General features: G+C 39.9%; 1 protein-coding gene and 1 pseudogene across 2 annotated transcripts; one reads left to right on the forward strand and one right to left on the reverse strand.

The window, feature by feature from the left end:
- Positions 1-14,548: 14,548 nt before the first annotated feature.
- On the reverse strand, positions 14,549-15,431 carry LOC122643994 (annotated as a pseudogene).
- A 7,039-nt stretch (positions 15,432-22,470) lies between these two features.
- LOC122642795 (eukaryotic translation initiation factor 3 subunit E-like) lies at positions 22,471-50,227 on the forward strand. Of its 2 annotated transcripts, none has more exons than XM_043836390.1 (8): positions 22,471-22,742; positions 22,881-23,035; positions 26,260-26,505; positions 26,572-26,696; positions 42,612-42,831; positions 45,207-45,349; positions 49,538-49,675; positions 49,776-50,227. In XM_043836390.1, the coding sequence occupies exons 1-8, from the start codon at positions 22,535-22,537 to the stop codon at positions 49,873-49,875; spliced, it is 1,335 nt and encodes a 444-aa protein (XP_043692325.1). In that variant the 5' UTR covers positions 22,471-22,534; the 3' UTR covers positions 49,876-50,227. The 2 variants fall into 2 exon arrangements, with proteins under 2 accessions (XP_043692325.1, XP_043692326.1); XM_043836391.1 differs by having other exon boundaries at positions 26,260-26,487; positions 26,575-26,696.
- The last annotated feature ends 21,862 nt before the right edge of the window (positions 50,228-72,089 follow it).

The following is a 72,089-nucleotide window of genomic DNA, read 5'->3' on the forward strand; positions in this document are numbered from 1 at the left end:
GGCTTTGCGCCTTTTTCACAATTCATAGGGAGTGAAAGGAACTGACTGTGATGGCACGTGGTTAAGGATGTAGGCAACGACCATAGGAGCGTCCCCTCAAAAAGATATTGGGAGGCTAGCCTACGCCATCATCGACCTAACCATGTCTAAAAGGGTCCTATTCCTTCGCTCCGCTACACCATTTTGTTACCGGGTGTGAGGAAGAGTCAGTTGCTTAGTTATTCCTTTTTCCTCACACAGTTCTTTAAACTGATCTGACAAATATCCACGCCCTTAGTTAGTGCGTAGAGTTTTTAAACTCTTACCTTATTGATTCTCAACCTCTGTTACAAAGTATTTGAAGCAATCTAATGTTTCGTAGCGGTGAACAATCAAGAAGATGTAACCATATCGCGAATAATCGCCAATGAAGGTAAGGAAATAAGAAGCATCATGACGTGCCTTCACATTCATTGGTTCGTTGATGTTCAAATGGACAAGCTCTAGGGTCTGGGCTGTTCGGATTGCCTTTTCAAAAGGCTTCCGATGATCCTTACCAGTTAAACAGGGCTCATAGGTTGGTAGGTTGATTTTATCGAGTAAACCAACAAGGCCTCCTTTAGCTAACCTTGTCATCCTGTCACGACCTATGTGTCCTAGTCTAGCATGCCATTCAATAGATTCTAAATTATTATCAGTGTTAATTACAAAAGATGAAGAAGAAGCCACAGGATTTACTAAATTTAATTTAATAAAACCATATTACATCATCCAAATAAACCACCAACCAAATGTATCTCAAACAAATCACCATAAATAACAAATGAATATCCCAAAGTTAAAAGTGTTGTAATTGAAAGTAGATTATGATGGACTTCCGGTGCATATAGCACATCATGAAGTAGGGTGCAGAAGGTGAACTGGTAGGTACCAACTCGTCAAACTGCTTCACTCGTGCCATTTCCCATGTAGATTTTCTGGGAGTCATCCAGAATCTTCCTATAATCTATAAATCCCCCTCGATCATGAGATATGTGTTTTGTTGCTTCTGTATCCACAATCTAATCAGATTGGGTATGGACAACAAAAACATGTGTACATACAAAAGTACAATGAGAGGGATAGAAATGGTACCTTCTTTGCTTCTGTGCAATAATGAGTGAAGTGCCCAATCTTCTAGCAGTTATAGCATTTGACCCTGAAAAAGATCTCTTTTTCCACCTTGCTTGCCACATTTGCGCTTGGCGGATTTGCCTCCACTTAGTGCTTGGTTCTGTGCCTGCACCTGATTTCCTGCTTTCCTTTGTCTTTTGCACTTGGACCTAGAGGTCCTGCCCTGCCCCGCTTGGGCGACAAGGGCTTGAGCGTGAGTCGCCTCTTAGCGCTCAACCTCTACCTCTACATGAGCGGTAATGTCATTAAAAGTTTTGATACCGTCGTTGTGTGGAAGAACTATTTTCATTAGTAAGTTAACCCCAACATCATCCAATTTTCTTAGCATGTTCTTCACAACCCTAAGGTGTTCAGCCATGGTGTGCTTAGGGTCCTTACGGTACATCTCAAACTTTAAGGTCATGTACCGCCACAATCTAACTTAACCTAGTCCCATATGGACTTGGCAGTTTCGCATCTCTCATATTGGCTGATAAGATCGTCGTGCATGTAATTTAACATAATAAAGTGTGTACTACAATCCTTTTTAAACCAAGCATCATAGGCCTCTTTGTCTTGACGGTGACGGGCAGTAGTACCCTCATCGGGGTTTGCCATTTCAGTGGTTAGGTGTTCAAGGCATTCTAGCTCATTTAGTAAGAACTGAATCTTATGATGCCACATGTCATAGTTGGTTCCATCCAACTTATTGCCTTAGTTAAGGTTAGCAACAACAGTTTTAGTGGTCATCACTACATTTCATAATATACTAGGAAGGACATTTAGTAGACATTCAAAAATTTTGTTCAAGAAACCTTGATTAAAATTAATGATTCCCTTTTCCACATAGTAAGGCCAAAAATTTTGCTAAGCTCATAATCAAATTTTACAAGTGTGTGGATCTGGGAACGTATAATTTTAATCGATTTCGAACAAAAGAAAGTCAAAGAGGAAAGGGCATCTCCAAACCATATAATAATGCGCTGTACATCGGGTGCGCAAGGATCTCACATAAGAGACCTAAATTGGTTCTTGAAGTAATATGTTGAGTTAATACAAGAAAGTGATACGCAGTGCAGTGGCTTCCCTTTACATGGCTTCTCAGAAAATAAAACTTATATTACAACCATTTTTTTACATTGAAGAATCCTACTACATCACTACTAGGGAGCACTGCATTTGGCATCACATTCAAATACCAACTCTATCGCACATACATACAAAAAACATATACCTTACACAAGCATCAATAAATTTTTCATCCTATAGAATATAAAAAATAACATTAGTTGCATGAGATGGGGTTTGATATTGTTTCCCTAATGGTACGAGTTAAACAAAATCAATACCGCAACGGGAAGATATTATTAACATCTTAACTTGTTAGAAGAATCATGGGTTAGAAAGAGAGAATGAGAGAATGGAATAATAATGTTATATTTTATTGATAGGTAAGCCCCTCTATTTATAATGGAGGGAAAAGTTACAAAGGACTGAACTAGGCGATGTGGGACTAAACCCACATAGCCAACTGTAGATATAATTACCCTTAACTAGCTGACTCTATAAGAGCAGCCACTTAAATCTAATAACATAGGAATAAAACTACCCCAAAAGGACTAGAATACCCCCACGGTATTCTGGATTACATATTCCAACATAATTATTTGTAAACTTCTCAAAATTTATCTCCATATCACATGGGAAAAATATGGGATGATATGGGATGACTCCTGTTAGAAATTAGACCTAACTAACTGGCAGAAGATAAAAGAGAAAGAAGAAGAATTAGAAGAGGAGGACACTACCGAGAGAAGAAGAATAGGAGCATCCCTGTGAACTTTCTGAGGGGTTTGCATAAACTGGCTCAGAACACCAACAGCAAAAGAAATGTCTAGTCTTATGACAGTAAGGTAAATCAACTTTCCAACTAAACTCCTGTATTGGTGCACATCCTTGAGGGGATCGCCATCATCTACACCAAACTTCTGATGAGGATCCATGGGAATATCCACTGGCTTAGACGCAAGCATGCCAGTATCAGACATAAGATCTAAAACATACTTCCTTTGTAAAAGACTAATACCCTTTTTTCTTCTCACAACCTCAATGCCAAGAAAGTAGTGAAGATCACCTAAATCCTTGGTCTGAAAATTCTGGTGTGAGTAAGTCTTTACCTCGGCAATGCCTGACACATCATTATCTGAAACAATAATATCATCAACGTACACAACCAAAACCACCAACTTGCCACGACGACGACAAACAAACACAAAATGATCAGAGTAACACTACAAAAGCCCACACGATACAACTATGGCACTAAATTTCTCAAACCATGCTCTGGGAGATTGTTTGAGACCATAGATTGCTTTCTGCAATTTGCACACCGGAGTATTATTCTCCCCCTAAGCAACATACCCAGGAGTTTGCTCCATATACACCTCCTCATGAAGATCACCACACAAGAAGGCGTTCTTAATATCCAACTGAAACAAGGGCCGATCAAAATTAACTGCCATAGAAATAAGAAGGCGACCAAAGTTCAGCCGAGCAATAGGAGAGAAGGTCTCAAAGTAGTCCACACCATAAGCCTATGTATACCCCTTGGCAACCAGACGGGCTTTAAGCCGCTCAACAGAGCCATCCAGAAGGTATTTAATTGTGTAAACCCAACGACACTTAACAAGTTCCTTTCCAGGAAGCAAATCTACCAAACTCCAAGTGTGACGGGATAAGAGCACATCCATTTCTAAATCCATGGCCTTCTTCCAACCAGGCAGACAAAGGGCTTCAGTATGAGTTTTGGGAATAGGGTTAGAAGATAAGGACAAGGTAAAATTATGAATAGAAGAGGGTAAGTGAGCAAAGGACACATACTTGTCAATAGAATATTAGGCATTGGACTTTTGATTGCAAGAGCGAGTACCTTTACGAAAAGCAATGGGTAAGTCATCAGTGGAAGACGAAGGTGTAGCTTCACTAGGCGAAGGAGCGGGTAGAGGTGGTGAAATAGGTGGAACTGGTGGGACCTCTTGCTATGGTACTGACTTGTCACGTGCCGATAAACCTATAATGGAGGTGTAGAGAAAGGGATAAGAGTAGGAACAGGAGGGGCATCAACATGCCACTCATCATCAGAGATACAAGAGGATGAAGAAAAATACGAACAGTCCTCAAAGAAGGTGGCATCAGCACTCACAAAATACCTATGGGCAACAGGGTCATAATACTTGTACCCTTTCTGGGTACAAGAATATCCAAGAAAAACACATGTAGTGGACCTAGGAGAGAGTTTATCAGAATGAGTATGGAGATTGTGAACAAAACAAATTCACCCAAAAACACGAGGAGGTAAATGAAAACTGGGTTGACCAGGAAAAACAACGGAAAAAGGAGACTTGTCGACAAGAACCGAAGAGGGCATTAGATTAATCAGATAGTAGGCAGTAAGAACCCCTTCACACCAAAATTATTTTGGAACAGTCATATGGAACATGATAGTGTGGGCAACCTCAAGTAAATGTCTATTCTTACGTTCCACCCAATTTTGTTGTGAAGTATAGGAACAACTAGTTTGATGAATCATTACATGAGAAACACAAAAGTCAGAACTATCACATTGAACATATTCAAAAGCATTATCAGAACGAAAAACTTTAATAGATAAACCAAACTGAGTTTTTATTTCATTATAAAAATTTTGCAATACAGAAATAAGCTCGGAACGATCCTTCAAGAGGTATAACCATGTGAGTCGAGAATGATCGTCCACAAAGGTGAAAAAATACATGAAATCACTCCGATTCTTAACACGACAAGGACCCCAAATATCCGAATGGACTAAAGAAAATAAAGACAAATTACGAGCTACAGTACGAGAAGGGAAAGAGGTATGGTGATGTTTTTCCAACTCACAGGTTTCACACTCTAACCGAGACATAGACTTAAAAGAAGGAAATAACAACTTTAACCTAACTAAAGATAAATAGCCTAAACGACAGTGCCACTGGAACGGAGACACCCCACCAACAGAAGTAGCAGCGACAGACGAGGCAGGAGCATTATGGTCAAGGTAGTAGAGTCCATCTTTTTCACACCCTCCACCAATGTTCTTCCTCGTGTGAAGATCCTGAAAAACACAAGAAAGGAAAGAAAGTCACAAAACCATGTAAAGCTTTAGTTATTTGACTGACTGAAAGAAGATTCAACGGTAATTGAGGAACATGTAACACAGATGAGAGACTCATGGAGGGCGTAGGTGAGATGGTACCATGCCCAGAAACTTGATTAGAAGAACCATTTGTAAGAATAACCGGTGAAGATGAATGTGTATGTGAATAAGTAGTAAATAAAAATGACTTACTAGTTATATGAGCAGAAGCCCCGGAGTCAATAATCCAGGATGGAGAAGTAGTGCTAAGAAGAGCAGGGGTACCTGCATGAGCTAGAGTTGTAGAAGAAGATGAGTGCCCAGTGGATGTAAGATTGGTTGCCTCTAAGTGTTGTAAACATCTCAATATCTGGGAGAGATCATCACGGTGAGGAGTTGTAGTAGAACCATTACCTGGTAGGGAAACCTATGGAGAATCACTATGGGCAGCACCATCACTACCTCCTTCAGATGCTACATGATTGGCAGATTGAGTTGCCCAATTGGGTTTGCCATGCTTGTCCCAAGTTCCCAACAAAAATCAATAGTGTGACAAGTTTTGCCACAATGAGTACACTTCCGAAAAGGCTTATCACCTGACTGACCACCAATGCCACGACTACCACCACCACCACATCCTCCCCTTGAGCTACGTCCACGACCAGCCACAAAGGCAGAATTCTCCTTAGGAGTAGAGTCAGTCTTTCCAGGAGAAGAGACACGTTGTTGGTGGGATAACGTGTCTGCAAGAGTGGGGACAGTTTCTCCAGCAAGAATGTCTCTTGACAGACTTCAAATCAGAATCTAGCCCAGCCAGAAACTTAGACACAAAAAAACTCATTCCAATGTGCTTCTAATTTGTCAATATCGGTGGTGAGGGGCTAAAAAACATTTAATTCCTCAACAAGGCCTTTTAAAGTATTGTAGTAGTCTTGAAGAGGCTTGTTGGACTGTCGGCGCTAAAAAAGTTTCTCATATAAGTCATAGACTCGATTCATATTTCTCTCCTGTGAATAGGTATCCTTCAAATCATCCCACACCCTTAGCAGTGGTGTGAAACATCATGTTTGCAGCAATCTCTGGTTCCATACTGTTCCATAACCAAATCAAAATAACGCCATTATCTTGCATCCAATCCTCATAATCTTTTGAATTAGAGGCAGGTGGATTGGAGGTAAGATACCTGAGTTTCTTCTTGGCCATAATGTAAAACTTCACAGCTTGAGCCCAAAACAAATAATTCGAACTCCCTTTCAACTTAATAGAGGTAATCGTGACATTCACAGTATCAGTTTGAGATGTAACCACTTGATTATTTTTATTCTCTCCCATAGCACCAAAGAGGAAAGACAAAATCAGAACAAATAACGCCAGTCAAATAAAAGTTTCACAAGGGAACAGCCAGCCAACGAAGAGGGCAGTAACCACAAACAAACTAGTCAAACTGTTGCAAAAATTCCAACAGAGTAATAAGCAGCAAAACCAGTAAAGGAGGAGTCCCAAACAGAGCACCTCCAGCAAAACCAACCAAGAAAAGAACCAAAAAAAATAGAGCACCTCCAGTAGGAATAAAAGAGAAATTTGTAGACCTTACACATCAGCAGGGTGAAAGGGCCTGAAAAGGTTGAAGCTAGTACCTGGATGGAGGAATGAAACCCCAAAATCTCAGCCTGAGCAAACAAGTGGAGCAGAAACAGGAGAGCCAACTATGGGGCTCAAAATTGCTTAGAAAACAGAGCATCCGCAGGTGGAAGAAGGGAACCCAGAAGCACTTGATCACTTCACCAGAACTGGACCAAAACCAGATCGAGTCTTCCTCTAGGCAGGTACAATCAGCCCTAAAAAAAACAGAACTAAAGAGGCACAAATTTCGAAGAGACCCACTTGTTTCTATTTCCTGAAAATAAAAGTATAACAAGAAATTCCAGAAAATAGAAACCTTCCATCCTCCAATCGACCATTCAAGGATTGGTCTACAAATCACCAACTACAACTACATTTAAGCACTCCATTCATGTGTATATGGAGTCTTTAATCCATCAATAGAAACAAAAAGGAGCAGCAATAGGTGATTGCACACCAAAGAACCAAAACCGAGAGAGAGATCAGCAGAAGGAGATGAGAGAAGACCCTTCAGTTGATCAGTATAGCTCTGATACCGTGTTAGAAATCAGACCTAACTAACTAGCAAAAGATAGAAGAGAAAGAAGAAGAATTAGGAGAGGACTAGCACACTGCTGAGAGAAGAAGCAGCAGCAGCCTGCGAGAAAAGATTAATTCTCTCGTAGGTTCAGGGTTCTATTAATAAAAGCACACAAGTTAGGTAAGTTGGTTAGGGGTTTATAAGAAATTACCCCTAAGCCCTCACCTATTACATCTTAACAAATAAAGACTTAAAGAAAGAAAAAATAACATAGAACTCCAAAAACCCAAAATAATAATGACAAAACTACCTCTAATTCTCAACAACTCCCTTTCTCCCATTTTCTTCCTATGGATTTCATTCTCATGGATTTCTTGCTAATGGGAAACCACATCAAAAAAATTATACCCAAAGTAAGAAACCCTCACAGTATAGATTTACACATAATAAGAGAGATGCTTCTTGAATGGGATAAAATCAAGAAACCAACAAAGATTCTCATGCAAGAAACACATGTGCAGCCCAACAAACTCAACAAAGCACATGGGCTACACAACAAACTCAAGAAAGAATCTAAAACAACTCCATTTTTTTAATTCTTTCCTTTATATATATATATATATATATATATATATATATATATATATATATATATATATATGGCTGGGTATGGCGGCAACAGCCGTGGACCGAGGCCTTATTCTTCTTGTAGCCATCATGCAACCTTGTGGCACATTGATAGGATTCTACTTTTCACTATTTTGTTATCGATGATTGATTTTACCCTATAATTTGTATTTAATTAATAAAACTGAAGTTAATAAGTTGGAATGGCTTTGATACTTTATAATTGCAGCAAGTGTTCACATGATTTTTATTTCTTTAGTTGTTATTACTGCTTTATATATCTCGAGCAGTAAGCCTTTTGTTTACACATGTTTTGTGTTCTATGAGTAACTTAGGATAACCCAGAAGCCCTTAGTGTGATTGCCAAAAGGGTTTGAGAAAGACCCAACATTACCCTTTTTTTCTAGATTCATCCAGACTCTTTTTGATTTATCAAGAAGCTGGTCTAATTCATGTTAAGTTGGGGGCAGTTCTTCTTTCTAGAATGTAAATGCGATTGAATTCTTCATTCTAAGATTGATGCACATACAATTTCTCTTCATTCTAAGAATAATACTTGTGACTCCCTTTGCTGAAATTTTGATATGGGAAAACAAGTGTTTAATGAATTCTTCATTGTCACCTTATATTGGAATGGAAATGCTTATAATCTCTTGGCTAGAATTTTGATCTTGGAATGAATATGCCTATTGCTTTCTCCATCATAGAACTAAAACTTGGAACTCGACCCCAACTTGACCTTGGGAAAAACCGAGTTGACTCGAGATCTCAGTCGAGTTGGTGAATTTTTTTTTTCTACTCGAAACCTGGTTTTAGTGGGTTTTAGACCTAGTTTGAGTCTGAAACTTGGTACTCAGCCTATTTTAGGCCATTTCAAAATAATGGCACTATCAGATTTTGCAAAAGCAAAGTTCAAATAAGAGTTTAATTTCGGACCCTAGGTTAAATGGCAACGACATACTAAAATACCCTACTCTACACAAAATTTAGTAATAGAAAGCAATCAAAACATTCAGTTAATGTAAAACAATTTAAACAAGCATTAGAAATGTTAAAGTGTACAATACATCAATCTGTTTAACAATGTTACATAAAATGTGATTGATTAATGAATTCAACCCCAAAATTATCCACATAGAATTCCCATGTCATAGTGCGGTTGCAGTGTTGCACTTAGTTTGCCACAACACTCATATAAATGTTGGCATCAACATATATGCCAAGTCTGTTATCCTAGGGTATAGAAGAGGCGGTTGCCATGAGGCATGAGATCCACTGCTATTGTCATATTAAGACATGTATGGTTATGACTGGTTTGGAACGGGGAATATGGGCTCAAAACCTAACCTAGTGCTTTGATTGTCAAACTCAAGTATTGACTGCCCAAACTGACCATAGCCACTATATTCGAAACCGGTGCTCTCCTGGCCATAATCATAGTCATGATGAGGCTGAAATGAATGCCACAACTGACACTCACTAGTAGTATCTATACTCATACTTTCGAAACTTGCAAGCATGGTGTTCAAACTCATGTTATCATCCTAAGCCTGTGACTATTTGCGACCCTTCTTTCTCTTGTATGTAACAGAGGCACAATGGCCTCGATCCTACGTGGCATGCATAAACTGAGACTCACTTGTGTAACGCACAGGCCCCAGCTGCATCCCCAGCTCATACTGGTACTGCTCACGCATCCCCTCATGGCAATCATCATAATAACCACCACTCCGCATGTCGCCACCACCACCACCAGCAGGGTCATCATCATCAACACTTCTTGTTGCAGCCTCAAAAGGTCTCGGTGACTCTAAATGCACACGCCCTTCTTTCGACATATATTCCTCAACATCTGTACCAGTTACGAACGCAATGATGGGGTCAGGCCTATCGCCAGGCTGATCCATGTCTGGTGCACCACAATCCCTTACCCACTGGAATAGGGGATCCTCATCATCATAAGAGTCCTCCTGGAAGATGTTTGCTAGCTTGATGGGTTCTTTATCATTGGTGTCCATTCCTTCACATATGTGCCTCATCCTTAGTCTCATATTGTAATGCACATAAACCAGCTGCTCCAGTCGTTTGTGACCCAATCTATTCCACTTCTTCGAGTAGATCAATGAGAATGTACTCCAGTTGTGCTTACATCCGGAGGATGAACAAATTTGTGCGGGCACTCTCACTACTATCTTCCTCAGGTTGGGTGAACTTGTTTGTTTTCATTCCTTTGCTTACTACCAAAATACTAAGTCCCATAGACCCATACTCTCATCTCATCATTACACTCAGCTTGGGTCGATGCATTGGGCTCCAACTTCTCAATAATATTTTGAATTGCCTCTAGCAATTCTGTGTTTAGCCCAAGATCATGCGAGTACTGATACTTTGGATTCAGATAGTATGTTGGTAAAGTGAAAACCACAAATATAAGTTGTTAGTGACTTAATGCTTTTGAGTTTTGAATATGTAAATGTAAAAACTTATGTAAAGTGTAAAGTATGTTGAAGTGTTGAACTCACCAGCTTTATGTAATGGATGACTCATGCGCTTCTTCCATCGATCATCAATGATGTTAGTGAATGACCTTGTACTCCAGGGTATCGCAGCTCTGACCATTTCCTTCATCTTTTGAAGGGCAGCATAAATGTGGGGCAATGTAGGCTTCTTTTCTGTATCAACCATCCTTAGTACTGCCACCACTGGCTCTAATATGGCAACAACTTTATTCAAGTCACGCCAGAATGAATCACTTGCAATGGTCTCTTGTGTTGCCCTCTCTTCTTCTGAATTCGACCCTTGCCAACCAAACCACTATTCAATTGCAAACATAGACCTCAGACCTACCACCTTCGTTTCAAAGCTCTTCAATGCAATGTAATTGGTGGCAAATCGAGTATCACCAGGCCTCACTAAATCACCATTGCATCTTTCCTTCAACATGGCTAAAGCATAACCATGGTTATATACAAATGTGGTCACTTGTCTTGCGCTCTTGACTACACTTGCCACCAAAGTTCTCTTCCCCATGTCTTTCAACATTAAATCAATGGAACGTGTTGCACATGGAGTCTAAAAGAGGCAAATCTTTTTACTCTTCTTGTTCATCAGCTTCGCCCCAACATTTTTAAAGTTAGAACCATTATCCGTCACAATTTGGATAACGTTCTTTGTTCCTACATCCTCCACCACTTGTTTCAGTTCCTTATATAAATATGATACATCCTTTATTTCCTTCGATGCATACACAAACTTCAAGAATACTATCTTTCCATTACAATTTACCAGGAAATTGATAATGGTCTGTCAAGTAGGTCCAGTCCAACTATCAAACATAAGGGTAACCTCATATATCTCCCACCTTGGCTTTAGACCCTCAATGTATTGTTTCAGCTCCTTTACCTCCTTAGGCAAATATACATTCATTAACTCGTGTGGTGTGGGCCCCTTCCATCCTGGGCCAGACCTCCCTGCAGTTTCAAGGAATACATGATAGTATGTTCCATGTGTTACATGAGGTGGAATGCTATTATAGAACGTGAACTTGCTCAAGGCATTCGGTGCTTCATCTTGTTTACTACTGAACACTTGCGGGATGGTTGGCTGGTAGGCATCTTGTTGCTTGAAAATAGATGGATCTTAGTTAAGAATGGTATCTGGGGAATGTACTTGCGGTCGGGTTGGGGGCCGTGGGATATGTGGATTCTGTCCTAGGCCAGTGTTTCTCCTCATCTCATCTTGTTGCCCTGGTGCAGTTGAGCCAGATCCATTAACTCCTCTTGCCTGTTCACTTCTTCTCATATTTGTAACATTCAAACTTTGTCTACTCTTTGCCAAAGTCTGCTGGTAGATTCTCTACTCAGCCTCTGATTCAAACTCGCTAGGAGAAGGCCTATATTCAGTATCATCTCCAGTGATCTCTACACTAGGTGTCTCTAGCACTACCTCATCAAACTCTCTTTGCTTCTTTTCCCTAGCACCTTTCGTTTCCCTTCCTCCTCTCATGTGTTTTGCTATGGCATGCTGCACTTAGTAAGGAACATTTGTGCATTTGGTAACATCTATTTAGCCACCAGACAAATGTTGCTTTAACCTAGTGGCTCCTCTAGATAGCAACTTTCCACAATAGTTACACTTGGACTCCTCGGACATCAGGATTCCATGTTACCATGCAATATCCCCCATTTTGTACCAAATGTCTTACTTTTTACACTGTTACATAAAAAAGCATGTCTCAGTAACTATTAAAGACTTAAAGTAATGTATTAAAGACTTAAAGTATTGTATTCAAAACTATTAAACATTTAAACATAATGTCAAGCTACTAAAACAATCAAATAGCTATCTCATATTTATCCCCTAACCTTAATATTTATTTCTTAATTAAACATAAAATTTAGAATTTCTATTAAAAATATTTATACCTTACAGTATAAAACATTATAATATAATGATGTATTTGACACCATTTGAATTTGAACATTATGTACATATGTTGTATATAATTTTCCAACAAAAACAGATATTTTTCCTAAATATTATATATTTTTCAAAAATTTTAATAATAGTTTTATTAATTCTAAAAAATAAAACAATTTTTTTAATGGGTGAAAAAACAAAATGACTCCATGTGGCCGTAGAGCATCCAAAGTTGTCCAACATACATGAAAATCACTTCCAAACAATCACTATTCATCCTATTTTTTTCAATTTTTTTTTTCAAAATAATCATTTTTTTTGCAGAAAATATAATAAAAAAATAATAACAAAAAAAAAAAAAGTGGACTCCATCAAGTGATAGATCGTCCAAAGTTATGTAACATATCTTAAATTGACATGAATCTACCAAAGTTTAAACAATTTTTTTTGAAAGAAAAATAGATTTGGGGGAAAATTCTTCAAACTTGAGATGAATCCTTCAATTTTGTTGCGGAATCAACTCTCTGGTAGGTTGTATGTTGAAATCCGGAGGTAAAATGAGGCAGTAGCAGCTCACAGCCTTCACAGGGGAATAAATGAGGGTCTGGACAGAACTCGATCGAAATATCTCGAGTTCTGTCGTGTTACGGTAGTCTTAAAGGATACAATGGGTCAAGACCTGGGTCGACCCGAGATCTCGACCGAGCTACTGCAGTTTCAGAACTCATAAGACGTCTCGTCTCGACCCCTTGGAAAATCGAGATATTGCGAGTTCTCGTTCCATGTTCTCCATTACTCTCCCAGGTTGCTGTCACAGCTTTAAAAAAAACTAGTTAGAGATGGTATCCTCCCCGTAAGATAGATAGATATATATATATATATATATATAGAGAGAGAGAGAGAGAGAGAGAGAGAGAGAGAGAGAGAGAGAGAGATTACTTGGTTTGTAGGTGCTATCTTATGTTGTACACTTGACTTCATTTGTCACCAAATTGATATGTGAAGTGTAGTTTTTGTCGTATTTTGTTCAATGAATACGTAAAGTTGTATTTACATTAATTTAGTGATCTTATTCTGGATTTGACAGGTTGAATATCTTCCCATTATTTCACCTCTAGAGAAGCAAAAAGAAAGCGCAATGGATTTTGTGGGTACAAGTACATATGAAGTGTATCCGTGTCATGTGGATAATTGCTGCATATGAACAGCACACTGTGAACTCATTGGATTTTCCCTTACCATATTGACCAATTTGCATAGCAGCATAAAATATCAACATTGGATTGGACAGGATGGTATATGACTTAACTGGTCCACAAACAGTAAGAAGAAGGCATCCCTTGGAAAAGGTTTGTGAGAAACAGAGGAATTGACAGTATATTTGACTCAGGCAAACACAATGATCATGCAGCTTGTTAAGATTAATCTGAAGAAAATAGCAGATGATTTCTTATGTTGATTAACTAACTTAAGGTTTTATCTTTGAACTACAAAAGAACAAGATTCATACTTTTTGAACTTGCTTCAGTAGGTGGGGTTGAATTAACAATAGGCCATTAGAACATATAGATCACATATTAGAGAATAAACATCTAGTGAAGCAGGGGTAAGGCTGTGTACATTATGACCCTCTTCAAACCTGTAGGGGCAGGAGCCTCATGCACGGTGCACTAGGTAAGTCCTTTTTATCATCAGACAATCATGGACTAATGGTTCCCAAGCTACATAGTTGATTAATTTAAAAAAAAAAAAAAGTCTCTGGGATTGTCATTTCAAGCACTAAAACCATCCAGTTGGGCCAAGTCAGACTGTCAACCACCAGAACTGAACAATGTAGTCCTATGGGAAAACCATACATGGCCTGAGAATCATTGACTGATCAACAGGTTTGAAGTTGGACAGAAAAACATGTAATGATTGACAGGAGAGTAAATTGATTACAGATTTGTTCCACCCACGCAGCTCAGGTTTCCTTGCATTTTATAACACAAGAAAAATGGCTAAATATAATTGCTCAATTCATTAAATTGGATCACAATCTGAAGGCGGATATGGAGCATTAACTATAGTTAACAAAAATGTATTCTGCAGTCTTTGAAAAATCATGAATTCTTAGTTGACTCTGTTAGGAAACAAAACTGATTAGATCTATGTTGCTGCACTTCTAATGAAACTTGATTTTCAGACCTTTTTCACATTTTGATTAATCATCAAATTCCTCATCTTTTCCACATCATCCCATTGCTCATTCAGAACATATAGATCACATATTAGAGAATTAACCCCTCCAGCATTCTCTGGCTTCACAACCTGCAAAATCTGTTCAATCATTCTCTCAGCCATCTCAAACTGCTTAAGCAATTTTTTTTACAACCTGCCAAGAAAGAACTCCACACTACGATATTGGGCTCAAGTTTCATTGTCTTGATGACTTTATAAGCTTATTCTAACAACCCTGTTTTGCCTAATAAATCCACCATGCTCCCATAGTGAATCCTTGGTTCCAACCCATACTCTTGAACCATACTATAGAAATATTTCCGGCCCTCATCGACCAACCCAGCATGTGTACATGCACTAAGAATCCCTGTGAAGGTGATCTCATTGGGTCTGATGCCAGCTTCTTTCATCTTCTCAAACAGAGAGAGCCTCTTCAGCACGTCCGTTTTGGGCCATTCCATAGACCATTGCACTCCAAGACAGGACATTCCTCTCCTCCATCCTTTCGAAAATCGGGTAAGTTCTCTTCAAAAATCCACACTCTGCATACATGTTGAGCAGAACTATCCCAACGCCACATTCAATTCCCATCCATTTTTCACTGTAAAACCATGTATTGATTTGCCTACCAATAACCCAAGAGAACCCATATTGGGCACAACCTGATAAAATCGAACCTAAGGTCACTTGGTCAGGTTTGGAAGGCTCTTTTACCACCATTTCAATAAAGACTGCCATCCCTAGTTCTTTTTTTTTAGCGTTGAAACAAAGTTCCAGAAGAGTCAGCATACAGAAGGAGATTAAGGAGGCATGGGGGGAATGGAACCAATATTTCTGATCTTGAACATTAGCTCCAAGGGAGGCCAAACAATCAGTAACTCTAAGGAGTTAGAGAGAAGCAGTCCGCAATAATTGCTCCAATCCTCCAAGGTGTTGCCGCACAGACCTTATTTAAAATGTTGATGATGAGAAGGTTGTCGCTGTCGACAATAAGTCTTTGAATGTTCAAGGAGATGGCTATTTGAATAGCCTGACGCACATCCAAAGCGTCAGCCATAAGGACAAAAATCCATCCAACACCGAGAGCGAAACAGCAGATGAAAGCAGCTTTAGAGCTCCGACAAACACCTCCAATGCCCACAAGACCTGGGTTACCTTTGCTAGTGTCGTCAACATTAAATTTCACATAAGAAGTTGGTGTAGGGATCCAATTGACCATCCGAGCAGCTCGGCCTCTTTGAGGAGAAGACTAGGGAAGATAGTCTTTGAAACCTGCCAATGCTCTGAGAATGATTGTCTCGCAATTAAATATCTGATTTCTGAAGATTAGATCCCAATAATACAAATAGTGCAACAAAAAAATGCCAGTTTCAACTTTGATTCTTGGTCATTTTTGTTAAGGCTTGAGATGATATGGAAGACACTATCAACGAAGTTGAGGTTAGAAAAAAGATGTTGAACCCTCGATAGGTTCCACAATCTTTGAATCACACGACATTTAAGAAAGAGATGTTGAGCCGATTGGTTATGTAGGCCACAAAGTTGACATAGTGGGTTCAGATTAACACCCCTAGTAGCAAGCAAATCAGGGAGGGGGAGTTTCTGCCGAGCGATTTTTCAAAATTGATGCTGAATCTTTGGCGCAGTTGGTAGGTGTCATATTTAGCTAATGATTACGACTGTAAATGGATATTCGAAAATCCGTATTCGATCCGTGTTCGAACCTGTTTAGCAAGCAAATCAGCTTCCTTGGAGAAGAAAACGAGTTGGTTGAAGACGAGAGAAACCCTAGCAATCAAGCTGAACTTCAATCCCGATTTTTGGAGTCCATTAGAATCCATCTTATATATATGAGGGCCCAGAAACCTGGACTCGTTTTGAAAGGGATGAATTTTTGTGGATTCCACATTTACACTGTAAAATGGATTTTCATGGATCCTTAGAATCCAACACGGAACCAGGTTCGGAGAAACCAAACATGCAAAAAATTCGGGAATCTATATCCCGTTGAATCCGTTTTCGAAAAAACCTCCAATCAAACACAACCTAAGTGGTGGATCCACCAAAAAAAAAAAAAAAAAAAACCAATAAGTGGTTAGTTGGTAACATCAAACTCAATTTAGTCTAATCTTGTAATTTTTCCATAAATTATCATCCCCCTCAGAATAAATGGACGTTTCACGTTGACCAGATGGTGGACCAGCTTATTTTTTTTTTTTTTGGTAAACGACCAGCTTATAGTTTAGACCCGTTTATATCGAAACTACGATAGGATCGGTAGCTTATCGGAATATGCGTTATTCTCTTTGGTTTCTTATTTCCAACTAGTACTAGGTTTTGTTAATTTTTAGAGTAAATTACTCCCCCCCCTCGATTATGGTCTAATGACAAACCCTCCCGGGTTTTGAGAAATGACTCTCCTCCCCGCATTCCCAAGATTCTATCAATGTACCCTTGCCGTTAAAAGGGCTGTAAGTGATGACATCACCCTAATTATATTCGTTTAAACCCCAAACTGCCCTTATATTTGTAATATTCCAATAATACCCGCCTAATAAGAAGAGAAAACAAATAGAGAGAAAAGAGAAAGAGAAAATGTATCTCTTCTTCTTCTTGTTCGAACACATCACATATCTTCTTTCTCGAAATCGAGAACATCATCGTACAAGTTAGCGGTTAGTCATGGCCATATTCTTTTAAATGCTATCCGCTAACTGAAGGTAAGCCCAATCGATAAACCCTAATTTTTATCTCTAATCCCATCGATAAACAAATTGATAAACCCTAATATTTGGGGACAACCCATTTTGCGAAATTAGAAGGGGTGGTGCTACATCAAATGTGATAAAAGTTCATTCAAAAGATTGATCCTACACACGGTTAGGTAAGATTTGCACCTATAGTAGTGCAATTGATTTCTGCTGGTTCTTTTTTTCTTTTTCCCCAATTCTCTTGTTGTATTATAAAAACGTTTCTTTTGGCTTGATTAGATGATTATATGCTATTCCGTTTCATTATGGGAGTGTATATAACCTATATTCAATACCTATGTGATTAAACTAGAGAAAATAGGCAACCAACTCCCATCTCACGGCTTGGATCGGCAACCAACTCCCATCTCTCTCTAATTTTTATTGTTTAGATTGGAGTTATTTTCTCACTCCCATATCTCTCGATTTCTATTATATAGGTTACGGTTTTGTATTCTTTAGATCACTCTACAACATTGATTTGTTTTTTTTGTTGTTTTTGTTGTGCATCTTTTACGAGGTAAATGTATCAAATGTCTAGCTCAAGTGTTAATTGCAGCAATCCTAATACACTCAAGTACAAATCCTTGAGGTGCAAATGTAATCGGAAAGTCTGTGATTAGAATATCAGAGGCTGATAATAATCCAAATAGGCTTTTTTACGATTGTTGCACTGATTAATGGTTGTAATTTTTTTGTTTGGTGTGATCCCATTGTTGCACCAACAACCGAGCTTGTGCCGAATCCCACCCCGATTTACAAGAGTTGCAGGAGGAGGTGCGGGTGCTACAAGAGGAGATACGGGTTTTGCGAGAGGTGTTACGGGGTTACAACAGGCGGTGCGAGTGGAACAATTAGAATGGATGAAACGGAGAAGTTTGTTGCATCAATGAAGCTTGGAGTTTATTTTGTTCTAGTTTTCTTTGTTGGTGTAATTGTATCGTTATGATTGGCAAATAAATGTGAAAGCGATGTACTTTTTTTTTTTTTTGATGAAAGTGAAACTGATGTACTTAAATCCCAGCATTAGTAATGAAAAATTGTACAACATCATTAGCAAATGATTCTACAATCATATTTAATCAACAAGATCTTCTAATTGGCTTTTTCCTCAAGTGATCATTATAGGACTTTATATTGAACTTCTTTCTCATCATTAAACAAGAGCCAAGCAGAACCACTATCACATACAATTTTAGATGAATTTTTGAAACCATCACCACGGTGTATTCACAACTCAACTCCACCACCTCACCGCCCCTTATAAAACCATTTATGCAAGCTTTGGACGAGCATTCCCTTGTATTAGTCTCTTTGTACCACAACATCTGGATATTTGGACAGCAATTCCCTTGTAAATAGGCTTTTAAAAATCTGAAAATTTGGACAGCATTTCCCCTTTAAATAGGCTATCTTAAACCTGGAAATTTGGACAACATTCTTAAATTATCCAAAAAAAGTCTATGCTTCCAAAAGTATTTGTCTACCATACTTCAACATCCAACATATCTAAAAAAAATTTGTTTGGATCATCCACATCCAACTTAACATCATGTCCAAAATAAAAGTCTACCACAAAATCCAACATATCCAAAAAAAAAAAAAAAGTTTACAATCATCCACATCCAACTTAATATCATATCCAAATAAACATAAAAATCATCAAATTCGACCTATGATTCTAATTTCTTCACCGCTCTCCTCCCCTCTTTGAACTTATTTCTTCTTCATTTCTCTTGCTTTCCTTTTATCTTCCTTGGCTTTCCTTTGTGCTTCAATCTTGGCCTCGCATATTGTCATAAGTGATGGTAGAAGAAGCTTGAGATCCGGTCAATCTTTGAGAGGTATTGACATCACATTTGCTCCCACTTCCCTTCTTTCCCTATACAAGCATGAATTCAATATTAGAATCCTTGTAATCATCACGATAACATAAAATAAGTATGAGTACTTAGGATAAAATCTTATGATTATACCTTTACTTCCTTCCCTTTAATTGGAGCTCTTTCGCATTTCCTTGAGTTGTGGCCTACCTCTTGCGTTGCTACATCGACACTTCCAAATCTTTTTCTAAACTCTCCGAGATGCTCCTTCATCGTGTTCCTTCCTCCTATTGATATGTGGTCTTCCGGTAACCTCTTCAAGGGTGGAGGCTGAACAAGTACCTAGGTGATGCTCGTATTTTAAGCTGCTCCAAACCAGGTAATGGGTGGATTATATCCTTGTAAGCCTCCAAGTATCTTTTTACACTATAGTAATCATCACAATAGCTTTCCAATGTGTGCCTCTTGTAAAGAATACAACAAGTTGCATGCTTACAAGGTATTCCTGTACCTTCCCACGCTCTGCAACCACAAGTGTGATTTTTCAAATTAACCTCATAAGCGCCATCCCTATCTCGAGACTTCATACTCATCTAATCCAAGGCGGAGAATACACCCTCTAGATTCTTCACTGAGCAAATCCAACTTTCTCTTGATCTTTGGTGTGACTATTCCCTTAAAGGTGCAACCCAATTCATACCTTTTATGCATTGTTGACATCAATTGTTTCCTTATCTCATCAATTACAATCGAGAATGGGCTTGTTCCTAAAAGGGTTAATCCATGGTTAAATGATTCACTCATATTATTTGTTATATGGTCACTCTTGCATCTAAAATCAAATGCATGTCTAGCCCACATGTTGGGAGGATTTTTACTCAACCAATCATATGCTTCTTTGTTCTTGTCTTTCATGTCATTCATTGCTTTCTCAAAAAGAATGAATTAGATGCCTTAGATCTTGACCAAAAAGTCTTCTTAGTAACACACCTGGAAACCTTTTGTTGAAGTTTTGATACGATGCCTCTTTCGCAACATCTATGGTGATGGCCTGCAAATGTCTCATTAATGGCCTCATGTAGCCCCTACACAACATAAACAAGCAAAAATTGAGTTAATAAAGTGTATTTATTGTATAGTTTAATTTCTAAAATTCAAAATGAAGATGGACAAAGAAAATAGGGGACCGCACATACAACAAGGCTATATCATGTGCCCGTCCATGTGCCTGTCCCTCTCGGACTTTCCCACCTAGAGATCTAGGTTCTGGGGACCGGCACTTGCATGTGCCTCGTCCATGCCTGTCCCTCTCGTACCTCCCACCGGCAGATCTTTCTCGGGACGCACTTGCATGTGCCTCGTCCATGTGCCTGTCCCTCTCGGACCTCCCACCTGCGAGATCTTTCTCAGATCGCACTTGCATGTGCCTCTGTCCATGTGCCTGTCCTCTCGGACTTCCCACCGGCAGATCTAGTTTCTCGGGATCGGCACTTGCATGTGCCTGTCCACGTGCAGTCTTGCTGCATTCATGCCATTCCGAGAATGGTTTTGCAGCCCCAAAGTCTTGGGCTAAAATGGGGTATTCTTAGGGGTTTTTAGGGGTCTCTTTGGCCATGAGAACAACTCCAACCAAGGTGCCATAGCACACACCCAACATGGGTTTGTAAACCCCATGATCGATTAGGTTTTTCTCCATTAAAATACATATGGAAAGAAAACTCATGGGTTTGGGTATTGGGGTTTTGAAAGGGGCTTTAATCAATGTTATTTAACAACCCACAAACCACACCTCTATGGTCGATGTACCTATCTCCGACTTCTTTAGAGTCACGGTCAACAATCTTGTGGGATGGCTTGAGTATCATGGTCCACGGTTCACGAGCGTATTCGCTCCCGGTTCTACATAAAGGTTCAAACCAGACGGTGGTCGACCGAGTTTGAAACCGGTTTTGGGCACGGATTTAACATCGTTGGTCGTATTTTTGTGGGTCTCGTGTTGGTATGGCATCGATGACATCTCCATTATACATCTCGAAGCTTCTCCTGCTAAAGTCCGAGGTGCCTTGGTTAGTACCAATGGTTTCCTTATAACGGGAGGCCGTTTTGCTCTTACGATCAACTTAGCATTCACCAAGGTAATTAAGCCATAAATCTGTAAAGTAGTAGTAATGATCGGTCTTGTTTCTTTTGGTTTAGTGTTAATAGACAAGACAACTTTAATTAACCCATCGATTTGATGTTTCGGTGCTCCTGGGACATGGAGGTGGATGCTTGGAGTTGCGGTGGTTACCACTATGTTTCAATTTGCACTAATGTGGTTTCTTCCGAGTCACCACGCCGGCTTTATAGAAAGGTTCACACTTATTTTTATTCCCAGATTATTTTCGAGTTCTTCAAATGAGAACTTTTCAAACAATTTTTATATGTTATATATCTAGATAAGTTGAAACTTGAGCTCCAATTATCTGCAGATGATTAAGAAAACCAATTTTTGCTTCTTGTGTATTTATAATGTTATACAGGAAGGGAAGATGAAGCCAAAGCCTTACTCAAAAGAATCTACCCCGTGGATGAGGCGAAATGGAGATACAAGCTCGAAGAGTCTATTGAGACAGATCAATTGCACTACTATAGGTGCAAATCTTACCTAACCGTGTGTAGGATCAATCTTTTGAATGAGCTTTTATCACATTTGATGTAGCACCACCCTTCCAATTCTCGCAAAATGGGTTGTCCCCAAATATTAGGGTTTGTCAATTTGTTTATCGATGGGATTAGAGATAAAAATTAGGGTTTATCGATTGGGCTTACGTTTAGTTTAGCCGGATAGCATTTAAAAGAATATGGCCGGAGCTAACCGCTAACTTGTACGATGATGTTCTCGCTTCACGAGAAAGAAGATAATCGGATGTGTTCGAACAAAAAGAAGAAGAGATACGTTTTCTCTCTCTTTTCTCTCTATTTGTTTTCTCTTGTTATTAGGAGGGGTATTATTGGAATATTATAAATATAAGGGCAGTTTGGGGTTTAAACGAATATAATTAGGGTGATGTCATCACTTAATGACCCTTTTAACGGCAAGGGTACGGTTGATAGAATCTTGGGAATGCAGGGGAGGGGAGAGTCATTTCTCAAAACCCAGGGGAGGGGTTTGTCATTAGACCATAATCGAGGGGAGGGGGAGTAATTTACTCTAATTTTTACTAGCGCCTCTATCTCTCTCTCTCTTGGAGGGGAGATTTAGCCAAGGTTTCCCTAGGTTGGAGTAATGGCGCAATACGATCTTACTCCACGAATCGCTCCTCTCCTAGATCGCCATCTTGTCTTCCCTCTACTGGAATTCCTTCAAGAGCGTCAGCTATACCACGATGACGAGATCCTCAAAGGAAAGATTGTGCTCCTCAACAACACAAACATGGTCGATTACGCCATGGACATCCATAAGAGCCTCTATCACACTGAGGAAGTACCTCAAGGTTCCTTCTTTATGCAATGTTGCAATGTTCCACGCCTTAAAAGTGTTTATTATTCGTCATTGTTACTTCTGCTGCTGTTTCGCGACTTCTACTTTTTGTTTGTGTAAGAGTTCTAAAATTTGGATTTTGTGTTGGTAGATATGGTTGATAGGCGTGTCGAGGTTGTTGCGAGATTGAAATCTCTGGAAGAGTCTGCTGCGCCATTGATATCGTTTCTTCAGAACCCTAATTTAGTTCAGGAACTCCGGGCGGATAAGCAGTACAATATACAGATGCTTAACGATCGATATCAGGTTTTTTATGGTTTTTTTTTTTTTTTTTTTTTTAATTTCTATCCAACTCTGAGTTTATTTGTTTATTTATTTACTCATGAACAGCCCCGGGGAAACGAATCGATTGTTTGGTTTCATTTTTCTATATTTTGTTGGTTCATGCATTGTAACTGTTTAATTTGCAACGTTGGTAAACATATGTATCCTCACAGTATATTTTAGTACTTTAAAGGAGAATTTAGCAAATATGGTTTTGATCAGCGTGGAATGGTTGAACCTGATTTCTTTCGGACTCTGTAGTTCGGATTATGCTTGTTGAGTTCTGAGTTGAGTTAGTTTTGGAAAAAGAAAAGCAGAATAAAAGGGTGGTTCAATTACAAGATCTATTTTTCAATAGTCTTATACATCTTGGTTTGTGTGAAAAAATAAATAAAACTAAGTGTTTGTATTTTTTTTTATTTGAGGGCGGGGGGGGGGGGGGGTTGGAATATGAAACTGATGCTGGAATGTTTTAGCTTATATGATTCATGTAGAACTTGAGGCTGAATTCTGCAATTTGTGAATATTTTTGTTTGTTACTATACCATACAAGTTTCTGTGGTCTTAAAACAGCTTTACATTTTTCTTGGGGGTAGAGGATGGGAGAGGGAGCTGTAGACGGTCCTTCTTTATGAGATAACTTATCTTATGAAACAGAAAAATCGGGACATGATAACTACTTGTATTAAGAAGGTTGATAAAGATGTCCTAGGCGAATTGAAAGGAATACATCATTCCTTTAGGGAGACTTGGTGGTGGATGATGGTTCAAGCAAGTTTTAAGACATGTTAAAGGGCTAAAGATGTAGAAGATCGACAAAAGGATAAATTTTCAAGAAATGAAGCTAAGAATGTGGGAAAAGCAAGGGCGAAGAAATGTGAAGATCTTTATAACAATCAATCTGAGCATAAAAGAAGAAAGGGTAGAGATCTCTACTATGTTAGATGTATTAAAAGTGAAGATGGGAAAATACTAATAAGGGATGCCGACATTAAGGAGGGATGGAAAAAGTATTTCTACAGCCTACTAAATGAAGACACTTCGAGTAATATTGTCTTGGAAGACTGCATTATGCATCAAAACACCCCATGTCATGGATATATACGAAAAATTAGGGTGTCTGAAGTAAAAGAAGCTTTAAGGAGGATGAAAGTAGGCAAGGCACAAGGCCCAGCTGAGGTACCAATAGAAGAGTGGAAGAGCTTAGGAATCTATGATTTATCTTGGCTAACCAAGCTCTTTAGTAAGATTATGAGTAAAAGCAAAATGCCAAATGAATGGAGGAGAAGCATTGTGGTTTTGATTTATGAAAATAAAAGGTGATAGTAAGAGCTGCAATAACTATAGAGGCATAAAACTAATGAGTCATACTACAAAATTATGGGAGAGGGGTATTGAAACCCACCGGAGACAAGAAACTACTATTACGGAGAACCAATTTCGTTTTATGCCAGGAAGATCCGTGACAAAAGCTATTTGTTTAGGAGACTCATGGAAAGATTTAGATAAGAGGGATCTCCATATGGTCACTCTTAACTTAGAAAAATCTTATGACAGAATCCCCAGAGAGTTAATTTGGCAAGTACTAGAGAAGAGAAGTGTTTCAAGTAAATATGTGTACATAATTAAAGATATGTATGATGGTGTGGTTACTAGTGTAAGAATTGTGGGATCAAGGTAGTGATTCCCAATGACAATTGGATTACATCAAGGATCAGCTTTAAAACCTTGTTTGTTTGCGCTTATCATGAATGATTTAACCAGAGTCATTCAAGATGAGGTTTCTTGGTAGATGCTTTTTACTGATGATATTGTTTTGGTGGATGAGACAATAGTAGGGCTTAACGCCAAGTTGGGGTTATGGAGATCAACCTTGGAATCAAAAGGTTTTAAGATAAGTAGATCGAAGACGGAGTATCTGGTGTGTAACTTTAGTTACACTAGGATGGGTAATGAAGTAGTGAATTTGATGAGAGGGGGATTCCTCAAAGTGATTATTTAAGGTTTCTGGGCTCAATCATAAATAAAGATGGTGATATAGAGGATGATGTTTCACAGAGAATTAAAAGAGGATGGATGAACTGCAGAGGTGCGTCCGGAGTGTTGTGTGATCGACGTATTCTTTTATAACTAAAGAAAATTTATAGGACAATTATACGTTCGACTATGTTGTATGGTGTGGAATGTTGGGCAGTTAAGAAGCATTATGTTGATAAACTCAGTGTAGCGAAGATGAGGATGTTGAGATGGATGAGTGACAAAACAAGGAAGGATATAGTAAGGAACGATCATGTTAGAGCTGATTTGGGAGTAACTCTGATACATGATAAGCTACGAGAAAGTCGTTTGAGGTGGCATGGCCATGTTCAACGGAGGCCTTTAGATGCTCCAATATGGAGGAGTGATTTGATTCAGATTGAAAGAACTAAAAGAGCCATGGACAGACCTAAAATGACCTTAGGAGAAGTGTTGAGGAAAGACATGCATGCTTAGGCCTTGTATCAAGTATGACCTCAAATAGAGCTGATTGGAGGGCAAGGAACCATGTACCCAACCCCATTTAGTTGGGATAAGGCTGAGTTGTAGTTGTTGTTATTGTTGTAGTAGTAGAGGTCCCTTAATTAGAGACTCATTGAGGTAAGTGGCACATCATCTTCTATTATGTCTTGGAAGGGAGCAAACCCGTTCTAGACTTTCAGCGTTGCTTAACGCCCAACAACTTCAATCTTTCTGTCATAGAGTCGAAAGGAGTCATCACTCATCACCGCAACTCATCTTCTCTGTGTAGTGAAGGCCTATTGGATTAAAACAATCGAGATGATATTTCTTTGCTAAAATTTCTTATTTATAAATAGATCCTTTTTGATACCCATATTTACAACTAAATTAAATACATACTTTTACTTTACTCATCCACCCCTCTTCATATTTACAACCAAGGAAATTAAGTCTTTTATATTACACGAGCTCCTTACACCTACTTACATAGAACTGCTTTGCTTGCTAGGCTTTGCCTGGGTGCCAAGGTGCCCTGCTACCGCTTTGTCTTTTACATCTTTCTTCATTTGGGAAGCTCCTCTGAATCCTATTGGTGTTTGACAGCATTGGTCTCATTTGTTTGTGCCATTACTTTTCTTTTGGGGGGTGGGGGTGGGGGGAGGGATCCTCTTGTTTTTGGTATTTCTGACTGTGCTTTTTATGAGCAGGTTGGCCCAGAGCAGATAGAGGCTTTATATCAATATGCCAAATTTCAGTTTGAGTGTGGAAACTACTCTGGTGCTGCCGACTATCTATATCAGTACAGGGCTTTGTCTACAAATGCTGAAAGGTGCTTGAGTGCATTATGGGGAAAGCTAGCTGCAGAGATACTAATGCAAAATTGGGATATTGCTTTGGAGGAGCTTAATCGCTTGAGAGAAATCATTGACTCAAAGGTTTGTATTGGATACTCACTTATTTTCTTACACAACATTTACATTTCTTGTATTACTTATGTTTTTGGATTGTGATTTGTGGTGCAGAATTTTGCATCGCCATTGATTCAGTTGCAAAGTAGAATTTGGCTGATGCATTGGAGCCTGTTCATATTTTTCAACCATGACAGTGGCAGAACGGGGCTTATTGATTTATTTTTTTATGATAGGTCTACCATTTAAACTCAAAACATCTTCTTGACTTGATACATTTTCCTTCCTGAATACTTTTATTATAGAAAATAGTGCCCAATTATCAAATCAGAAGTTTATGGTACTTCTGTTTCATGTGTACGTCTTTCCACCTTTTGCATGCTTTATTTCTCTTTGGTAGAATTAAGAAAATGCTTAATCTTTGGCTTCACTATACTATTGAAGCAGTTCGCTTCACTATGACTTTTTTACCCTGATCAATACCTTTGCTGAGTGGAAGTAGAGGGATACTTCTTGTAAAATCGTCTTCAAAATATTACTTCACCAAATCTCTCCACCTTCCTCTGGCACCCGCTTTGGCCACCTCTCTCCACTCCCCCGTCCCCGTCACTTCCTCCCCCTCCAGCTCTCCCTTTTTTCTCCCTCTTTCACTCCCCTACCCCTCCTTATCTCTCCCTGTGCGCCCCCTACCCACCCCCACCCCTGCTCTACCTTCTCCTTCCCCTCTGCCATGAGCCACCATCACCCCCAATCTCTGCCTCCATCCCCACTTCCCCATCACTGCACCTGTCTGAAGAGGAGCTCCAAAATCTGCAGTGGCAGTATATGGTTCCATTGCGAGAGTGATATAAGGATTCTAATCAGTTGTAGAGGTCTTAGCTTATGATATCGTAGAAGAGATTTCTGTCAAGAGAAATGGGGGAAAAAAAGAAACCATGAAAAGGAATCAGAAAATTAAAAGATTTCCCGGACGTGCAACATGATGATGTTGCCATTGAATCACATTTCAGAAGGGTTACGATGAGTTTGTCTTCTCTGTCAACTTGCAAAGCTTTCAGGTGGCAAGGAAGGGCATGTGTAATCATATAATGTATAGGGGGGGGTTACTTTTGGAGGAAAAAAAAGGAAGGGCAGTTGGTGGGGGAGGGGGTGCTACAGGGAGTGGGGAAGACAGAGAGGCGGGGAAGCTAGTGCAGGAGGGAGTAGAGTGGGTGGAGAGATAGGGGGCACTGCTGGAGTTGCAGGAGAGAGAGTCTTGAAATGGGATTGTGAAGTCTGGTGTGGAAACGGCAATGCAGCTTTGCGTAGTGCAGCTAATTATGGCCTGGTAGCTCCCGTAAGCTCTTCATCTACAGTAGCAGGAATTGCTAGAGAGGCCAGGGCCGACAGAGGTAAAGGGGGCGGAGCAGGAGGTGTGAGAGAGAGAGCCAGAGGGAATGCAGAGTTTTCCCTGCAAGATTCTTTTTAGGGGTGAATTTACAAATTCTACCCCTCTATCTCGCCTCACTAAAATTATTCAAGAGGGTAAATAAAAATATAGTGACATAAACTACTTCACTCTTTGTAGTGACATTTTGAAGGAACCTAAAGAAATATATATTATGGAGCCATTTGGATTTCTCTTTAATTAATCTTAACAATTTTTTTTAATGAGTAATGGTTATCAAAATTGATTTTATGGAAGTTCCATGAATGTGGCTGTCTCAAGTTTACCTGCCTTTTGCCCCTTCGAAACTTTAGGGAAAATTTCTCTCACTACCCTATACTTAGCCTATATTTACCCAAACTCCCTGACTCAAAGTTTCTTTTCTGATTCCTCTAAAAAAGCCAACTTTCACCTCTCTTTCTCCCCTGTTTATTTTAAATCCCTAAATTACCCCTGTTCCTCTCCTCTTCCCTCCCCTTCCACTGTTCCTTCAAGTGACACTCCACTCCCGCAGCCTCTCTCCAGCATCTCCCCCAACCCTCCACCCAACCCCTACCACCACCACCAACTCCCCTCACCTTCCACTTTACCGTAAGTCACCCCCCTCAATCCTGTGGTGAGTTTTGTTGGAAGTGATCAATTTGACTTCAGCTTGCCTGAAATTCTTGTACAGCACCAGGATCGAAACAGACTAACAGAGTCCGTTTACCCCACCATTGGAGGGTGAGGTTTTTATCTTAGAGAAGCTGAAAAGAATTAATGATTTTGATTCTTCTCCATGGAACCGATACCCTATTATCTGGAACTGTTACTGTTGTAAAAAAAAAATTGAGTTTAGGGGTATTTTGGGTATGCTTGTAAGTGTGCTTTGTATTAAGGGTATATTAGTAAGTTGCTCTTTTCCCTTCTATTATAAATAGAACATGGCTGTGCTCTCTTGAGACACAAGTCATTATTCTCCCCAATCCATTTCATCATGGTATCAGAGCAGGACCCAATCTTGGGATTCCCGCCCTAGAACCTTACCCTAAAAGCCTATGCTGCCGCCACTGTGACAAACCTCCACTAGACTTCCGCCACCATCCTTCCTCTTTCTCTTTCTCTTCTGCCTTTCTCCTTCCTCTCTTTTCTCTTCCGCCTCTTTTTTTTCTCTCGCCACCCCTAAACCCCTCGCAACTCTCTCTCTCTCGCGACTTTCTCCACTACTTCTCTTATTTTCTTCCCACCGCTAGAGCTCGAACCTCCTTTCCTCTTTCTTCTACAACCCTCGTCTCTTCTCTAGAGGTCTTCTACATGATCTAACCCTCGGTGGTTCCTTTTTTTCTCACCGAGGGTCCCTTTTTTGTTTGTTTTGCCTCAAATGTATTAAACCTGCAGTTTACCTTTCCGCTGGTGTCCCTTTCCTTGAGATGCTCCTTTGCTTCATCCGCTTCTTTTATCTTACCATGTTGTTGTGAGCATCTGGGATTTCCTCTTGATCAACAATCATGTTTGGTGAAAGTACCACATCCACCAACACTGAAGGTGTGAGTCACACCTCTAATGGCGAGTTCCCATTACTTTCCTTTTAGCTCCATCAAGTTGGATGGTAGCAACTATTTGATGTGGTCATGCTCTTGCTTCCTTTTCATTGCTACTCGTGGTCTTACCGGATACCTTATGGGTGAGGCTTTGAAGCCTACGACTGCTGGTCCTTCGTTACAGAAATGGATTTCCGAAGACTCACTTGTGATATCCTTGATTAATTCTATGCAACCTTCACTTGCTCGTGGCTACCTTCTCTTGGACTCTGTTGGGAAGATTTGGAAAGCAGACTAGGAAACCTACTCATGTTGGAAATGCTGCCGAAATCTATGAGTTGTGCAAGAGAATCCATGGCACCACTCAGAAGGAGATGTCCTTGTCCTAGTATTACTCTGAGTTGTGCAGCATGTGGCAAGAGCTTGATTTTTATGAGATTTTTCAGGAGACATGCTCTACTGATGCTGCCAACTTCAAGACACGAGAAGATATGATCCATGTCTATGATTTTCGGGCAGGCTTGAATGTGGAGTATGATCATATTTGATCTCAAGTTCTCAGTCGGGATCCGTTCCCTTCCCTAGAGCAGTCTTACGCTCTTGTTCAGGGTGAGGAAGGCCGACAGACAACCATGCTTCAATCTGTTTCTCAAGAGAGATTAGTGCTCTACACTGGGTCTGGTTCTCAGTCTAGGGATGCTTCTATTCGCTCTACTGGCCGCCCTTTACCTGATCGGGATGGTCCCACTCATGATCCGGTGAAATGTGAGTATTGTGGGAAGGAACGCCACACAAAGAAATATTGTTGGAAGTTACACGGGCACCCCACCTCCACCGTTACACGTGGACATGGACGTGGACGGGGACATGGATGTGTTGGTTCTGATCCGGCTCATGCTCACCACACTAAGGTGCCTCCACCTGCACCGACCGAGAACCAGTTTTCACAGAATGAAATGCTCATTCTCCGTCGCATGATGTCCAGGCTGGACACCACCTCTTCATCAACTCCATCTCTTGCTGCCTCTGCCGCCTTTGGTTCGACCTATTCTATCTCTAACTTTGTGCATTCAGGTATTCCTTTTGTTGGTCATTGTACTTCTAGTTTTACCTCATCTTGGATAATTGACTCCGGAGCCACAAACCATGTGAATGATTCTTCTAGTAAATTTTCTACCTTTTTTTCCCAGTTTAGGTAAGGAACATGTTCGGGTTGCTGATGGTTCTCTATCATCTGTTTCTGGGAAAGGGACCATTTTCCCGCTTTACCTTTCTACCATTATTATCTGTCCTCCATGTACCAAAATTTTCTACTAATGTTCTTTCTATTTGTAGTATTACTCAGGACTTAAATTGTAAGATCATCTTTTTCCATCTCATTGTGTGTTTCAGGACTTGGTGATGGGGCGAACGATTGGTAGTGGTCTATATCTGCTCGAGCACAATGCTCCTATACCTTCTGTTCTTACTCCACAGTCTCATTAGTTGGATTCATTTGCTTCTGCTTCCGCTTTATCAGACTTACATCGGTACCATCGGTGTTTAGGCCACCCACCTCTTAGGAGTTTATCTATTGTTTTTCCCAGTTTATTTCAAAAGTGTAATGTTTAGGCCACCCACCTCTTAGGAGTTTATCTATTGTTTTTCCCAGTTTATTTCAAAAGTGTAATCCTAATGATTTCTTCTGTGATGCTTGTGTCTTTGCCAAGCAAACTCATGCTATTTACCCTCTTTCAGAGAATATGAGTATTGAATCGTTTTTTTTAATTCACTCTGATATTTAGAGCTCTTCTCGGTGTGCATCTATTTCTGGTTATCGTTATTTTGTGACTTTTATTGACCGTCATTCTCGTGCTACTTGGGTTTATTTGATGCATCATTAGAGTGAACTATTTCATTATTTTCAGCTTTTTCATTGTATGATTAAAACTTAGTTTAATGCTGTTGTTAAGGTCCTCCGTAGTGATAATGGTCGGGAAAATTTACCTTGCTATGGCAGGCATCATTCATCAAACTGGTTGTGTGGATACTCCTACACAAAACGGTATTGCGGAATATAAAAACCTCCACCTTTTGGAGGTCGCATGTGCTCTGATGTTTGAGATGCATGTCCCTAAACACTATTGGGGTTAAGCAGTCCTTACTGCTGCTTACCTAATCAACCGCATGCCTTCTCACGTGCTTGGTTCCCGTTTACCTTTGGATGTTCTCCAGCACCGGTCCTCTTTTACTCTCCCTCCGCGTGTCTTTGGCTGTGTGTGTTTTGCACGCAATCATCGCCTTACGAGAAAAACTTGATCCTCGAGGGCTCCATTGCCTTCTCACGTGCATAGTTCCCGGTTACCTTTGGATGTTTTCCAGCATCAGTCCTCTTTTACTCTCCCTTAGCGTGTCTTTGGCTCTGTGTGTTTTGCACGCAATCATGGCCTTGTGAGAAAAACTTGATCCTCGAGGGCTCTAGTGCATTTTTGTTGGATATTTTGCCACTCATAATGTCTATAAGTGCTACCATCCACCTTCTCATCATATGTTTGTCACTATGGATGTCGTGATTCACGAATCTGCTGCTTATTATTCTCCCTCGGTACTTCTTTAGGGGGAGCCTTCTAGTGACGATGTGCCCCTGATTGTTCCTCTTGACAGCCCCTCATTGTCTCTTCCTGAGCTCGATGTATACCCTTCTGTGCAGGAGGAGCAACTGAATACTGACAATGTACCAAATGCTAAGCCATTGCAGGTGTTTACTCACTGTTGATCTTGGGAAGGTACAACATATATCCATTACTACTGCTCCACCTGGCCAATCGCTTCCCTCAGACCTAGGGCTGCCCATTACCTCATTCGAACCTGGTAATCTTCCCTCTCCTAGTGCTATTAACTCTTTGAATTTGCCTATTGCTGTCCTTAAAGGAAAGAGGAGTTGTACTCAACACCCTATTTCTCATGTTGTGTCTTACGATTCCCTTTCTTCATATCGTGCATTTGTTTCTTCCTTGTCTTCTATTTCTATTCCCCAGTCTTGGCAGGATGCAATGGCAGATTCGGATGGAAAGAAGCTATAATAGAGGAGATGAGGGCCCCTAGAAAAAATGATACTAGGGATTTAGTTTCTCTACCTTCAGGCAAGAGACCTGTGGGCTGCAAATGGGTATACACAGTGAAATAGAGAGCTGATGGAACAGTTAATAGGTATAAAGCCAGGCTGGTTGTGAAAGGGTTCACCCAAACATATGGGATCCACTACCAGGAGACCTTTGCACCTGTTGCAAAACTGAACACCGACCGAGTTATCCTCTCATGTGCTGTTAACATGGGTTGGGAACTACAACAACTTGATGTTAAAAATGCTTTCCTCCATGGCGAACTTCAAGAGGAGATATATATGGAAATTCATCAAGGATTCTCAAGCAAGGAAGCTCAAGGGAAGGTGTGCAAACTGAAGCGTGCATTATATGGGCTGAAACAGTCCCCTAGAGCCTGGTTTGGGCGGTTTCATAAGGCTATGGTCACTGGCTTACTTCAAAATCTTGACGAAATTTCGTCGAAATCTCGAATATTCCGGTCGAGTAGAAACGAAATGGTACTTTGAAATGAAAAATTGCATTCTTTCGGTCAGAGATTTCAGTCTAAAAAATGCACTGTTTGGTCGAAATTTTGGTTATTGCGGTCATTTTGGCATTTTACACCCAGAAATGGCCAAGCAAAACTCATAAAAAAATTACAATATTTCTGCGAAATTTTGACGAAATTTTGGTATCTCGAAAATTTCTGTCTGGCCAAAATGGCCTCCCGAAATGAAATTTAATACTATGGTCACAACTAGATATACTCAAAGTAATGCTGATCACACCTTGTGCATTAAGCGGTCTGATGATCACATTACGGTTCTTATCGTCTATGTTAATGACATAGTTCTTGTCGGAAGTGACTTAGTTGAAATAGCAAAATTGAAATCCTATTTGGTACAAGAGTTTGAGATCAATGATTCGGGGCAATTGTGATAATTCCTAGGAATTGAAGTTGCTCGTTCTTCTAAGGGAATCTTCCTCTCAAATGAAGTATACCTTGGATCTTTTATCTAAGACTAGGATGCTTGGTGTCCGCCCTATTGATACTCCTCTTGAGGCTAACACACATCTGAAGAGCAAAGATGGAGAGCCGGTGGACAAAGGAGGCTATCAGCAACTTGTAGGACAATTGATATACCTATCTCATACTAGACCAGACATTACTCACGCTGTGAGTCTGGTTAGTCAGTATATGCATGACCCACACTCTACTCATTTAGATGTTGTTTATATCGTATTCTGAGATACTTGAGGTAATGTAGGATAGGAATGAAGGTTCAACCAGTCCCAAAACAGGATCTGAAATCAGGGAAAAGGTTCAACTCGATGGGGTTAAGACTGGGTTGGTTTAGTCGATTAATGGGTAAGTCTAAGGTTAGGGTTACGGTGAGGGAATAGGTCTGGTCAGTAGAGGTTAAAGGGACTAAAAAAACAAATCTACAGTAGGGCAATTGTCTCTGCCGATTTGGTCTGCAGGCTGGGAAAATAGGGTTTAATGGCTTCTTAGGGAGATTTCTTGTGGAAGGTGATCTGCAGGTCAGATGGGGCTAATAGAGGAGGCTGTAGGATGGGGAAGAAGTGCTCAAAAGATGGGAAAAAGATGATGGTGGGATTGAGCAGGAGAAGGGGGAATGAAATTAGAAAGTTAAGCAAATAGGCTCAAACCAGTCACAGCAGCAAGAGAACAGCTGCAGTGGTTCTCGGTTGGGGTGGGGATGTCTTCTAATGGCTGGATTGCTTGAAAAAAGAATGAGAACAAGGACTGAAGAGTAACCTCTTGGGCTTCCCACCGCAAGGAGTCAGCTTGGATCACACACCAGCTCTATCACCAAGGATCGAGCACCATAAAAATAGCTTCATTGAAGCCACATGCAAGCAGCAGTATTTGGAGAATAGAAATCGTGGCCTGTATGGCCTCTTGATTGTATTTATTGACTGTCATAAAGAGAGAAAAGGCAAGGGAACAAAATTAGAAACTTACAATTTTGATCCTTGACTTAGATTACAAAATTTCAAAACAAAATCAGCTTCTAAACTGATGTGACTACTAATTCTAGTCACCTACTAATTATGAAAATAGAAACTGTTAGAAGGATCTTGTGGAGGGTAAAATGGGAATGTCCCATTCTTGAGAATAGCGTCAGCCATATGGCGCGGGGCTTGTCTCGTCTCTTTTTGGTTTTCTGTTTTACCCGTCAAGGTCTGTTTATATTAATGATAATATCTGGCCTCTCACATTATTGAGAGTCCAGCTTTCCTATTTTCCTTTCTTTCTTTCCCTTCCCCTATTTCTTTGTTATTTACATAGTATCAGAGCATTTCTGATCCATAAGGGCCCGCTTCCACTTCTTTTCTCAGTCCCTTTCTTATTTCTGTAACTGAAAGAAGAAGGTGGGCTCGATTCCATAAGGGTTTGAAGACACTTTAGGAGTCTGCTCTACTGTAGGGGTAGTCTACCCCATTTATGATGTCTTGAAGGTGTTTGAAGGATTGCGGCAATGGTTTAGAAGCTTTGATTCATCTCTGAATCAGGTTTGGTGTTTTTTTGCAATGCTTTTAAGTTGAATGAAAAGCATTTCTGGACTGTTTTTGGTATTTTTCCATTGCTGTAATCCATCTTTGGCATGGATATCGATTCTTGAATCAATTGTTTGGACGTTGTTCTTTTCCTGTTGAGCTACTATTATGATATCGGACTGTTTTTAGTGAGCTGCTGAGGTACTCTATTGCTGTGTGGGGGCTTTTATGTATGGATTACTAAGTTATTGTTTAGCTACTGTTTGAAGCCTATTGTGGAGAAATTGGTTTGCTGTTTGCATGCTACTGTTTGAAGCCGATTGTGGTTTGGGCTGTCTTATTTGCTGCCTAAGGGCCTGCTACACTTGATCTGTGTTGGTTGGGTGCTATTATTCTTGGTTGGTATTCCTCTTTGGTGGTCATTATGGGAGAGACATCGAAGGATACCAAGGTTGTGCCCGAGGATGCCTCATCTCCAAATTTTCTGACCTCTAAGAAGCTAGAAGGGAGTCAAAAGTTTCAGCAATGGCACTAGATTGTGACCTTGGTTCTCACAGGAAGGGGTGAGAAACATCACTTGACTGGCAAGAAACTTGCTACCATGAATGATGATGCTTGGGAGGTTGCCGATGCTCGTATCTTGGGTCAGATGTTAAACTCCATGGATAGTAATATTGTAGACCTTGTGACCCATATTGACACTGTTAAGGATCTATGGGATTATCTGGCTGTTTTATATTTTGGATACAACAACCTCTCTAGGATTTATGAACTCTCCCAAGAGTTTTATCGGGTTGATAGGAAGGTCGACCCTTTACCCAACACTTTGCTGATTTCAAGAGGATGTATGAGGAGTTGAATGCTCTGCTGCCCATTACCTCTAATGTTACTCAGATGCAGCAACAACGTGAGCAACTTGCGGTTATGAGCTTCTTGGGCAGTTTGGGCCTTGACCATGACTCCGTACGGTCTCAGATTCTTGGAGGTGTTACAGTTCCTTCTCTTGCAAACACTTTTTCTCGAGTTCTTCGTGTGTCTCGTGGCACTACTCGAGTCTCTTCTGGTGATAGTACTGCTCTTGTAAGTAGTGCCTGTAGTAGGGGTCATCAGCCTACCAAGTTCCCCCTAGCTGCACCTTTTGCTAGTACTCCTGACTTATCTGAGAGATCTGGTCCTCCAAGGACTTGCCACCATTGTGGTAAATTTGGTCATATTCAGCATTATTGTTGGAAGCTACATGGCAAACCTCCACAGTCCAAAGTAGCTAACACTGTCAGTATTGATTCTGTAGCCCCACTTGTACTTGTTGAGGAATGCAGTGTGACTTTGACTATGACAGAGGAGGAATATGCTCGCTACAGCCAGGGCTAGGCTGCTCAAGACATTTCTTCCACTGCTACTTATGTCTAGAAAGGTAATGCCACTCTGTGTCTCTCCTCTTCTAGGCGTTGGATTATTGATTCAGGGGCCTCAGACCATATGTCTGGCACTTCTAGTACAGTCAGAGGCACAGGTACTGTTTGACCCACTTCTTCCTTGTCCCTATCTTCTGTCTTGTATTTACCTAAATTTCCTTTTAATCTCGTCTGTTAGCCAACTTACCAATGCCTATAACTGTTCCATAACATTTTTTCCTGATTCTTGTGTCTTTCATGATTTGAGGCTGAAGAGGATGATTGGTAGAGGCAGGGTCTCAGGGGGGCTCTATCTTCTTGAGGAAGCATCTTCCATTGCTCGTTCGGGCATCGCTACCCCTCATCAGCTTCATTATCGCCATGGTTATCCGTTTTTACAGAGTTTGCAAAAACTGTTTCCTAGTTTGCGTTCCCTTTCAGTTTTAGATTGTGAATCGTGTAAGTTTGGGAAACTCCACCGTGTGAGTTATTCCCCTCGTGTCAACAAAAAGGCTTTACATCCCTTCTCTTTGGTTCACTCAGATGTATGGGGTCCTTGTCGTGTGTCTTCCAAGTTGGGTTTTACATATTTTGTTACTTTTGTTGATGACTACTCTCGTTTGACTTGGTTGTACTTAATGAAAAGTTGTTCTGAATTGTTCTCTATCTTTTCTTCATTTATTGCTTAAATCAAGAATCAATTTGGCTCTTATATTAAGGTGTTGCGTAGTGATAATGCACGGGAGTATTTTTTTGCCCCTTTTACTGATTTGATGACCACTCGTGGGGTCATTCATCAGTCTTCCTGTTCTGACACCCCCAACAAAATGGTGTGGTTGAACGGAAGAACCGTCACTTGATGGAAGTGACTCTGTCCCTTCTCTTTGAAATGAAGGTAGACAAGACTTTTTGGGCTGATGCAGTGTTAACTACTTGTTATCTTATCAATCGGATGCCCTTCTCTATCCTAGGTTGGGGCATTCCTCATGCTTTGCTCTTTCCATCTGAATCTTTATTCCCCTTGCCCCCTCGTGTCTTTGGGTGTGTCTGCTTTATTCGTGACCATACTCTCGGGTTGTTGAAGTTAGACCCCAAAGCTCTTAAATGCATTTTTGTGAGCTATTCTCGTGTTTAGAAGGGGTATCTCTGTTATTCTCCTGTTCTTCACAAGTATTTTATTACTGCTGATGTTTCCTTCTTTGAGATTCAATCATATGTGCATGAGCCTGTTGAGGATCCTTTGGTGGATGAGGATCTTCCTCTTTGTGTTATTCAGCCTCCTGTGCAACCTCGTGTTCGGCCTCCAATCATTCATGTTTATCACCATGAACCTCGTCTACGAGAAGAAGTTGCTTACCCCGTTGATGCTCCGCTTGCTGTCACGTCTTTACCGTATGTGGATCCTACCCCTGATCCTCCTTTTTCTGATTTGGATCAGCCCATTGCTCATCGGAAAGGTACCCGTCAGTGTGTCACACCCAATTTCTTTTTATGTTTCTTATTCTGGTTTATCCTCTAGCTTTCAAACCTGTCTTTCCCTTGTTGCATCTCACCCAATTCCTAAGAGCATTGTAGAGGCATTATCTGTTCCTGGCTAGAGGACAACTATGGAGGAAGAGTTACAGGCTTTGGTACATAACCACACTTGGGACCTTGTTCCCCTGCCCCCTGGGAAGTCTGCCATTGGTTGTCGGTGGGTCTATGTGGTCAAGGTTAATGCTGATGGGTCACTTGCTCACCTGAAAGCTTGGTTAGTGGCTAAGGGCTATGCACAGGTGTATGGTGTCGATTACTTGGATACGTTTTCTCCAGTTGCCAAGCTCTCTTCTGTTCGTGTTTTGGTCTCTCTTGCCGCCTCTTATTGGTGGCCCTTGCATCAGCTTGATGTAAAAAATGCTTTCCTCCATGGCGATCTTTATGAGGAGGTGTATATGGAGCAACCTCGAGGGTTTGTTGCTCAGGGGGAGTGTGGGTTAGTTTGCAGATTGAAGAAATCTTTGTATGGCTGAAACAGTCCCCACGGGCCTGGTTTGGCTGATTTACAGAAGTAGTTCTTGAGTTTGGTTTGTCACGATGCAATAGTAACTACTCTATCTTTTATCGTTGAACCGGTGCTCAAAGAATATTTCTGATTGTGTATGTTGATGACATTGTGATTACTGGTGATGACTTTACAGGAATTGATAGTTTGAAAGCTCATCTTCAATAGAGATTTCAAACTAAAGATTTGGGAAAGTTGAATTATTTCTTAGGGGTCGAAGTGGCTCAATTCAGGAAGGGTATATCTCTCTTACAACGAAAGTATACTCTTGACTTGCTTATGGAGACTGGGATGCTAGGGTGCAAACCCCTTGATAGCCCAGTGGATCCCAATATCAAGCTTGTTGCAGATGAGGGAGATGCCCTTGATGATCCAAAAAGATACAGAAGGTTGGTTGGAAAGCTGAATTACTTGACATTCGTATTTTGAGGTATCTCAAGAAGGCTCCTGGACAAGGATTAGTATACACTGATCATGGCCATACACGAGTTGAGGGATCTTCTGATGCAGATTGGGCTGGATCGCCGATGGATCGGAGGTCAACTACGGTCTATTGTATACTTGTTGGAGGGAACCTTGTTTCATGGAAGAGTAAGAAACAGTGTAGTGGCTAGATCAAGTGCAGAATCCGAGTACCGAGCCATGTTCCATGCTACTTGCGAGCTGGTTTGGTTGAAGATGTTGTTGATTGAGCTTGGGTTTGAGAGCTCTACACCAATGCAATTGTGGTGTGACAACCAAGCAACAATACATATTGCCTCAAACCCCGTATTCCATGAGAGAACTAAATATATTGAGGTGGATTGTCATTTTGTAAGAGAAAACTCCAACAGGGCGTAATCTCTACAAAGTATGTCGAGACTGGAGAACAATTTGCTGATATGCTTACTAAGTCTCTAGTAAGTGGGAGGGTTAATTATATATGTAACAAGCTGGGCATGATTGATATATATGCTCCAGCTTGAGGGGGAATGCTAGAAGTATCTTGTGGAGGGTAAAATGGGAATGTCCCATTCTCGAGAATAGCGTCAGTCATATGGCGCTGGACTTGTCTCCTCTCTTTTTGGTTTCCTATTTTACCCCTGTAGAGGTCTCTTTATATTAATGATAATAGTTGGCCTCTCTCACATTATTGAGAGTCCAACTTTCCCATTTTCCTTTCTTCTTCTCATCTCTTCTCTTCTCTTTTTTTCTTTCCCTTCCCCTATTTCTCTGTTCTTTACAGAAACTAACTACTAACATGAAAATAGAAGGCAAGCAAATTCAACTAGACTTCTAATTTTAGTCCAAAGACTACAACCCAATAGAACAACACTGTTCACGGGAACAGTGTCATACTAGCAGTAGCCTACTCAATTGTGGCTGTGCAGCAGTCCTATTATTCTTCTTCTTCCTTGAATACATCCTTAGTTCTGCATCATGAAGTTAGCTCTAGGAAAAGGGGTTCTTTTTTTTTCTCTCCAGTCACATGCGTATAGAATCCTTCATGGATTTTGATTGCACAGGCTCCCCAGATGATCGAAGATCCACATCTTGCTATTGTTCCTTTATAGGAGGAAACCTTGAGACTTGGCGCAGTAAGAAACAAGCTGGGATTGCTAGTTCCAGCCATAGTTCGAGAACTCGTTTCGTTTCGGTATTTCGGGCTGACCGAAATATCCGAAATATTCGAAATTTCGGATATTTCGGTCGAAATATTGTATTTTTCTGGTATGTTTCGATTGGTCATTTTGGTGGGTTTTAGGCGAAGTTAAGGCCTGAAACTTCATGGAAACCCTATTTTAGGCTATATAAACACATTTAAATGTTCAAATTGCAAAAATAGTCACCCAAAATGGTGTTTTGGATGTGCACCATTGATTGGCAACGTACGGTCGAACCTTAATGTATAACTTAGTTAATTACACATTTACACATACACATTGTACATTAAACAAGTAAATTGACTTGGAACTAAGTTGGAAACATAATGACTCATAAGTTAAGTCATAAATCATAATATTAAGTACATAAGACATCAAGTCAATAACAAGTTAACAAATAACAACTTAAGAGTTAAGATTTAAGAAGATGATATCAAACATTCCAAATCACAATATGTCAATCACCTTAAAAAACCAAGCAATTCGACCGAGACTGACGAAACATGTTCATTTATATAAAGCAATTTCTTGAGAAACTCGAAATCTCGCAAAATTTTGAAAAAATCTCGAGATATCTTGAAATTTTGAGAATTTCGATCGAATTTTTGTATTTTTTTGATTCGAGGTGGCATTTCGTTTCGAGGAGGTCGAAATATCCGAAATTTCCGAAATCTCGATCGATATTTCGCGAGATTTTGAACTATGGTTCCAGCATAGAGGTAGAGTTCCGTGCCAATTCTCCCATGACACTGTACTGTGATAGCAAGTCTGCTATTAGTATTGCCCACAATCCTGTTCAATCCTGTTCAACATGACGGGACGAAGTATGTGGAGATAATCCGTTCCTTCATTAAGGAGAAGCTTGATCATGAAGTTATATGTATTCCATTTGTTCATTAGGCTGATGTTTTTACTAAAGGGCTTAGTAGGAAGGTTTTTCATTCTATTTTGTGCAAGTTGGACTTGTGTGACATCTATGCACCAACTTGAGGGGGAGTGTTGTAATTTGGGTTTAAGGGTATTTTGGGTATACTTGTAATTTTCTCTTTTTCCCTTCTATCATAAATAGAACATGGCTGTGCTCTCTTGAGACACAAGTCATTATTCTCCCCAATCCATTTCATCAATTACCTACCAGATCCAATTCGTTTTTGTCTCTCGACATGCCAATCAAACTAATTTCACTTTTTATGGTCTGAATTGTAAGAGATGAGAGAGATTGAAAAGTGGTTCTCTATCTATAGCACCATGTATGTACCATATCTTGGTATTCTAATCTATCTGACTTACTAGCAAAGGTTCCAAAACCAAACTCGGTTCCGGTGCTGTTTCTTCCTGTTAGATTTTAGATTGTTGAGAACTCATTGCACCCTTTTGGTTTTTTTTTTCTCTCATGCCAAATCTGCCAAGGAACCGTGAGAGTCATCACCTACTCCATAAACCAATGGGAACAGAGAGACTATCTCCCTCTATGATACGGTGTGGTGCATCTGTCCATGCAAAGATTAAAAACAATAGAAAATTATAAATCCCCTTCCTCTGTGCCCTCTTGTGCTATCGTTTTCCACGCAAAGGATATACGTTCAACGATGAAAATAATCAATCTTTAAATCCTTTCCAGATGCCGCCTTGGTTCAAGACAAATGGTGAAACTCGTTTTGACATCTCCATCTGATTCCTTTATTCCATAAGCCACCATTGTTGCTTTTGCAATCGGTGGAGGGGAAGGCGGGGGTGAAGGGCGGTGGTGGGGCAGAGGGTAGGGCATGGGGGAGATGTCAGAGATAGGCTGCTGCGTGAATGGGGTGGTGTGAGATGCCAAAAAGGGAGTGGGATGCCATAGAAGGAAAGGGAAGGGGTGCAAGGGTAATTGAGTTATTTATAATTAACAGGGAAGAAAGAGATGCTTTTATATATTTTTTGTCGTGACCTTTATTTATAGCCATTTTTCATTGGTTTTTGTATTTACCTATGTGTGTGTGTGTGTGTGTATATATATATATATATATATATATATATATATATGGGAAGCAGTTTTCTGTTCGGGAGTGTGGCCTACGCCAGCACTCCAATGTGGCTCTCTCTCTCCTCAAAACAAGGGGACACAGGTGTCTTTTCATATGGGGAGGAGGGAGATAGACTCATGAGTGTGCTGGTGTAGGCCACACTCTCAGACCATCATCTATATATGAAATTTTGAAATCATATATAGATGATGGTCTGTACCATTTATCCACAAATTTGGGCCCCAAGAGTAGATCCACATGGCACCAAATTCGAAGGCGTGCAGTATTGGATTCCTGGGAGAGGGTTCTCTGAGCAAGCGGCATAGGGGACCGCACCAATGAGGGGGGAGAGAGAGAGAGAGAGAGAGAGAGAGGGAGGGAGGGAGAGAGAGAGAGAGAGCTACCATTGTAAATAACAAACTATGCTTATGATATGGTAAGATACAAAGTCAAACATGTATTACTGGATACAATTTTTATTTCAATTTTCCATTTTTACATGTTACTGAAAAAAGATGAAATAAATCTGTTTGCAGGTATATAAATGCCATCCAAACTAATGCACCACATCTTTTACGTTACTTGGCAACTGCATTCATTGTTAACAAAAGGAGAAGGCCTCAACTGAAAGAATTTATCAGAATCATCCAGCAGGAACAGTACTCTTACAAGGATCCAATCACCGAGTTTCTAGAATGTTTGTATGTTAATTATGATTTTGATGGTGCTCAAAAGAAGTTGCGAGAGTGTGAAGATGTAAGTTTTCAGCCTCAACTTCTCTTTACATCCATATAACTTAATATGCTGCACTTTCTTTTCTATGTTTAGCTTTTCTATGCTCGTGTTAATTCACAACTCTAGTTTTTGTTAAATTTGTCTTTGGTAGGATTTCTAACACCTTCAAGTATCTAGGAGTTGTGTTGTGCTATGTTCTGTTTTTGAAAATAACTTAGTGATTGCTTAGTGATGGAGGGCCAAAGAGAAAGGGAAAACTTCTGGGATGGAACTCAGAGTTTTTGGAGGAAAGTGAGTTACGCATTCACAACTCTGGCAGCAGCAACCAACAAAACAATTCATTCTCTATTCAAATATGTCCTTCGGTTACAAACATTGCTCATATTTAAAGTTGTAAAACTAAGACTCCTAACTAGACTTAAACTGAAACAAAACTCTAAATCAAACTCTAAATAATGGAATAGAACCAAAAGATTACACAATAACAAAGGGCATACCCAGTGCACGAGGGTCCCGCCGAAAAATTACGCAATATCTTTCCGAAATAAATAAAACTTCCTAAATATCCTACTGAACCAAAACTAAATTGGGCCCTGGTTCATCTTCATCTGGGCTCGCCAACGGGCTTGGCCCAGTCCAAGGAAGTTCTCCTGTATCAATTCACCCAGTTTTGAAAAAAAAAATCATCCTCGAGTTTTGTAGAAGGGCAAGAATAAAAGTACTCAAACAGGGGCTATCGGCTCCTTGTCTGCAACACAAAGAAAATCCAAAGTAAAAAGCTTTGGGGTTGAATACATGGTTGGAAAATCGTGGGGAAGAACGAAATCATGATGGGGAATGACTTTTGCTCCATTGGCCTCCGATGGTATTTTTCCACGATCTTCTTGTCTTTTGTTTCCATTAATGGCTGTTCTTGTTGAGGCTGCATCACCAGTGTTGCCTTTTTTGGCTTTGAGCAAACTTCATCAACTAATCCTTGAACAAAGAATGTCTAACATGTGTGAAAAAGCTATAGGGTGCACACATTTTTGTCAGGATCGATGGCTCCTTATTGGGAAGAATTAAACACTTCACAATAAGCACCATCACAATACTAGAAATGGAAAATCCGACGAAGACATCATCATCCTCAGACTCAATGATAATCTGGTTGGTTTTTGATATCATCTCAAAACTCTAAATCAAACTCTAAAGCTAACAATGAAATAGAACTATAACCTAATTAAGAGATTACATAATATCTTTCCCAAATAATCAAACTTCCGAAATATCCTACTTGACCAAAACTGAATTGGCACCTGGTTCATCTCCATCTGGGCAACTCAATGGGCTTGGGTTGGTCCAAGGAAGTGCACCTGCATCATTCGGGCCAAGGATAGCATCCAAAATAAGGGGGAAAAATTCCTACATTTAAATCTGTAGCTTATTTATGGAAGACAAATAAGTAGATCTCTTGTTCCATCTTGTAGACTCTCAGAATATGTTTGGACATGGATTCCAAGATTTGGTGTTTTCCCTCCATGAATTGGGGCTCATGTGATTTGTAACAGGTGCCATTGGTGGCGGAAATGGTTCTCAATGGATAGGTCTCGGGATTGGATTGGCGGATCTAGACCTGATCAGGACCAGGATAAGCCAGCGCCAATCCAGTTAATGGCTGATGCCACCAATATTCCCTCAAAAGATTGGCCAATATTTGGCATGATCAGCCCGATTGGATTAGGATCGTGTGGTCTCCATTCGGGTCTCTGATACTGAGATTTAAATCCTTGAACGCAATCCGTCATTCTATATTGCTATGGGGTAAGAGTACCGTTATTGCTTTAATTGCTCAAGATCCTTTCTGTTTCACTGCCCTCTGGGCAGCAATGATAAATCTGCTGTTGTAGTTGTCGAAGTGAAAGTGGCTGCATTTTTACGACGATCATTGTGGCTTGCGTCTTGGCTTGGACAATAGAGTCCTTGTAGGTTTGTGTATTCTAAGATACTGCACCTAGAGCTTCATTGGAATTTGAAGCTAATATGTTACTGATGCATGTTAAATCCAGTGTTTGTGGATGTCTGAACTTGGTAATTGGATGAACAAGGTTACGTGTTGCAATTGCATTATAGCTTTATGGTAAAAAATGTTTTCCATTGAATTTTCAGTATCTGGAGATTATCATCCTCATCCTCTATTTCTAGATTGAGAATGTCAAGAGATTTGTAATTTTACGTATGTTTGGATTGAAGCTACACTGAAGGAGATATTTAATGATCTTCGTATACCATTCTCACAGCACCTTATGTTTATTTTGGTTGCCTGGTACACAATTTCTTTTGGATGATTCATCCACATGTAAAATCTATTTATTTTATTATGCATGCTGAACTCACAAATTGAATTCAATTTGCAGGTAATTCTGAATGACCCTTTTCTTGGAAAACGAGTTGAAGAAGGAAATTTTTCTACTGTACCATTGAGGGATGAGTTCCTTGAAAATGCACGCCTCTTTATATTTGAGACCTATTGCCGAATACATCAGTGCGTTGATATGAGGTGTGTATGTTGCTCCTGAGCAATATGCAATTAACTATGTTAGATTCTCCTGCATTTACTATATTGTGTTCTCTGCTTGTTTAGTTCCTTCTCTCTGCTTCTACCAAGCCTTGAACCTTTGGCCCCAATGTTAGCTACATGCACAACAAACCATTGAGGTTACAAAGAGGTTGTAATGTGGGACAGAAATCGAGAAGAGGATTGAAGGAGGTAGGAGAAGAAACCAGAGGGGGAGGGGAGAAATCACGTAGAAGAAAGGGGAAGAAGGGAGAAAGGGTGCACACGCACAAATTCACTTTTCTTGATTCATTCTTGCATTCCATTAATTCAAATCTCTCCTGTATTACATGCTTATAAAGAAGAAAACTTCCTTACATGAAAATAGAAACCCAACTAAAAATGGAAAACTAAATATCCTAGGAAATATATCAAATCTAAAATTAGCCAAAAGAGATAATATGTGATCCACTCAATCTCCTAAAATAAGATAAAATAAAATAAAAGATATTATCTTGCTAAATAAAATAAATTCCTAAAATACCACTAAATCTAAAAGACCCAAATCTGGTCCGGTTCATCTTGGTCCGAGTTCACAAACAGGTTCGGGTCAATCCATTGAAATTGTCCTGCATCAACTCTCCCGATGTTGAGAAAAACTTGTCCATGAGTTTTAAAAAAGGAGTGGATCAACACCACTCGATCAACATTCATGATCAACAGCTTGGATGGGGTGAACGTATGGATGTAATCGTAAAGACAAGGATGACACTCCTCAAAGTACTTCAAGGGGATGGCGAATTCTATGTGCCCAACCTTAACATCGTCGGACGTATTCATAGGGCCGTTCTAGACCTCCATAGTTTCAATCTCAAGCTCCTTAGGATGCTCTTGGCTGGTCACGATCATCATAGTTGTTAAAGGGCCAAGTCCCTTAGTCTCGACCTCATTATCCACTAATGCAACCATATTGCTTTCGATGTCTTCCACATGAGTGTCGGTGACAGGAACTTCATGGGTTGGATCTTCCTTGAAGACAGAAATTATTGAAACTTCTTCATTCTCAATCAGCGTTGCTTCAACGTCAGGTTCTTCGGGGACTGTCCTATTAGCAGGTGGGGCAGCCATTTGCATTTCATGGATGACTGGAAGGGTTTTCAAGACCTCTCCAATCTGTTGAAACAAACGATCCAACCGTTCAAGTCTTGAGAGCTCTTAATTCTATGTTGATTTGTTCATGAAATCCCATGACCATTCAGTATTGCAGTTCACTTGTAACTCACTTAGGCATGAAAATTGGATGTTCAGTGCACAACAATCATCATAAATATTACGGCCTTGAAGAATATTCCTTGCTGAAACGGCACTCGAGTGATTGATACTGGATAAGGGCTTGAGAACTATCAGACTTATGAAATGTTGTCATGATCTTTTCCACAAATCCATTAGGAGAAAATACCTGATGCAGTGCTTCCACTGTTACAGGATATAATAGGTGATGGATTGTAACCAAGAGAATTTGGTTGCATTGTATCTGAGTCCTACTATTGGTCAATTCCCGTAAATATGGTGAAGCGTAGAACATTGATGCCAATTTAATGCAGACTCGGGTTGGAATAACCTTTATTGGGTTGCTTAAGGGCCCACCCAAGAAAAGAAAACACTTAAACTCAAAGTTGATGGCAAAACAGTAAATAAGTGAAGTCTCACAAGAGCAATGGCAGAATGGTAATTAATGGAAGCTTTTAATGGATGAGTGGCAGAACTGTAATTTAATGGAATCAACTATTACAGAGGAAACAAGTGGATGGATTTCACATGTTAAAGGAGGGGCAAATTTGGAAATTCCAAAAGACTACGGAAAAAACAGCACAAAACTCAGAAACAAGGGTTGAAAAAGTAAATAGGGAACTATGTCCTTACTTGCAAATAAGAAAAATAGCTGCCTTCAACCTTCGATCAAAAAAAGGAAACCCAGAATTTCAAACGGAAAAACCAGCGAGGTTCCAAGAAGAGAACTCCTTCATTAGGAATCCAATCAGCTCAAGATTTCAGGCAAAGGGCGGTGACTCGATTCTCCACTGATTACAAGTCGTAGCATCACCAAGCATCAACACAAAGACCAACTCCAAAACTGGATATGGCGGTAAAAGGGGAACCTGATCTGCAACTGGTTTACCTGCTCGCAACAGAGATGGGTTTGGGGAAAGAAATTTCAGGATTCCGATCGCCCATGAAAGACCTATCTTTGATCAAGATATGAGACCAAACTGAGTTCTGCCGATGGAGTTCTGACAAACCCTTTGTTAATCAACTCTTCTGCTAAAACAGAACCTGAGATTGGGAAGATGATAATAAGAAGCAGAAAATAAGAGGAGAAGAAGAAGAAATCAGAAGAGGGAAAAGAGATCACAAGCAAAGGAAGAAGATGGGATCCTTCGGCTCTGATACCAGATAATGCGGGACAGAAATCGAGAAGAGGATTGAAAGAGGTAGGAGAAGAAACCAGAGGGGGAGGGGAGAAATCAAGCAGAAGAAAGGGGGGGTTGTGTGCACACGCACAAATTCACTTTTCTTGATTCATTCTTGCATTCCATTAATTCAAATCTCTCCTGTATTACATGCTTATAAAGAAGAAAACTTCCTTACATGAAAATAGAAACCTAACTAAAAATGAAAAACTAAATATCCTAGGAAATATCTAAAATTACCCAAAAGAGATAATACGTGATCCACCCAATCTCCTAAAATAAGATAAAATAAAATAAAAGATATTATCTTGCTAAGTAAAATAAATTCCTAAAATACTACTAAATCTAAAAGACACAAATCTGGTCCGGTTCATCTTGGTCTGGGTTCACAAACAGGTTTGGGTCAATCCATTGAAATTGTCCTGCATCAGGTTGATAGTGAAGGAACAAACCATTTAGTTCCTTCTCTCTGCTTGTTTAGTTTGTCACACACATACACACTTTTTGTCTTTAATTTTTTGACTGTACTTGGTTGAAAATTTTTCACAATTTTCCAATGTTTTTACTTTTCTTGAAATCAATTAACCCTTTCAACATATCTTCTAGAGAATGCATCCAAAAGGTATGAGTAAAAGATTTCCCATAACATATTCATCTGCTGTAGTACTGCTATTTTTTGGTTGAACGGATTTGTCTGTGAGGTATCTTTTGTTTCGGTATGGTGTTTTTTGCTTCTAACTGTTAATGTACTACCCAAAAAAAAAAGGTTTCTGTTTAAATGGTTTTGCAGCTATATTGGCAGGATATGTTGGGTTTGAAAGTGTTTTTGTTTGTTAAGAGGGCAAATTTTTTCTGTTTTGGTTCTTTAGCATCTGGAGTCGGTTTCTCTATGATTCTTTTCTTTGTTTTATCTTGGAGCTCGTACCCTCTTCAAATGTCTTTCTCTCCCCCTATTAACAGCATCAAGCTAAATGCTAGTGATAGCTCTTTGGGCAATATGGGTCCAGCTTTCTTTTTTGTTTGTGGTGGGAAGGGGTGTTCAGGAACCATGAGGGGGTTGTTTTGCTGGTTATCTCAGGAAGTATTGGCATCAGTGACCAAGACTACCTACCATCACAGCAGGAATTAAAATAATAGATAGGAACTTGGAAATATATTTGTGAAAGGGTTGGGTAGACATTCAAAGTGAAGGAGACTCGGGGTATGTAATTGGATGTATTTGGGTCCATGAAGGTGGGCCTTGGCATTATGGGCAGCTTACTAGAAAAGCCAAGGCTCTTTGTGCTCATGAAAACTTTTTTTCTTCATCGAGGATGTGCTCAGCTAATTTGTTGGCTGATGAGTTAGCTAGAGGTGGTGTCTCAAGGCAAGGATTGTATTTAATGGTTGCCTTTTTTGGCCTTTATGGTGGTGGTTGTATCATAACTTCTTTAAACTTATCTATTATTTATCAAAGAAATGTATTAGTGAAAAAAACATGTGCATATTTTTCTTTTTAATTTAACAAGGTTCTGCTAAACGTTGGGTCATACCACAAGAGTGATTACTGCTTTTTTGTTGTGTTGTCATATGTTCGATCAGTGCCAGGCTTTCGTACTCACCTGCCTTGATTTTGTTCAATGGACATGGGTGCCATGTTTTCAACATCTCAATGAATTGCTAATATTTTCTATGCTTGAAAGATGCCCAAAACCTGATTGTTTCTGATGTTTTCTTGCAGAATGCTTGCTGAAAAGTTGAATATGAATTATGATGAGGCTGAGATATGGATTGTTAATCTTGTTCGGAATGCAAAGCTTGATGCTAAGATCGATACCAAGTCAGGGACTGTTGTAATGGAGCCCAATGATCTCGACGTGTAAGTATAAATTGGCTGCCGCAACAGCAATTTAGTAAGACAATGCGTTTAGTTCAATGGTTGTTTCCTTAATACTCAATTTGTTTGTCCTTCTCAACAGTTATGAGCAGATCATAGAGAATATGAAAGCGCTAGCAGGACGGACTTACAAATTGGCACATCAGGTTCTTGAAGCTGGACAGCCGCAGGCTGCACGATAGGGGGTCCAGGTGCCAATTTTTTGGGTACTACCATTGCCAGATTCAAGTGAATCTGGTACTAGATCAAATTTGATCTTGAAAGATTTTGGTTATTTAAGGAGTAGGATCTGAGAAAGAACTGGTTGAAATTTTTTGGAATCACACCAGGAAGAAACGAAGAAGGTGGCGATCATAAATTTTTGCAGGCTGATTATATCTTACATTGTTCTTGAAGGAACTGATTTTGTTTTTGGTATTGTCTATTTTGTTTTGTGGATTTGGAATTTATGTAATGTATGCTACAGAGACCATGCCAGAAATGTACTAATAGTGGTTAGCTTGTCGAGTGATCAAAACTCCTTGAAATGGTTTTTTATTTTTTTTATTTTTTGGTGAAGTACTATTAATTAAAACATAAGCGAAGCATTGTCCTCCATACAATCTGAAGAAACCAAATTCACCCTAGCAAATCTAGCAATCCTATCCACAAGTTCAATGTAAGTTCTAGGTTGTTTGAGAAATATTACAGACCCAAAATTAATAAGTAGCTGAGAAATATCATATAACCAAGTATAAAACTGAAATGGCCAAGGGTGTTTCTCTGGGCTGGTGATCCAATCCGCAATCTCCTGCGAATCCGTCCACACAGTTAGTTGTTGTCCTGCCAGTGGAAGTGCTTTCTGGAGTCCTTGTATCCCTCGCAATTTTGCTTCTTGCGTGGTTCCTACACAACTATGATTCATAGAAGAGGCCACAGTTTTTGTTATTGATAATCAGGTACCCCCAACCCCCATAAGAAGTGGAGGGGCAGTAGCTGCCATCCGAAACCATGTAACAAGTCTCATTTGAAAATAAGCTCAGATCGGAGAGCCTTGTCAACGGAGAGCAAAGTGGAGAACAATGGGGGGGGGGTGTTGGGTGTTGGTTCATTAAAATCCTCAAAGGAGAATAATTTGAGGTCAGACACCCATCGAAGAATATTATTTAGCACCAAATATGGATTTGATTTTTTGCCTTGAAAAACCACCTGATTACGATGTATCCAAATGAAGTAAAAGGTGAGGGTCAGCATTCTGAGTATAGTGTGAATATGGGCTTTTGAGGTAGCCCCCATTGTGACCAGATTTGTTATAGCCTCACAAAAGTGTCTCCCACAAGATTTTCAATCCTGATGCCCAGAGGGGTAACAGCCCAGATTTTTTTACTAAAATCACAGGACCAAAATAGGTGCCAAGGAGTTTCAAGTGTCAAATTACAAAGTGGACTCAAAGGATTTGTATAATTTGTGAAAAACAATTTAGACTTGGTGGGGATACCATCGTGAAGTAATTTCCACAAGAAGAGTTGGAATCGTGGTGGGATCTTCAATTCCCAAATTCGTTTCCAAAAGGAGAGTTGTGGAACCTGAAGATTATCAGAACAAGGATATTTTAGGATAGAGGCTCTGTGTTTGGTTGTCAGTTTCCCTGTCTTTGAGGCAGGTGAGAAGATGTGGTCACGGAAGGGGTGAATGGAAAGTGGGATAGAAGTAATGCTGTACACAATAGAGGAAGGTAGGATTGAGTGCAGCAAGGCTACATTCCAAGATCTATTGGATAAAAGTTCATTAACATTGGTAAAGAGTGGATTCCGTGGTACCACTTGGTTTAAGGTAGTAAAGGTGGATGATGGGATCCATGGGTCATCCCATATGTTGGTTGTGGAACCAGACCCAATCTGCCAGCGAACCATTTTCGGAAAGGTTGGGAGAACAGTACGAATACTATTCCAAGTCCATGAGCCTGGTCTAAGTGGTTTTGTAGGGTTGAGAAATGAATGATTGGGGAAATATTTTCCCTTAAGCAGTTGAGCCCAGAGAGACTGGGGCTCAGTTAGTAGTCTCCATGATAATTTCAAAATAAGAGCCCGATTATGGTCCCAGTGAGTTCTCAGGCCCAGACCCCCTTTGCTTTTTTGTTGACACATAGAGTCCCAAGAAATCAGAGATAACCCTTTACATGGCTTGGCTTTACCCTTCCAAAAAGCAGAACATAGGGAATCAAGGTTAGAGCAGATTGTTTTAGGAAAGAGGAGGTAAGACATATGGTAGGTGGGGATGGACTGCAGGACTGATTTAATGAGTGTAAGCCGGCCGGCCTGAGATAAAACCTTGGATTTTCAGTCAGCCAGTTTGGATTGTACGCGGGATAGAATGGGGGCCAGGCAGCAAGCTTTTGATCTTGTGGGGGAAAAGAGCAGTGCCCAGATAAGTAGAATCAGCCCCCATTGCTTTCATCTCCAAAGCATTGCAAATTTCCTTCTGAACAGCAGAAGGGGTGTTTTTGCTAAAGAAAGTGTTACTCTTTTGCAAATTAAGCTGTTGACCAGTGAGGGATTGATGATGGCCTTGAGGGTATTAACATCCTCGAGGTTTGCCCGACAGAAGAGAAGGGTATCATCAGCAAAGAAAAGGTGGGTAATCTCAGGGCCTTGGCGTGAAATTTTAATACCCTTGAATAAATCCATTTGTCTATAAGTGTGCAAAAGCCTAGAGAGGCATTCCATGGTTAGGAGAAACACGTAAGGGCTGAGTGGGCAGCCTTGTCGCAGGCCCCTAGAAGGTTGAAAATAATAAAAAACACTCCCATTCATTTTAATGGAGAAAGAATGCTGTAGTAAAGTGGAGAGTAGTTTAGTCCAATGTTGGTCAAAGCCCAGGTATTCAAAAAGTTTAAATAGGAAGCTCCATTCAACTCTATCATAGGCCTTTGACATATCAAGTTTTAGTGCAATAAAACCAGTTTTGCCGTGTTTCTTCTTTTTCATGAAATGAAAAATCTCTTGGGCAATGATGATGTTATCAGTAATTTGGCAACCTTTCACAAATGCAGATTGGTTGGGGGAGATAAAGAGGGGGAGGATAGGCCTTAAACGAGTGGCAAGGATTTTAGTGATAATTTTATATGAAACGTTACAGAGACTGATGGGCCTGTAGTCTTCCACCCGCTGAGAAGAGTTGTTCTTGGGTATTAAGGTTAGCAGGGTATGGTTGACACTCGAGTATGGTTGACACCCACGGGAAGGTGGTAATTAGAAAAGAAATCATGTACAAAGCTAAGTATATCAGATTGGATAAAGTCCCAACAGTGATGATAGAAATTGGCCGAAAGGCCATCAAACCCTAGTGCTTTAAAGGCACCAATATTAAAAATTGCGGCCTTGATTTCTTCAATAACCGGAGGCATACCCAGAGATACAAGTGAGGTGGTATTGGGTAGGGAAGGAAACAGGCATTCCACAAATGATGGATCCAGTGGAAGAGAAGAAGTCATGATAGAAGACAAATGGGAAGCAAAGAGATGTGCCATTTCAGGGGGGTTTGAGATAACCCGGCTTGAGGGATCAGTTATGCAAACAACCCGATTAGATCTAAGTCTGTGTTTGGCCATGGCATGAAAAAACTTGGTGTTACGGTCACCGTGAGTAATGAATTTCTCCCTATACTTTTGAAACCAGAAAGTTTCTTTAGCATCGAGAATCCTTGTTAATTGGGTGTATGCATCGCTTAACAAATTAGATTGGGTTTTAGATGGAGGGCTAGCTTCAAGAATAGCAATTTTTTTAGTCATTTCAGTCTTTAGAGAGTCAATTCGACCAAAAACACCCAAATTTCATTTTTTCATCTGATGGGTAAAACTATTTATCTTAACCATTAAGTTGGTAGAAGATGCAAGATCCCATGCAACAGAAGCAAAGGAATTAAAATTAGGGTGACCAAGCCAGGCAGCTTGGAAATGAAACAATTTTTTGAAGGACCAATAGGGAGGAGTGGAATCCAAAAGTAAGGGATTATGGTCTGAGCCCAAGGCAGGTAAAATTTGAAGGGAAGCAAGGGGCCAAACAGATAGCCATGTTTTATTTACAAGGCATCTATCAAGGTGTTCCATGATACAATGTGGGGGTTTTTGTTTGTTTCTCCAGGTGTACTAATGACATAAGGGCTTAATCTCTTCCAAACAATTATCATGGAGAATGGTTATGAGAGCTTGAGTAGAATGGGAGGGGTGAAGGAAAGTGGATCCTCCAAATTTATCCTCCTGGGACAGAATCTGATTGAAGTCCCCCATAATTAAATAAGGGCAAGAGAGAGTGGGAAGAAAGGACCCCAGAGAGGTCCAGGTTTGCGTGCGAGGGTTCGATTGAGGGGGGGCACAGAGACAAATAAGGCACTAGTAACAATCCAAGGTGGAATCCGAGAAGTGCAGGGCTAGAAACCTATAAAAAACCTGGGTTTTAAAAGGGGGAAGATCAGGTCTACCAACAATCCACAGCCCCCCCCCCCCCCCCGAGACCTCGATTGTTAGAACCACTGATAAACCCCAGGGTGTGATAGGGATGTAAAGCCTGAGGTAAACAAGAGTAGTCAGGGGTCAACATTTTAGTTTCACACAAAAATAAAATATCAGGTTTGTGCTTAAGATATAAGTGCTTAAGGAAAGTAGACTTAGATTTAGACTTCAAACCCCTAATGTTCCAGCTACATATCTTCATTATGTACAGATCTAGAGCTTAAGGTGAACAAAGACACACAAATCGACAGCAAAATGGTAGTAAACACAGCAATAAACGATGAAAGAGCTTGAAAAGAGTTAAAATGTATTACCGAGGTGGATGGGATATCAGATGACTCACGAGTCTGGTGATGCATTGTCTGGTGTCCAAGAGGAGATGCTTCAGAGATTAAAATAGAGCGCTTCTTTTGGGCAGAAGCATGGAAGTCCTTGTCCGTCTTGAGGTCACACAACCAGCCCTTCAGTTTCTTGGATAGAGCCTCAGGAGAGTCCACCATCTTGAGTATGTCAGAGGAAAATTTTTGAAGGATATCAATTTCAGCCTGATCCTCTGAACCAATAAAATCAAACCCATATTCCTGCCTCTTTCTTTTACTTCTGCTCGATTTTGCATGTTGCTTCCCTTTGGCCTTGGATCTTTTTCGTCGGCTTTGGGTAGAGCCAGAAGAGGTAGAGGAGCTCGATCTAGTCATAGATGAAGAAGTGGTGGGACTAGAAGCAGATGGCCTGAGACCCTGTACAGAAGACCCCCCGGTTGGAGAATTGCCTCCCCCAAGAGTAGCAGATTCCGGAAAAGAAGAGGTAGGGGGGATTTGGCCACAGAGATTTTGGGGATTTTTACCTTTGTGGGGCTGTATCGTTTACAACACCTATTGCAACACTTATAAATTTTGACAACAACCGGCTTAGGTTGAGAAGGTGGAGGTAGTTCAGAAGCAATCTGAGAGATGGGAGGGGATGGTATATTAAATGAAACAGGTGAGGGGGAGGCAAGTGAAGGGTTGTAGAAGGTGCGAAGGTGGTCGTGGGTGTGAAAAAGTAGGTTAGTGAAGGAGAAGGGGTTGGAGTGTAAAGTAGGGTTGGGTGGGGCAATCGCAAAAGCAAAGGGGGTGTTTGGATAAGTTTGTTGGTGAGGCCAAGGGGAAGGAGCAGGATCAGTCGTGGGTTCAGGAGTGGAGAGGGGGTCACATGGTGGAGAATTGGCCGGGTTGGAAATAAAGAGGTCCGAAATCGTAGGGGGGGGCAGATCATCCAAGAGAGAAGAAATGGATGGGAGAAAGTGTGTATCCACGTGGGTGTCCACCTAGGATGGATCCGGCCAGACTAGTGGACCAGGGTCGGCAGAGTAGGAGAGATCAGAATTAATAGCAGACGGTGCAGGTGTGAAAATGAGTGAAAATGAAGGGAGTGAACAAGCAATGGGAGGCAAGTCAGAAAAAATGTCCGGAATTTGCTCAAGTTTTGGGTGAATACCGGGAGGGGTAGTAGAAGAAGGTGGATAAGAGGAAACCGGGGATGAAACCTGAGACCTTCCACCAACAGAGGGAGAGGGCCCAAAAGAAGTTGTTGGCTTCTTCATAGTGGTTAAGCTAAAGGGTACAGTGTTGGGTTGGATGAGTTTGGTTATGATATTACATACCAAAGTAGCAGCATTTGAGGGGAAAAGGTCCAAAATCCGTTCGTCTTCCTTGGAGGGGGGAGAGTTCTTGGAGGCTTTCCAACCATAGCAATCATTGATTTTATGGGTTAGGAGTCCACACCAGGAACAGAGGAAGTTGACCTCAAAACTAATATTAACCTGGAGAGCAGAACCCTCAGGATCAAACATTGTGATTTCCGAACAAACAGGTTGACGCTTGGAAAAGGAAATTTGCACTCGCGCCGTAAAGGGAGGAAGATGATGAGCTTCCCAGTTGAGGTCAAGGGCTAAAGGGGTTCCCAGAGGCTTAATGGCTGTAAAAATAAGATCCTTTACAAAACATGTCTGTGGAATGTTGAAAACTTGAACCCAAAAAGGGAAAAACTCAAATTGGGAAGGAAAGAGAGGAGATGAGGGCTTGACCGAAAGAAGATGTAGAAAAAACCCCTCATACCACCAAGGAGAAGCTTTCATAACGCCATCCCTCTTCTTAGTTGAGCTGAATTCCACCGTGAAATGCCCTTGTTCTTCAGTCCAAACAGCCTTGGCGCCTAATTTGCCCCATTTAGAAACAAGAAAGTTTCCTAGATGGTCTTCAATAGGGCTGAAGTTCCCAATCATGCAGCCAAAAATGGGAGCATGGAGATCAGAGGGGGGTTTGTTCCTTGAGGTCTCAGTAGTCTTGGAAAGAATCTTGGACGAGTGCTTGGGCGAGTGGAGACAAGGCTTCGAGCGATGCCTTCAACCTCATCTATCTTCGAAGACTTCGACCTCGATCGCGACGAAGTTGCCCCACCAATAGGTGTTTTCCCCTTAGAGTCCATCATGTACCAGTGAAACCAGATTGTTTATCCAAAAGTAGACAAAAGAAAAGCAGCAAGTGTAAAAGTAGAAAGAGAGAAGGCATACTACCCAAGAAAACAAAGACGGACAAAAGATAAAGAAAAGGACACCGAGACAACGTAACAAGACAGGTGGATTAAGTGAACACAAGTGAAACACTAGGAGTCATATTCGAAATCTGGAAGGATTCTTTATTAACTCTACTCCTTGAAATGGTTTTGTACTCATGGAATATCCATTTTGGAGACAATGAGTTTCTAGGAGATGGCTTTCTTGGCTTAGTTGTTGGTGGTAATCTAATAATCATATATGCTTGGGGAATGATAGTTTGCATTGCCGTTGTTAAAAAGCAGTCAAGGATGTTGGTGTGAACCTACTATATTAGCTGAATCCAACCAAAAATATTCTGATATGGAGTGTACTTGCACAAATTAAACAAAAAATATCTTTACAATGTCTTTGTTTGACCTAGAAGGCTAGCCTTTTCTCGCGATTTTAGGATTAACTGATCGTCCTGCATAAGAAAATAAAGTTGTGTTCCTATTATCATCAATTGGTTTTAGTTTATTGATCCGTAACACCAACAATTGGTATTAGAGTCAAGGTCATATGTTTGAGTTTTTAACGTTTCTTTGCAATTTTGAGATTAACTGTGCCCGTCTTACATCATAAGGAAATAAAGTTGCGTTCTTATTACCACCAATTGGTTGTAGTGTAACAATAAATGTTTGAGCTGAAAAACCAACATGGAAAACGCAGTCTCGTATCATTGATTCCCATTTGGCTAGTGAGTGAATATTGAATAATCATATTTTTTATTTATTTATAAGAAACTTAGATTAACATCAACAGAAGAAAGCAATGTCAGTAATACATAATTGGGACCTACTACATCTGGCTTGGATTGCCAGTTCATTTGCATAATGGATAGTGCATATGTTATGTTTACATACATTATAAGTAGCAAAAGATCCTAATATCTTCTTAATGTCCCACAAAATAGTAAAACATTCCCAAGGCCATTGTTGTGTTGGTTGGGACAGCCAGTGAACCAAATCAAGGCAGTCAGTCCAGATGTTGAGGAGTGCGCCGGCTTTCCTTGAATTTATCTGTTGAAGACCGAGTAGGATTCCTTGAGCTTCTGCCTCTTGTGCTGATCCTGTATGGCCAAAATTTGAATAGACATAAATTTATTGTTATGTATTAAAATTACTGTCCAGCCTGCTTCACCTGAATCTGATATAAAGCTACCTTCACAAATAGGAGTAAAAGAATCTGGCATATTATTATTTATTAATTCCTGAAGAGTGCAGGGGTTGTAAGGTGACGGTGGATGAGGGTTATGACAAGGAGGAATGAGTTGTAACTTTATGTTGGAGAGAATTGTAATAGGATTGGGTTTTGAATGTGAAGTCCAGCATTTATTTCGTTCATTCCAGATGAAGTAACTTGTGATTGAGAAAATGGAAAAGAAAAATTTTAAATCAAATGATGGCCAAGGTGGAGTAGAGGTGAGAAAGATGAAAAGGTCTAAGATAAATGGAGCTTGGAAAAAATTCTGTTCGGAGTCATCAAAGACCAGCCTGCCAAATATGTTTTGAGAGGTCACAGGATAAGAAGAGGTGCCATGTGAATTCAGAATTTGCCCCACAAAGAACACAAGTATCATGGATTGGAAGAAATTTTGAAAGGATTGATCTTGTTCCAATACCATTGTGGAGGATGAAGAGTTAGAATTTGGGATGAATACTGAATAATCATATTACTATTTTAGAAAACAACCCTCAACACCACAACGAATATCCTGAGTGAACTCATGAGAAATGGATTTACCAGACCAAAGAATAGAAGAGAAGCTGACAAGATAATTAGCAAATCAGCTACTTATGGGTGGAGTTAGGAGGAAATTAAGAAAGATTCACTTAATTGGTTGGTATAATATTTGCAAAACAGTGATAGGAGGGTGGTTAGGAGGAAAATAAGAAAGATTCATTTAATTGGTTGCTATAATATTTGCAAGGGTAAAGTACACGTACCCCCCTGTAATGCACCCAATATTCCTCGTACCCCCTAAGCTTCTGATAAGTCCACGTATCACCCCTCAATATTCTACGTACCACCCCTGCTTTACCCCCTAATGCCATTTAAGTTCACACCAAGTGTTAAATGCTATAAAATGACCAAACTACCCTTTCTTCTATCTTTTCTAAAATTTGGAAAGACCTAATTGCCATGACCTATTTGCTAAAATTTGAAAATTTGAAAATACCCTCATCTTCCCCAAATCATTATCTTCTTTTACATACCCAATACCACCACCACCACCACCGTGAAGCCCCACCTCCAGCACCACCGCCACCCACCACCATTAATACCACCAACCATCTTCTTCCCCAGATCGTTTCTCCAAAACATGAAACCCTAAACCCATTTTAAGGTTTCAAAATCCCACCATTTAAGAGAGTGTGGGGAGAGCAGAGGAATAGAGAGAGACAGGGAGCAGAGAGATAGAGAGACGGCAAAACAGAGGGAGAAGAAGGAGGTACTTGGCTGCATGGAGCAGTTCTTTGGCGTTCTCGTGAAGACGAAGAAGCCTCGAAGATCTCTTGAGATAGGGTTTTGATTATATGAAGATTCACGACATTTTATACCCTAAAAGTTTTGTAATCCAGATTTTTTTTTTTTTGGGTGGTGAGGTTTGAGTTTGTATTCAATGTTCTATAAAGGAATATTCAATGATCTGGATACATCTCTCTCTCGCTTTCCAGTAAACGAGAGTACTCCGAGAAAACAAATCACCAGAGACAACAATCGTCCAATTCTAATCCCTTTCTGCATATTTTCCCTGATCAATCGGGTGCTTTTTTCTTCCTCCTTCCCCCATTTCATTGTCTCTAACCAACCAAATTTGGGAGAAAAAGCTAGGGTTGACGAAGAAATTGAATCCATGGAACCCAAACAAATAGATAAACCAGAAAGAAGCAGCCGCCATCCACAGGGGTGGGTACTCATCACAACAAAAACCTTAAATCTGAAGCTAAAAACATTTTATCCCTCCAACGCCCAAATCAAAAACCCTAAATTCAATCAGGTAGTAAGAACTCTCATAAAACCATGAAAAAAAAAGCTCTGCAAATCTAAATTACTCTCTCCGAATTTCGATTTTTCCTATTCTCGTTCTCATCCATTAAATTTTTTAATCATGATTAGTAGATAAGAAAAAACTTCGTTGTTAGTTCGTTCGTTGATGGTGTTAATGGTGGTGGTGGTGTTGGGTATGTAAAAGAAGATAATGATTTGAGAAAGATGAGGGCATTTTGGTATTTTTAAATTTTAGCAAATAGGTCAGGGCAATTAGGTCTTTTCAAATTTTAGAAAAGATAGAAGAAAGGGTAGTTTGATCATTTTTTAGCATTTAACACTTGGTGTGGACTTAAATGGCATTAGCAGGGGTAAAGGAAGGGTGGTACATGGAATATTGAGGGGTGGTACGTGAACTTATCAGAAACTTAGGGGGTACGAGGAATATTGGGTGCATTAGAGGAGTACGTGTACTTTACCCTATTTGCAAACAGCGGAAGGATGGTTAAATATTAAAGATACTTATGACATCAATTTGGCCCTCTCTTGGTGGATTTCGGTAAATGATGATCTTTTCAAGTTAGAATCCTTAAAGCAAGGTATTCTCCCTCCACTTGCTTGTGGGATGTGAATTACATGGTGGGAGGTTCATGGTTTTACAAGGGTTTCACTAAAGTGTAGGACTTTATAAAAGGAGATAGAATTTGGTGAATGTTTGGAACCACAATTGGATTCTTTTGATGAGCATGATTTTAGGGATTGATATCGGATTAGCGAAATGATCAATATCGATGGTCCCTAATCCCGATCCAAGAGTGATTCCGTATTGGTGGATCGGTATTAAGGATGTCAATGGATATTTGAAAATCCGTATTCAATCCGTGTTTGCATCCGTTTAGGAGAATCCGAATCCGTTCGAAAACTAATCGGATACGAATATGATAATCCCCCTATCTGACCAATTATTATCCGATTCCTTTAGCAATCCAACGGTAATAAATGTCTGAAATATATCTATGTCCGTCTATCCGATTAAGTTACCTTATTGGATTTTGTTTTCTTATTTTTATAATTTTATAAGTTAAGATAATGTGTTTTTTCTAGATTTTCTATTGGTTTATATATATTGTTTTAGGCGTTGTGATACATGGAATCACATATCTATTAAAATAAATACAAGATAAAATAAAAAGTAAAAAACGTAAGAAAATCAAAGGCTAAGAAGAGTACCAGTAAGGATAGTTGTTGAACTCTCAATTCTCAACCCTAACCCTCATCAACAAAACAAATTTGATATTATCCGAGTTGTCAGAAAACTAATAGGATATTATTTGAATCTGTCTGAATATAATCAGATACAAATATGATAATGCCACTATCCGATCGAATTTGATCCGTTTACATCCTTAATCAGTATAGACCAAGGGTAAAAAGATTAAAAAAATATCAATTTTTTAATAGGAACCAGGGGTAAATCTATCCAATGGAGACCGATACAGGGTCATCCTGAATGGTATCAAATCATATGGTCAAGACTGATATATCCGATACCAATTCCTAAAACCCAGCCAAGGAGAGCCTTATAAAACTCTACTCTTGCATTTAATCAAAAAAGATCTGAAAATCGAAGACTATTTTTTTTAAGTCCAAGACTTGTTAAGTGCTAATGGATCTTGGGACCTTGACAAGAAATGATAATTACTTGACAACCCTAGAAATTTTAGGATGTTTTTCATATCCATTTGAGCTTTCAGGGTTTCTATAGATCAACAGTCTGGCCTCACACTGTATATGGTGATCTCACTATCAATTCAGCCTATAAAATGCTTTGGAAAGTGCTAATCAAACATGATGATGGAAGCGTTAGATGGGCTACTGTTCAACTCTTTTTTCGGTTCGCTCAAACAATCGGTCAACTGTAGAATCGGTCTATCATAGCAAACACTAAGAGAGCACGGGCGCGCTAGAGTCTTCAAGACTCAATGTGATGAAGAAAGTACTTCTGACTTCTATTAGGCTATGTGGCTCACCCTCTTGCCTTGATTGCTCCAAGGACTTTAAATTAAAGATCAAATTGCAATATGTGAAGATATGGATAATCACAGAACAATTGATAGTGAAATAAGAAATTGACAACTTCTATTGATCTTAATGTGGTATACACGAAGGACATACCATTGTTACAAAAAAAATCAAAGAAGAACTTGACAGAGGGAGAGAAAGAGAGAATGATCGTGAAGATTAGGAGGGAGAAGGATATTACACTAAAAGGAATGTAAAAATGCAAAAATAAAAGATGAATTAAGTTGTAGGTTTGTTGGTTGATCGAGAGATCCTTTCTTCATCTGTGATCTTGTGTGACACCCATGCCCAAAATACGGGCCTATTTTGAACCAATTTGAAACACCCACACCTTACCTGGACTTACCCTTGACCGTTGGTGGATGACCCAAACCATATGGTCCAACCACTTTTGGGGAAGTCCTAGACCTATCTTAGCAGCCCCTACATGGGGTAGGATGGGGACACAACATAGGTTGAGGTCCAAGACTTATAAGGCCTGAACTGGACTCACTGTAAACACTCCCCCTACTTGGACCTACTGATGAGCATATTTTATGTGTGAATATATCTCTTTATTTTCATCATTTAATTCCTAGAATGGTGCTACTCGTGGTATTTTTCTGTTTTTTCAGGTTTTAAGATAATTTTAGTAGAAGTGGAGTAATAAAGCTAAAAGAGCCAAAAAAAGAAGATTCAATGAAGATAGGAGCTGAAGATCAGAGCGAGTTGATCCGAGTTAAGAGAAGAAGGAGAGGAAGGAGAAAAAAAATCAAGCATAGGGGCATAAGGGTAATTTTGGTAAATTAGAGATCTTTCGAAAAATATTGGATATTGGGCTCATATCGTTTGGATTTAAAATGGTGCAACTTTAATTCTCGGGCTGGTTCCATCTGGGCTCAGGAGAGAAAGATATAGCCCAATAATGATTTTTAGTGAAGTTGATATTTATAATGAAGGAATAGAAAATAAAAAAAGAAAAAAAAGGAAGAAATCTCTCACTCTCTCTCTCATGTGATAACACGTTGTAGATTGAGAAATATCTCTCTCATTCTCACATGGATTTTAGGGAGTTGGAATTGGTAGGGAATCAACCACGGTTTTAGTGGTTGTTTCTAGGCCTGTAAACGGATCGGATTCGGCTCGGATACGAATCGGATGTAATCGGATTTGGATATTTTCTGGTCGAATACGGATACCTCTAAATGGAATCGGATGGATTCGGATGCGGATCGAATTTGGATTTTCGATCATCCGTTTACACCTCTGCCTTGTGTAACCCGAACCTTCCTCCCCCTAGTGGATACAATTGACTCTCAATCCATAGTTTTAGATCATGGTTCTCTTCTCCTCATATTCTAGAACCTGTTGAATCTTCAAAAACCCTCAAGATCATTATTTACTTTTTTTTATAATTAAGTATTCGGATTCAGATTTTTATCGGAGTATTCGGATTTTTTTCCGGATATCTGTAATCGAATACGGATGCCCCTAAACCGATATGGATGCTGATCGAATTCGGATTTTCAGTTATCCATTTACAACCCTACTTGTTTCCAATTGAGAGTTTATTCGAGCTTTGTTTTTGGGATTTTTATATTTCTTCTATTGTTCTTTGTTTGTAGTTCTCTTTCCTGTGATGAACAGCAAGCTTCCAACTTCGTTTTTTTTTTTTTCTTTTCAATTTGTTGGTTTTAATTGAAGTGTTAGATAACTCTCTCTACCCATTCCCGATTCTCTCATCTTCTTTTTCTTTTGAGTTTTTTTTTTTAGATCTTATGTATTTAGGTTATCATATGTAATTTTTAGAATCATTGTTAGGATAATTTTTATTTCCCCATCCCTAAGATCATATGTATAATTTTCATTATACACTTTGGTAATTTGTTCTTCAATATTGGATGCGGCTTCAAGTGATGGGATTCAAGTGACGAAATCATCTTCATTGGAGTTATTCGAATCAGCTAAGTTCTTCTTCTTATAAATTTTAGTTTTAGTAATTTCTGTCTTTTTCTCCATTAATCCTTCCTTCCCTCTTCATTGTTTTCATGGCTAGCTAAACCTCTCCTCTTGGGAGTGGGTGAAAACATGAGAGGAGGAAGAATTGATGGCTAGCATTGTCTATGTGATTAATGGACATGATCAATATTGGACTTACAATGGATGATCGCCCATAGCTTGTATGTCATTCCAAGGGGAACTATATACATGTTCGTTAGCCGTATCCATTGTGACACCATTATGTTCATGTATCTTTTTTTGTTTACATTGTATGTTGTATGAGCACTATTTTCATAGGATATCTTAGCCATATATAAGTCGTGCCGCATATCTTATAGACCTAGGCCGTATGCATGCTTTGCCCTAATATGCTAGTCATTGATCTGCCCTAATTCTCATGGTGGAACTCATTCCCAAGTGACTTTCTTACTTTTAATTCATCCATTCCCTAAGCGGTTGCCCTAGTTTCTATTTCTAATTTGTTTTCTTTGGTAATTTAGTTGCTTCTATATTTGCTCTAGTTTCCATAATTGGTAGTTTTCATATATAGGTTATTTCCATATTTGGTAAAGTTGTACACTTCGCCTTAATTAAAAGTGGAAATTTATTCAAGGTTGACCTCCTCGTGTTCGACCCGTAGCTATAATTGATCCGTACGTTTGCGGTTATTATTTCTTGTAAACAAGTTTTTAGCGCCGTTGTCGGGGAGGTGACGCTTGTTTAGTTTCCAGTTTTAATTGATTCGTAGTGTTTTTAATTAAATAAAAATAAAAAAAAAATAAAAAAAAAGAGCTTTGAGGAATGCCCTAATTTCGGATTATGGCTTGTGTATACTTGTTTGGGTGAGGAATTCTAAGAACCGGATAAAATGAGTTGAGATTCCAACCATGGGTGAGGAAGGAGAGAGGCAACCTATGACCCTTAGGGATCGCTTTTATCCCGCACGAGCTGCACAACCCTTATGCATTCGCTTACCCGCTGCCCAAGGAAACAATTATGAGCTTAAATCTAATTTCATTAGTATGTTACCCCACTTTCATGGGGTAACTAATAAAGATGCATATTTGTTTCTTAGGGAGTTTGAGGAGGTATGTGTGCTTATTAAGATGCAACAATTGACTGATGATGCGGTTAAATTGAGATTCATCACCTTTGCACTTAAGGATCAAGCTAAAAAATGGCTCTATGGTTTGCCTAGAGACTCAATAACTACATGAGATCAATTTACAGTTGTCTTCCTAAAGAAGTTCTTTCCCTTGCATAAGACCAATAGGATTAGGAATGACATTCTACAGTTCAGACACAGACCAAACGGATTCTTCTCCAAATTCATGGAGAGATTCAACAACCTTCTTCAAGAGTGTCCTCACCCTGGCCAAATACTTGTCATCTGTGCCAAATCATCTATGAGGGTATAGATTATCAAACCAAGCAGTTGGTGGAATCCATGTGCCCAACTGGATTCACATTATTCACCGATGAAAATCAAGCTTGGGAGTTTTTGGTTGACTTAACGGACAAGACCAGAGAGTAGGATTCCACTCAAGAAAATGAAAACTCCAGTAAGGGATTTTTGGTAGAGGGAACTGTAGCCAAAGAGGCTCAGTTGGACAGTCTTATTAGAAGACTGGAAGTCATAGTGGCCAAGGGACCTTCTCCAATAAATCAGGTTTGTCAAACCACCCCTTTGTGTAGTGGATACCAATCCTCTTCACATGTGATGGATGAGTGCCCTAATAGGTCTAGGGGGCATGGAAGCTATGAGAGTGTGCATGTAATGAACAATCCTAATAGTGGAACCTATAACCTTGGGTGGAGAAATCCCCCTAACTTCTCATGGAACCAAGGCCCCAATCAAGTTGGTCCATTTACATTCCAGCCTCCAATCCAAGGTCAGTTTGCTCTCCAACAGACTAACCCTAGATTTGTCCCCCCTCCCAATAATCTCCGACCCACACCACCAACCCCAATGATTAATCAGCAACCACCTGAATTTCTAAAAAATAGTGATGAGTCTACCAGGATAAATTCCCTTGAGAAGAGTATGGAGCTTCTCATGAGTACATTCATGACCAGCCAACATAATATGGAGAGGCAAATCTCTCAACTGGCCAATACTCTCCATGAAAGGGAAAAGGGTAAGATGCCGAGTCAACCAGATCCGAACCCTAGGGCCTCTGTGCCCCATCCACCTCACACTCAGTTGAACTCTATCCATCAGAGTCCACACCACTCAAAACCCTCTAGTCAATGTAATGCCATATATGCTCTGAGGAGTGGACGTGAGCACCAACAAGAGGTTCCAATTCAACCAACTCCTTTAACTTCTAAGTCTCCTATTGATGTTGTGAATGTTCCCGATCCATCACCCATTGTAAGTGCCCCACATGGCCCACCCATAGTTGTGAATGACCAGCCCTCTGTCCAAGGTTTGTCTGATGAACCTATAGTGGTTAATGAAGAGATACATGAAGAGCCATCTGAGAAGACTTATGTCCTTCAGACTTCATTTCCCAATAGGCTTAAAAGCAACAAGAATGATGCAATAACTGAAAAAGTTTTAAATGTCTTAAAAAATGTGCAAGTTAACATCCCTCTTTTAGATGCTATTTCCCAGGTACCTATGCAAAAGTCCTCAAGGACTTGTGTACTCAGAAAAAGAAAACCAATGTACCTAAGAAAGCCTTATTGACTGCCAACGTGAGCTCAGTTCTGTCGCAACAGATAGTGGCTAAGTATAAGGATCATGGTTGCCCAACTATCTCATGTATGATTGATAACACTAGAATTGACCATGCCCTTCTTGATCTAGGAGCTAGTGTTAATTTATTGCCATATTCAGTATACCAACAATTAGGGTTAGGAGACCTTAAGCCAACATCTGTCACATTACAATTGGCAGATAGATCAGTCAAGACTCCCAAGGGAGAAATTGAAGATGTGTTACTAAAAGTTGGGAAATTTCTTTTTCCCTTGGATTTCATAGTCCTAGATACCCAACCTATGACCAATATCAAAGGCCAAATCCCAATTATCATTGGTAGACCTTTCTTAGCTACTAACAATGCTCTGATCAATTGTAGGAATGGTCTAATGAGACTGTCTTTTGGGAATGCATCTTGTGATTTTATTGTCTTTAGATTGGGAAAGCAACCATGCTTAGATGAAGACGTGCATCTAATTTTTGAACCGCCTGATTTGGTTAAAACTGCTCTTAACACAGGTATCAATCAATGTCTAGAGGACTTGCCTCAATCTAAATATGCGGGAGAGCCTTCTAAATTATGGACCAAGCCACCACCTATTGAGCCAGATGGTCATCTGTCTAGTTCTCTTCCCAACAACACAATGGAGACACTGTAATATTTGATCCAGGTAAAAGTACAAACTCTACAATCTCTAGCACATCTCTTAATTCCTCTCTCATGCCACTTTCTTCACCACATTCTTATGAGTTCATGGATTTTCATGCACCTCCTTATTTTGAGCCACCATGATCATATCTGGTACGCCCCCTCTTCTTTGTCCTTGTTTTTATTTTTTTTCATGCAATGAGGACACTGCATAATTTAAGTATGGGGGTGATTTCACCGATTTGTAGTCTGTACTGCGGTTCGAGAGAGAGTGTGTAGCTTCTTTAGTTTACTTTTCTGAAAGACTTTGAGAGCATCCAAAATACCCTACACTTTGAAGTAATAAAAAATTTCGCATTGAGGAGGGAATTGGAATATACCGATCAAAGGGATTTTAAATTATTTGAAAGTACATTGTCTACTGAGAGAGCCGATTTTATTAGTCATCCTGTTTACATGAGTTTTGGTTAGGTGCTAAGGTTGAATCATGATACACTTGCATGATATAGTTGATTGCCAAGAAAAAAATTTATTTGCTCTTTGATCCAGCCTTGGCTTGTAGCCTATTTGGTTTGAGTAAGTAAGCCCGATGGGTGTTTTACATCTAATTCTTTAAAACCTTCTGGTTTGAGAGGAATTGGCCTAAAACTCGCTACAAGAGCCACCTAGAAAGCTTAAGAAGTCAAGACATTGCACGGATTGGAGTAGTGTGTGCTGAAAAAAAAATTTAAAAGTTTGAACTCATACTGTATCAATGTCTAAAGACACAATGTGACAATCAAATGATATATGCACTGAGAATCTATTTCAACACTACTTAATAACTTGGGTGTCTGATGCAAGCCCTGCATGTCATTCAATCCAATTGTAGTGGAGGGACATTTGAGTTCAATACTTGAAAATATATGGCAAAGTGAAATCGAAGTGGAATTGAGATTGTGCCACTACAAAAAAAGCGCTCATTTACCGCACTTGGGCTGAGGTCTTTAGCCGCGATTGCCGAGAACCGCGGCAAAAGACACTATATAGCCGTGGTTTTTAGAAACCGTGGTCATATACCATACTATTAGCTGCGGTTCGTAGAAATCGTGGTAATATATCACTCTTTAGCCACGGTTTCTAGTAACCATGGTCAAATACATTATTTTAGCCGCGGTTCCTAGAAATTGTGGTTAAATACCACCCTTTTAGACGCGGTTTCTAGAAACCGTGGTTATATGCCCTACTTTACTCACAATTACTACAAACCGTGGTCATATATGTATGTATTTACAAATATATATTATGACATATACTATATATTAGGGTATATTTAAATAGATATACCCTAATATATATATATATATATATATATATATATATATATATATATATTTATTTAAATAGATAACTTTAATAAATAAATATAAAAAATATATATATATATTTTATTTATTTATTAAAGTTATCTATTTAAATAAATAAATATAGTATATATTAGGGTATATTTAAATAGATATACCCTAATATATATATATATATATATATATATATACCAGTGAAAACTGAAGGATCTTACTACTAGTGCTCAGTGTGTGTAACTGTGTTCAGAGATATAATACAGAAAACTTGAAAGAGGTCAGCGGAAATAATATAGTGTGTGTGCTTAGCAGGTGCTGCAGTCCATAATTTGAACCGGTCGTGGCACTCGGAGGGGTAACCTCGGCGGTCTACCGTTTTGCAGGTAGCCTTCTGCTGTATTTGAAGGCGGCTGGGCCGGCCAAAAATTTGAAACTTTTAAGAAAATGAGGTGGAAAATTTTGAAGAATTTATTTCATATACTTGTTCTTTTACAGGAGATCTGAATTACACTCTTGATATCATTCAAGTCTTGGAAGTAACTTACTGGTTTGGGAAGATGGCTAATAGTAACTACTCGCAGGAGGCAAGCCTTGATCGGGGACGAAAGCTTGATACAGGTCTGGTTACAAGATTGGGGCTTGAGGTCTTGTGCTTCGATGTTCGAAGTTTTACAACTTGAAAATAAAAATGAAAAACTAAAAATGCTTGATGAAGGCTTGGAGAGAATAGAGCTGAGTTCTCTTCCAAAAACTCCTGCTTTCTTCTGCGAAGTCCGGCCTTATGTAGACTTCTTTGGATCTTGAGCCGGGCTTGTCAGCTTCCGTGAATCACGCTTCTTGGGTCTTCTTCGCCGAAAGAAGAAGGAATCAAACTTTTACTGTGGCCGAAAGTTGATTGAGAGACTGTGGCCGAAAGTTGATTGAGAGATGTCGGGTGGAGGGTCCCATCTTGGACGGGAGTGCCGACAGGCTTTACTGTTTGCCTTGTGAAAGGCATCTTGAAAAAGGGTCTTCTAGAAAGATTCTTCCGGACTGGTAGTGGGGACACGTGGCATTCCATGTCTGGGGGACAGACTGTTTTCCACATTGTGTTCGCACTGTTAAAACTCAAATTTTTAATTGCCGAGTTGTGGCAATAGTGTGAGAGGAGTTTTCCTTACGTCACACTAACGTAGGCATCCTTTTCCCTTTCGGGTTGCCCGGAATGCCCATTGGCTAGGATCCATATACCCGGAATCCAGGGTGTGAAAGGCTGGATTATTTCTTGGGCCTCTGCGGACGGCCCAAGTTTCTTCTTGTGGACTTGGCTGATGAAGTGGAGAACTGTTGTGTTACTTCTTCGGGCTCACTGTTGGGATCTTGGGCATATTCTCCTTGGTGGAGATGTGGCCCAATGGATCCTACACTAGAATGGGCCCCTTCTGAATGGGCTTCTTCTTCTTCTTCAGATTCTATTGCAGCCATGGGCTGCGATTTACCTTTGGGCTTCAAGTGGAGCTTCTTCTTGTTCTTGGACTTGGATTTTTTTGGGCTCGTTATCTGGGCCTTAGTTGGGCCTGTAATTTTGGCTTTGTCCTTGGACTTGCTAAGGGCCTTGATGAGCGTTTCCTTGGAGCATTTTGTGAGATCACATTTATCCCACCATTTTACTCTGAATCCTCGGATGAGGGATTCAATGGACCATTCATCGGTTTCTTGTCTGGTGGTCTCATATTCCCAATACATTATCCATGCCAGCTTGCAGTGGATAAAAAACCTTAACAAATCTGGTTGCTCAGGGATCTGTTCAGTGTGCTGGCAAAATACATGATAGGCTTCAAAAATGGGATCTGGCAGGATGTCAAGGATTGGACCGTAGGTGGTCCACCATTTGGGGAACCAGACTGGGATAGAACTGGAGAACTTATAATCGAAGCAAAAAAACCACGAGTGCTTATTCTGCTGATTCTGGTACAAGAATGCATGGTGCCATGCATCGATGTAATCAAAGAAGTGGTACTCTTGTGGCTGGTAGTTTTGTGAGAACTTTTTATGTTGTAAAGGGTGCACACCCCAATCAGCAGTGCTGAGGATCTGGAGGATAGTAACTGATGTGTGGGTCACAAGATTAGGATCTGTTTTATCAAAGTTCTGTTTGATCCTGACGGAATCAGTATCTATGAGGATGAACTCATAGAATTCTTGGGACTTTGCATTGCTTGATGTATAGTATTGCCAATCCTTAAAAAATACTCTCCTGGCAATGTCATTAGGGGTCTGGCAGCCTTTGGTAAGTTGTTCATCAAGGGATACCAGGACCTCGTAGTACTGTTTTTGGATGTACTGGCTTTTGGGGGTAAAACTTGGTTTGGAAACTGATGTTGTACTGGGCCTAGATACTATTGAGGTGGTTCTTGTGGCCGGGACTATTTGGGTGGAGCTTGTGGCTACTACTTGGTTGTATGGGATACTGGAAGAGGTCAAGGTCAATTGTTTTGATGGGGCTGGTTTTGCATAAGAGCTCTTGGATTTTGTTTTTGACTGGGGAGGCTCCTTAGGAGCCATGATTACTGAAATGACTCTGGGTCCCTGCAAAAATTCCCTTGTGAGAAAATCAGGGATGGAATTCATTTCTCCTTTTATGTGTTCTATTTCAAAATCAAAGCTCGATAGGAGTGCTTGCCATCTTGCAAAAATCTGTTTTGATGCAATATTTTGAACATCATTTTTTAGAACTTGTTTGGCTGCACTGCAATCAACTCTTACTAAAAATCTTTTGTTTAGCAAATCACTCTGAAATTTTTGAATGCATAAGACAATTGATAAAATTTCCTTTTTAATGGTACTGTAATTCTTCTGGGCTTGGTTCCATAGTCCAGAAGTGAACTGAACCAGGGTTTCCTTTCCTTGGTCAACTTGTTTGAGGATTCCTCCATATCCTAGGTCGGAGGCATCAGTCTCAACAATTTTTGGGAGGTCCGGGTTTGCCAGAACTAAACAGGGGATTTCTTTGACCAGTTTCTTGATATCTTGAACGGCCTTGGTATGGGTCTCAGACCAGGCTGGTTGTTTCTTTCTGAGTCTTTGGTACAGAGGTTCGCAGGTTTTGCTAATTCCTGGGAGGAAGTCTCTAACATAATTTAGGCTTCCTAGAAATCTCTGCAACTGCTTCTTTTCAAGGATTTCATCAGGAAACTTTTCTGCAAAGACCATTGTTCTTTCTATGGGAATGATGGTTCCCTGATGTATGTAATGGCCTAAGAATCTAATCTTGGTTTGGAATAGGTCCATCTTCTTTTTTGATAGTACTAGCCCATTGGTTTTGACTACTTGGTAGAAGCTTCTAAGGTGCTTAAAGTGCTGGTCTATGGTGTCTGAAAATATTAAGACATCATCTATGTAAACAATCGTGTGACTACTGTATGGGTTGAATATATCATTCATTATGTTTTGGAATTCGCTTGGGGCATTTTTTAGGCCAAATGGCATTACATTCCATTCGTAATGTCCAAAGGGTGTGGTGAAGGCTGTTTTGTATTTGTCTTGTTCATGAACCTGGATTTGCCAATATCCAGATTTTAAGTCAAACTTTGAAAAGACCTTGGCT

Source organism: Telopea speciosissima, chromosome 10 (assembly GCF_018873765.1).
Source record: "Telopea speciosissima isolate NSW1024214 ecotype Mountain lineage chromosome 10, Tspe_v1, whole genome shotgun sequence".
In the NCBI taxonomy this organism is placed as follows: domain Eukaryota; kingdom Viridiplantae; phylum Streptophyta; class Magnoliopsida; order Proteales; family Proteaceae; genus Telopea; species Telopea speciosissima.

Bases quoted from the DNA above. Each gene is read 5' to 3' on its own strand.
- LOC122642795 (XM_043836390.1), top strand. From the start codon at position 22,535: ATGGCGCAATACGATCTTACTCCACGAATCGCTCCTCTCCTAGATCGC. The intron at 22,743-22,880 runs GTTCCTTCTTTA...TTGTGTTGGTAG, and splicing joins CACTGAGGAAGTACCTCAAG to ATATGGTTGATAGGCGTGTC. The intron at 42,832-45,206 runs GTAAGTTTTCAG...TTCAATTTGCAG, and splicing joins AGTTGCGAGAGTGTGAAGAT to GTAATTCTGAATGACCCTTT.